The 70,047-nt window shown below is 44.7% G+C and overlaps 3 protein-coding genes and 1 long non-coding RNA gene across 7 annotated transcripts in view; 2 read left to right on the top strand and 2 right to left on the bottom strand.

Annotated features, from left to right (window-relative positions):
• LOC112942973 overlaps positions 1 to 7,408 on the bottom strand; it is a 14,152-nt gene extending 6,744 nt beyond the window's left edge. The window contains exons 1-3 of one of the 2 annotated variants that reach the window (XR_003248507.1): positions 7,364 to 7,408; positions 5,996 to 6,078; positions 1,556 to 1,619 (exon numbers count right to left, since the gene is read on the bottom strand). This is a non-coding gene — a long non-coding RNA (uncharacterized LOC112942973). The remainder of the gene's footprint in view (positions 1 to 1,555; positions 1,620 to 5,995; positions 6,079 to 7,363) is intronic. The other variant, XR_003248512.1, reaches the window with a different exon arrangement.
• Positions 7,409 to 13,683: 6,275 nt separating this feature from the next.
• Positions 13,684 to 26,175, bottom strand: CMPK1 (cytidine/uridine monophosphate kinase 1). 2 transcript variants are annotated; one of them, XM_026033889.1, is made up of 6 exons: positions 25,942 to 26,175; positions 19,062 to 19,208; positions 18,042 to 18,194; positions 16,778 to 16,854; positions 16,591 to 16,687; positions 13,684 to 15,683 (listed from the first exon to the last, which is right to left on the bottom strand). In XM_026033889.1, exons 1-6 carry the CDS (start codon positions 26,014 to 26,016, stop codon positions 15,642 to 15,644), a joined length of 591 nt encoding a protein of 196 aa, XP_025889674.1. In that variant the 5' UTR covers positions 26,017 to 26,175; the 3' UTR covers positions 13,684 to 15,641. The 2 variants fall into 2 exon arrangements, with proteins under 2 accessions (XP_025889674.1, XP_025889680.1); XM_026033895.1 differs by lacking the exon at positions 25,942 to 26,175 and adding an exon at positions 22,568 to 22,583.
• A 1,660-nt stretch (positions 26,176 to 27,835) lies between these two features.
• Positions 27,836 to 44,874, top strand: STIL (STIL, centriolar assembly protein). The gene is made up of 15 exons (XM_026033880.1): positions 27,836 to 27,942; positions 28,935 to 29,050; positions 29,152 to 29,339; positions 30,270 to 30,517; positions 31,298 to 31,381; positions 31,509 to 31,595; positions 33,260 to 33,407; positions 34,562 to 34,671; positions 35,505 to 35,619; positions 36,480 to 37,541; positions 38,871 to 39,039; positions 39,783 to 40,008; positions 41,589 to 41,781; positions 42,381 to 42,634; positions 43,457 to 44,874. Exons 1-15 carry the CDS (start codon positions 27,851 to 27,853, stop codon positions 44,283 to 44,285), a joined length of 3,921 nt encoding a protein of 1,306 aa, XP_025889665.1. The 5' UTR covers positions 27,836 to 27,850; the 3' UTR covers positions 44,286 to 44,874.
• On the top strand, positions 43,721 to 57,203 carry TAL1 (TAL bHLH transcription factor 1, erythroid differentiation factor). Of its 2 annotated transcripts, XM_026033866.1 has the most exons (5): positions 43,721 to 43,732; positions 49,816 to 49,965; positions 51,063 to 51,491; positions 51,890 to 51,981; positions 56,173 to 57,203. In XM_026033866.1, coding segments are annotated over exons 2-5 (942 nt in total). In that variant the 5' UTR covers positions 43,721 to 43,732; positions 49,816 to 49,963; the 3' UTR covers positions 56,592 to 57,203. The 2 variants fall into 2 exon arrangements, with proteins under 2 accessions (XP_025889651.1, XP_025889657.1); XM_026033872.1 differs by lacking the exons at positions 43,721 to 43,732; positions 49,816 to 49,965 and adding an exon at positions 48,518 to 48,531.
• The last annotated feature ends 12,844 nt before the right edge of the window (positions 57,204 to 70,047 follow it).

The raw sequence follows: 70,047 nt of genomic DNA, 5'->3' as shown, positions 1-70,047 counted from the left end.
CACATAGTAGCTTCCTTCAGTCAAAACACAGTTTTCAATCATGATATCCCTACCAGAATAATCCACTGCTGAAAAGCCATTTTGTCCAGCAGGAAGGTAACAAGGCAGGGCACCCTTCACCAGGGCACCCTTCACCTCAAGGTTGTGAGCAGGATTTTGTAGCACAGGATGAATCCTTGGTGCTATGAATGAAACAGGGCATCCTTTCCAATTCCATGAGCCCTGCATGTTGCTACCGCTACACATCAGCCAGCTGGCAGATGCAGGAAGGATTGGCAGGATTACATGGGCCAAAGGAACCAAAGCCAACATGAAAGGCTCCAAAGTCCAGCAGAACTGCACTGGAGACCCACTTTTAACAGAAGAGCCAAGAGGATAGGACAGGATGGTCCCACTCTGCTACTTAACCAGAGAAACGGTTTGCCTCTCTCCCCAAAGCAGCTCTGACAACTAGAAGCTCTAGGAAGTGGGAATGAAGCTGATGACCCAAGGGCACCCAGGCAGCCTTTGCTCTGCTCTGGCAGTACCAGTGACACATCAGATAGTACAGTGAGCAAATCTTTGGGTAGTCACTGGATGCGAGTAATACTAATTACATTCTTCTCTTTATGACATTGTTAACCACAACACTATTTAAGGCAGCAGCAGTCTCTTTGGGTTGGATAGTGCAGAAATAAATGCACAAGGAGAGAGGTGGAAATGGGACTCAGGGCAGTTCATCCTTTTCCAAAAAAAAAAAAAAAATCAGTCAAGATCCACAATTACAATTCACTTGAGTTTGTCTCCCACTAGCTCCTGTGTTAGCTGGTTCATACTTGAAGCATAAATCAGTTACTTTTTTGGGGAGGTAGGGAGTAGCAACATTGGTCTTAAATCTCTCTCCCCTTCTCTTGGTGCTCAGCCTTTCCAAGGCATTTTTGGGCAACTTGTATAAACCCTTTGATTAACAAGGCTGGGGAAGGCAAGTGCTTTAAGCATCTGCTGTACGTTCTGTCTCTTCCTCAGTCATCCTAAAAACCTGTCGCTAGGCATAAAAATTGGACCTGTGCTTCCATGTTTGCCTGGAAAGCATCTAGACTGCTTTCAGGCCTGACCTGTGGCACAAAGATCTAGGTCATTGCAGCTTCCAAAGTCTTCTCTTCCTGCAGACCACACAGAGACCATGGAGAGTTAGATTAGAAACAATTTCAGAAATAAAGTTACAAATAGATGAGCAGGAATCAGCCAGAGCAATCCATACAAGAAATGGCACAACATGTGCCAGGGAGGTTGTGCAGCTAAAAGGGAGGTTTTAAGTCTTTCTGTCGATAGAAAAGGATGGGGAACAAAAAGTCATTGCAGCCCCTCAAAAAGAAGAAAGATAAATAAGTTTCCCAGAGGAGGAATTATTAGGCTATACGCAAAAAAAAAAAGAGATAAGCCTGAAGAAACTTGTGCCAGAAATGCCTAAGGTGAAGCAGGCTGATGACAGATGGCTGCAACCTTCCACTGCAGCAAGGCTGTAGCAAAGAGCTCAAGGGCTGTTCTCACCCAAACATCCAGAGTTCTCACTCACCAGGGAGACATTGGGGGTTGTCACAGTCCTCTACCCTGTGTCATCCTTGCCTTGCTCCCATCACCTACGGAGAATATCAAAGCAGGTGAGCTTGGTGCACAAGTGCAGAGATCTCTGCCAACCTCCTGCCCTGCCAGAAGGACATGGCATGAAGCAGCCTTGCTGGTACCATGAATCCCACACTGCTCCCTAGCCAAGGTGTCCAAAGAAAAGGCAACCACCTTCTCTCCAGGGCACACAGCTTTGTTATGGAAGGCTGCCAGAAGAGCCTCTTCACACACAAGGCATCTCAGACTTTGTTAGAAAGTGGCCATTTCAGATGCAATGACCACACAACTAAGAGCCTGGGTCATTGGATTCATTTACGGAAAGAGATCATCCAAAAGCAGGGGAATATTCACATGCTCATTCTCATTTAAAGAGAGAAACTTCATTTCAGGTCTCATTCCAAGACCTGCCTTACAAGGTAAGTTGCCACTCCAGCTGCCCACAGCTCCATGCTAGAGTTCACTGCTGCCCCCCACCAAGGGAGTTTTGTTCCTATCTGCTTTAACTTGCACTATTTTGGTTATCCAGCTAAACGTGCAGCCTTACAAAAGGATTACAGCTGCGCAGTATAGATGGTCAATTGTGGCACAGCTGGAAGAGTAATGAGGCTGGGAATACTTTTGTTTTGGTCCAAGGCAAGAAATCATCTATATACCTAAGTCAAGATGACACCACCTGCAGTCCAGTCAGGAGCAAACTTTCCATGTGATATCTCATGATAAAAAAAAAGAATGAAATAAATAGGAAAAAAAGCTACAGAATGCCAAGTGCAACAACTCGTTGCATGCAGAGCTCCATCTTTTCCCTAGAAAACTTTCTCCTCCATCCTGTCCCTCACAGGAACATCCCACAGCCAGTTAAAAACATCCCAAACTGTTTTTCTTGCTGTTGAGTTCTCAAGTTGGTCACCTCAAGAAAAAAAGATTGTACTTGATCCTTGACTTTTTTTTTTCAAATTTTACTTTGTTTCAGTATCTCTAACATTGTGTATTTCAAAAGATGAATCATTCTCTAAAACTCTGCTTTTCAATAGCTGAATCATTCATCTTTTTCCTATCTGTCCAGGACTTCATCTGGACACAACATTTATCTTCCTGGTCTCAAAGCCAAGGAGCAATCAGACATTTCTTTTGCTCCCACAAGACTTTCACAGCATTTTCTGGCACTTCCCTAATGAGGCTGTGAATGTGTTCAGGCACTGAGCTTTTCTCACTTTGCAGCTCTGCATGAAACACCTGATACTCAATTTCTTCCCAAAATAAATGCTTCAAAAAGAAAAAAAAGGGGAAAAATAAAACAAGCTGAATTGGTTACATGCTTGCCTCCACGTCCATGGATTTGGCAGCAGTAAGCTGTCACATGCTCTTTGTCCCTGGACATCCTCACTCATTCCTCCAGCAACTTAGAGGTAGACAGAGTTTCATCATCACCTGCGCATTTCAGCTGGAACAAAACTCACACTCTGGCAAAGGCAACAGAGCTGGTCCTCATCTACTAATATCAGAGAAGTTTGGACAAAGCTTGGCTCCTTCTACACACTCCCAGCCTTCAGGAGATGTCTCCATCCCAGAGTGCAGCACGATAGATGTGTTTGCCACCAGCAGCAAACACAGCACATGGCGCAACACAAACACGCTCACAGTTTAGAGAGGACGTCCCCCACCTCTCCTCCTGCCTCCGCCTGCTTAAGTTCAGAGATGGACAACAACTATTAAACACAGACGTAAATGTTAGTAGATTGATTCTAATAGGAAACAAAAATGTTTTGAGCAAAGCTAATTGCCGGGAAATAAGGTCGTTCCAAGATTTCAGTGGGGGCTTATAAATCTCTTGGTTCCTGCCTTCTTCCAGCATTGAAGTTTTACAGATGCGGATTGCAGATGCTTGTTTCCACTTTTCATTTAAAAGGGCATAAATACTTGCAGTAAGTTGAAGGGTGAATTTTCTTAAATTTTAATTTTCTTAAACACTTAAATCTTGTTTTATAACAAGAAAATCTGTATGGTGACTCCTAGAAATCCCACAACTGTACAAAAATCCAATCTGCTAGCAAGTGATAAACACACTTTCAGTTGGTTGCACTGACCACCAAAATGCTTCTTTGAGCCCTTCTTTCTCTCATCCTTTTCTCCCACTAGATCTTCACAGCACATGAAGGCTCCTGGCAAAATCCAGAACCAGCCTCATCATCCCTGCATTAGGCAGGCAGGGAGAAACCACAAAGCGAGCATCTCTCTGCAAGATCTATACAGAAACCCAGATTCAGCCTCTGGAGAGGGCAGGAAGACGACAAGGCAAGACTATTTAGTACAAGGGGAAGGCCAGGGTCTATGATATCCAGCTATCCAAACCCAAGCCAGGCACCAGGGAAACAAGAACCTGGACTAGAGTAGACCTCAGTTGTCCATGTCCACTACTACCACCCCAAAAGCAAGGCTGACTTAAATCCCAGGGAGGACATGTACACAGAAGCACACCGATTTACTTGGCTTTAACTTAACAAGCTAGTTTGTCATTCATGGCAGCCACTGTCACACTCCGTTGTATGGTAATGACCTTTTTCCCAACTTTCTTCTAACTTTCTTACTTTTAGCTGCTTAACATTGCCCAAAGGTGGTCTACAACCACCACGTAACTCATCAGTACCTCACCCAAGGTGCCACGGTGACTCCAAACACACCATAACACACAAACGATCCAGGACTTCTCACAAGGGAAGTCTGGACTGCCTTATTTTGCAGATCTGCAGTAGCTCTTTTCCTGCTGAGATGCCTGGAGCCAGCTCTGTCTGAAGACCATAGGTCTGTTCCAGATTTGTCCTCATTTCCTCAAGGGTCACTGCTGAGCTGTCTCTCATCCTCCTCTTGGCACCCTCTTATACTTTGAACAGCAATAAAACTCCTCAAACAAGGACAGCACCCCCTGTACCTCCTTCACAGGTGCAGAGGAGCTGTACCACTCCTCCAACCACAGCGTGGTTTTGCCGGGGACTTTAATTTCCACCAGATCTACATAGCATCCCCTCAAAAATATATATAAAAGCATTTACGTGTGTATATATAAATATTTATGTATAAACAAAGCAGGAATAATGAGATGGAACCAGACAGCTGATAGCCAATAACTCCATCTTTTATTTGGGCAGAGACATGCATCCCTCAGAAATCTGGTGGCCACTGCATATGAAGATGCACAGCTGGGTTAGATCTCCTAATCTGCATACATTGGGGACTACTTTGCAGGACTCACAGGTGGAGACAATTTCAGGCAGTTGGGCCCAAGACCAACACCACACATTTGGAGAAGACCACAGGGAGCCAAGTTCCACTTCTGGCATCCCCAAGCAGCACTGCAAGCAATCCTCAGGAAACACAAGAGCTGAGCAGGCCTCTCAGCCACATGCCACCACCTTTGGCTGGTGGCCCTTGGCCACAGGAGCCTCACAGCTGCCAGGTGCACACACCAAGATGCCCATTTCAGTAAAACTCATCAGACCAGCTATAAATACGAGCCCTGACTTCGCATTCCCCAGCAGCTCACCGCCTTCTTCCACCAGATGTGCCAAGACAAGCTGATGTGAAGCTCCCTAATCTGCACTTTGTTGCTCTCCTGGGGCCATTGAAAGCCCAGATTAGATTTTACAACTGCCTCAAATGCACACACAACCAAGATAAACTAGGACCACAAGCAACTGCAGAATGATTTAGGAGGCTGGGCCCTTGAAGTTGCCAGTTATTTGTCTAGCAAATTTATCAGTTATCATCTGGCTGATGATTCAGACAAACAGCTTTACTGGCCAAGCATTAGGAGAAACATGTGGAACTAATCAGGCTGCATTAAAAAAAGATCAAATTAACATAAAATAAATTAAACTACACACACAAAACCAAACCTGATTTTTCTTTCCAAATGGACACCATATTTAAGATGCTTGATTTGTTTATATATTAATTTTTGCCTTTAAAGCATCTTGCAGAAATTACTTTCTGTATTAACAACAATCAATCTGTTTGCAATGAAAGGTGATAAGTGTTTACTCAGGCTCACTATTTATGATATTGCAATTTAAAAACAAGAATGTCATAGAAATACTAATAAACCAACTCCTTTTTTTTTGCTATTACCCTAAAATACAGCAATTAGTGTACAAATACATATTGATGAACACATTTTCCTTTAGCAGGTGTTGCAAGTTTGGGGCCCATTAAAGAGGAAAGGCAAGATGGTTTATTAAAGGAACATGTTTGTTACCTAGCAGATCTGGAATCCCTCTTATGCCACAGAACACCTTGATATGCTCCAAAAAAGTCACTTCAACTTATCAGATCCACACTTCCCACCATACTGAAGTTTCATGCTTAACCTTGTGATATTTGGGACATGTTTACCTACTTCAGTCCAAGCAGTTCCACGGTTATGTCTTCCATCAGAGAGCAACAAGGGACCAATTGCCACCGGTGGCACCATCATCCAACCTGCAGCAATATGATACAGAGGGGTGACCTCGGCCAACAGCTCCTCACACCCATGGGACAAGGGGGACCCACGGACATCCCAGGTGCCCATCACTCCTGTTGAGAGAAACAACAGGCAAAAACAACAGCCCCCATTTCAGTGCAGCCTTTCCTCCCACAGCCCCAAAGGGCACTGGCAACCTGTCCTTCCCCCTTGCTTCAGCTGCCAGTCACAGTTAGGCGGACACCTTATTTTAAGCATATATCCCATTTGCCTCCATGCACATGCTGCACACAATCCCATCCTCAAATACACAGGTACCTACAGCCAGGATCACAAATTTCCCAGGGAATGGAGGCATCTTTTCCCATGCAGGAGCAGCACGGACAGCAGGGCAGGCAGCCACCAGGTCCCCACACACAGAGAGCTTGCCACCGGATTGCTAAACAGCACCACATCCCTCAGCACAGGAGATTTAAACCGGTCTGCAGCAGGTGTTTGCATTTAACTTGCCATTTCTTTTTTGCCTCTGTCCTTTTTTTCCTCCTAATTTTAAACAGCTGCAATACGGGGGCCACAAGTGAAGCTCTCCCAAATATCATACAGCACTTAGGACTAGAAATTAATCCTGAAAACACTTGCAAAACTGGATGCAGAAAGAGCTGTGGGATTTTTTTCTTTAAATTAAGCTCTTAAAAAAAAAAGAAATAGAAAGAGATGACACAGAAAATTTAGCCTAATAAAAATGAAAATTAAAACAAAAAAATCCCTTCCTACTTCTCCTTGCTATTGGAGAAGCAAACAAGCTACAAAAAAAGAAAAAAGCTCCAAAAGCTTTTTTTAACCCAATTTCATGCTCTCTTAGTGCCTGGCAGAAGGCTTTCCAGTCAGACAGGCTTCGTGGCACCCAAGTCCCCTTGGGTTACACTGAGCTCTTGAGTGACTTTGCAGAGTTTAGGCAGTTATGCCAGAGCAAATGGACCAAGAGGCAGCACAATGAGGCCCTGCAGCCCAGCAAGACCTCTGTGCTGGGGAGACCCAGAGTTTGGAGCCTAGGATTCTGCTCTGCCTCCAGCAATACTAGAAAAAAAAGCCTTGCAAAACATAAGGAAGTAACTCAGCTATGTATACTTGTCATAGATTAATTTAAAAATCACTTGCAACAAGTTTCATTCACATGAAGTTGTAATAGTCACACTCTAAGTGTGACTTATTACTGAGTTCAGAAGCAGTAGTAGTAGCTTTGCCCCAGGATTTCCCCAAGCAAACGAACAGTAACAACTAAAACAAGAGACAAGTCCTCACCTCTAGTCCTTAGATACCAAAGATTCAGAACAGCATCTCCCTCTTCCAGAGGAACATCCTGGCCTCCCATTGCATTTTATGACCTGAGGAGCCAATACGAGGCCAGTGGGGAAACACAGAAACACCTGGGAGGTGCTCTCTACCTGCTGGAACCAATTACGCCAATTAGTAGCTCATTAGTGTGACCTTGCTTTTGGCCATGCATGGGGCCACCTGCAAGTTTTCATCATACCCCTTTTCTCTTCTCTGCCCTTCAGCACCTCCCATGTAACACCCTCATGTAACCTGTATGGCAATCTCCACTTGCAGCAGCACTGACCTCTCTGCTCTCCTGCGAGCCCTTTTGGCCCCATGGACTGTCAAAGTTTCATCAACACCTTAGGAGATAGAGTGGGCAGATGGAGAGACAGCCCGGGGGACCCACCAACAAAAGGGGCTTCCACACTGGCCCTCTTGCTTCTCTACCTTCATCCTTTTCTTCTCCCCAGATCTAGTTTTGTAATGGGACTATGCAGCATGATATTAAGGCAGTGATTAATTAATTGCTCATGATGGAGGAAGGACAACCAAGCTAATTAAGCATCTTAATACTCCTTGCATTTTCTCTGTCAGCTCCGGTGATGACGCTGCATACTCAGAGAGCAGCAATTTACTGTTTTCCCCATCAATGGATGTGCCATTTTTAACCAATTTTCAAAATGAGGTTTATCACCTTTTTTATACATATATTATCACCTTTTTAAATATATATTAAGGTCATTTGTACATTATCATTTTAATTAACTTCTGTTCCTATTAACTTTTAAAATGCATGCCATCTGAGACATAATTTTCTAGTTTTTTATTCTGCAGCGGCAACAGACACTAGGAGGTTGGAGGGAACTACTGAGACATGTCATTTCTCCTGGGAGTGGGTCTGGACTCTCGAACTATTTTTGCTCCTCAGACTCTGCCTGTAATTGGAATTTGATCTTGAGGCACTTTGCTTCCAATATCAACAGTTTCCCCAGAAATATGACATTTATGAGTTTCCTAGGAAAAAAAAAAAACTTAAATTTTGGGCAGTTTATTCTGCGTCCTGCCTAATCACCAAAAATAAGTTTTGTGGTAAATCACCCTCCAATCACTGAGCTGAGGCAACAGAGTCTCCCAGTGCCCTGTAAGCCTCCTTTTATAAGGGACCTTGCCCTGGTACCTGCATTGAGTGAGAAGCTAATTTGATTAGATCTGAGCCCTTGGAAGCCCTTTGGAAGCAAGGGACACTTCTCCCTTTGCCATTTGGTTGGCCTGTATTTGTGACAAGTTTCCCAGTCCCTTTTTACATTAATTTCTGTACTATTACTATTTCTGTACTATTTCTATTACTATCTGTAACAGAGGATGCAATAGGTTGCTTAAAGATGGATGGGAATGACAAACCTATTGCAATGGAATATTACATTGTAACTTACTGCATTGGAAGTGGCACAAAACATTCCTAATAATTAGGTTGACTCTGACTAGTTGCTTTCATTAGATGCAATTAAATAAACTGACAAAAAAGCATGGTATGTTCATTCTTGCCAAGATACTAATATAGCAAATCTCTCTGAACTGAAAAACAGTCCAAAAATGTTTCTTTATTGGGCTTTTTTTTTTTTTTTTAAATAGCTAACCAAACCTAAAACAACAAGGCCAGACTTTCAGATCATGTCTTTCAATACATGAGAAGTGCTCCACAGGCTACGAAGGCCACTTTTAACCTGCCTCCTGTTCTCTACGAGCCTAGCACCCCTCCTCGTGGTCGATTTAAGCAATTGCGATATGAGCAAAACCACACCGCGAGAAACTGCGGGTCTGTTTCCAAAAACAGTGAGGCTGAAAGACTGAGCCAGGCTTCCAGGTTTGGCAGGGAGCACCGTCTTTTCCAGGCTGTGAACGGCTACAAGCTACAGACATAAACAACTTTCCATCTCACTAAAAGTCAAATATAAGTATGTGTTTTAAACATAATTAAACTGGAGGGCATAGATACGTGTGACACGTTGGAACAGTTCAACTACCCAATCTCAGTGTTTGTTTAAAGGTTACTTTTGGATAAAAGCTGGTTACAGAATAAATAACAGATGCTGAAGGCAGACATTATGTATTTTTGCAATTAGCAGAAAATCTCGGTACTTTTCCTAAAGAACATACATAATTTTGTGGGATGTTTGTTGCTGGAAGCCATCTCTTCTCGCTGGCAAGAGCAGCATCCAAAAGCCCAGGGAAGTTTTACAAGAAGTCACACACAGTAAGCCAAAGGCAAGGCTTGCTTCAGGAATGGGGGTTAAAGTCATGAGCTCTGTGTCACAAATAAGCAGCTGAACAAATGCATTTCTGCAGAAAATTTCAAAAGGCCAAAAATACAATAAAATCAACCCTGTTTCTATTTTCCTGCCACATTTCTAATTTAACCATTGAAAATGTGACTGCTGAATATATCTTTATATTCAAAGGGTTGTACATTGCTGTTGTCTTCTCTGCCCAGGGGCTCCTCCTGTGGTCCGGCTCTTGTCTCCCCTCCTGGGGGAGGGAAATGCTCTTCCTTGGGAAACTTGGTCCATCCAGAAGCTGTGACCTGGAAAGAAGAATCCAAGTATGGAAATAGCTACAGTTCCCAGTGCAATTGCATTGCAGCAACTGTTCCTTATGGAATATTCAGCTTTGCTACTTAAAAGACAACGACTGCCATCACCAAAAAAGACAGGCTCTTGGGTTAAACTGAACAGTTTCCATCAACATAAGTTTTGGGTGGCAGTATTTGAAGGAAAAGAAGCAACAGTAACTATAAACACCTGTGGCAATTCTCTGATATCAGGTCACTTGGGATCCACTGGATTTCATGGCTTGGGAGCACAGAGAACTTCACTCTCTGTGTCGAGTGCAAGGTGGCAGCTTAAATTTGTAGCATGTCAGTCTTCCTTGTGGAAGAAAAGGGACTGAGAATTCCCATCCCATCCAAATGGGACCTCAGGAGGTATTCAAGCAAGGACAGAGGTAATGGGGTTAAAGCATAACACAGACCTCAGGGTATTTGGTAACCACTGCAGGGGACTTCAATGGGATGCTGTTTAGAAGACAAAAGGGGTAACACTCCAAATACCATCCTGAAGAGATGTAAAGAATAGTAAGTAAATAATAAAAATAGTCATGAGTAGTATGCAAAGAGAAACATCACATATTACACCCTGCAAAAGATGACTTGTTAGATCCTGGTAGTTTCTGAAGGCCTCCAAGAAAGATAAAGCTTTACAGCTGAGATTTGACACAAATGAGACTCCTCCCAAAATCTCTTCTCACAACTCACGGTGTTAAATGGAAGTGTATGTTGAACACAAGCAGTTTCACTTTGCGTACACGGAGCAAGCAAATCTGCTCTCTGAAAAAACGTTATACACATAGTCCACATCCTACATTTACTCTGGCAGCTGCACAGCAACCCAGCAGCAGGCCATTTCCCAGCATAAAGACAACGCTTGCATTGTGCTAAGAAGCCCTCAAGAATACAGTAGATGGTATCTTCTGGGATGGCGCCCTGTGTTTTCCAAGAGTTGTCTCAAGGCAGTAGCTATTACAAGACACTAAATAAAACCCTTCTATTTGTAAATTAGAAAGAAAAAGCACAACTCGCTGGTATTTGGTTTAGGACTGAGTGGTTCGCACAGTGCTTAAAGAGCATTTTAGACAAAAGCAAGTTTTCTGCCAAGCATTTGAGGGGAAAGAGAAAATTTCTGCTTTGGTGTTTGAAAGCAGTTAAAAACCAGGATGACAGGGCAGCCTGGCACTGCTGCCCACAGCGAATGAGCTGTGCATCCAGCTCTTCACAAGCAGGACTCAATTTGTCTTCATTCTACCCAGTTCAGTTTCTACAGCTTTACCCTGGAGTCAAATTCCTGCTCCCACAGCTCCCTGCAATTGAAGGTGACAGAGACGAGGAGGGAATACAGCCAACTTGTAGGCAGCGAGTGCTTTCTACGCAGCGTAACCATGAAAGAATGAGCTAGACTAAATACAAGTATCATAGCTGTGCAGAAGAGCCTTGTAGCTGAAGGCTGATTTACAAGGCAGAGTTGACTGGGCTTTAAGCATCTTCTCCCCACTCCTCAATCATCTCCCTTGCACTCACCAAAGCCTAACAGGTCATCGCTGTTGTCCAGCAATCGAGGATTTTTCATGCAACTGCTGCTAAGCATGTGCTGACACAAGACATGCACTGCTCATCTCACTCCTACAGAGAGAGGACAACAGGTACTACTGTCATACAGATACACAGAGATTTTCTATAGCTAAAATAGCAGCCAAGAACTAGCACAATGTGCTTTAAGCCTCTTTTTTTTTTTTTTTTTTTTTTTAACAAATAGGGTATCAAACTCACTGGCAGAAACAGCAGAAGGTTCTAATTGCTCCAGCTGATGCTTTTCAGAATTTGTTTCTTTTGCAAGGCACATACTACCTGGTAATAGCACCCCTTCCCTCTTCTGAAGGGCTTCTGTAGATATAGATATATAGATATAGATAGATTATATCTATATATCTATAGATTATATAGATATAGATAGATATATTCTGTAGATAGAAAAGGTGAGGAAGACATTAAACGCAAAATTCGAAGAGGGCAGAGAAAATAGTTCAGCTGTGCAGATTAGAGAACTCAGTGGGTATATCTGTTGTTACCAACAGAAATACTCTATAGACCACAGGTGGAAAAATACCATCGTAAACTAAATGATCCGTGAAAAATAGACGAGAGCAGCAAGATTAAATTCACCTATGACCCTACATCTCCACTGGAAAATTAAGTGGTGTGCAGATGAAAGGAGCCCAAGAACTACTAATCTACAAAATCAAAAGTTATACTATTTTTATTACACTCATTACCTGCTTAGATGAATCATCTTCACATCATCTTGCAGTTTTCATTACGAGTTGTTAACTCCCAGGACCTTTGGATTATGTTCTCAGGTGACCACTGTCCAGGTGCTGCTGGGCTGCATCCGGAAGGAATAGCTGCTATTCCCTATTCCCACCTCTGCCAAGCCAACTGAGTAATCACTGATTCAAACGGCTCTGCATCGCAAGAGGGACAGAAGTGGTACTGAACTTCAAACCAAGCTTGAAGTTGCACTAAGCTGAAACTTTCCTAACCACAACAAGAGAACAGTTGGCACCATCAGAACTGAGCTTTTTCCACTTAACTCTCCTCATTCTCCTCAGTGTTGGAAAACACAGCATTTTGTACAGGATCTTGGAATTCCTGCATGAACCATCTTTTCTTATTAAGGACAGATGTTTCTAGTAGGGGGCATCTTGCACCGAGGCAAAGCTCTACTCCAGGCTTATGGTCACAGTAAAGTCTCCCAACTCCTCTTCCCGTTCCCCTCCAAACCGGCACCTTTTAGACAGGGACTCAATACTCCCTCACTTGTGGCAATGGGAAAGCTGGTCTGGGAGCAGACTAAACTCGTTCCTACCAGTGTTTTACCCTCAAAACTCAGCTCCCCAGGAGACTCCAAGTCCTCAGGGTAAGGTTTCAGCACTAGTGTTTAAAAAGACAGCTTTTGAATATGCACTTTTTCCAGCAAAAAGTTACCTTTACTACTGGAAAATTCCCTGCTTCTCCCATCACCACAATTCTTTCCAGAATAAATTTTCAAGTACAACATTTTGTTTATTGGAAATTTATACATCAGCGAACAGCCAATTTTGTGACAATTCTTTAGAGCCAAATGTGAAGGCTTTAAAAATAAGCTTGGCAATTTCTCAGTTTCTTTTTTTAAAAAGCCTGTTCCACGGGGCCAACGCTGCTTCCACCAACATCCACGAGACTTTCGTCCCTTGAGGCAGAACCCTGACCTAAGTCCAAAAGTAAGTTTGTAGCTGATGCACATGAAAAGCACACATTTTAAAATCCTCTCATCATCTCTCTCTCTCTATAAAAATCACATCATCTCTCTATATATAAAAATACGCCTGGGACAGATGATTGCAGATCAAGCACTCGCATTAAGCCACAAAACAATTTATTGGATATTCTCAAATTCTTCGTACAATTTTGTCGTGAAATGAGCACAACACATTTGTGTATTACCTTTAATCTTCATTTCAATCATCAAGTTAAATTTGAAAAAAATTGGCATTACATTTAATGGCATCTTCAATAAATAAAATGACAAAAAAAATCTAATCTTTGCACAGACACAGTACAATCCACTCCAAATTCGATATTGTCAAAAACCTTTCCCAAAAGCTTGCTCTATTTTTTTTTTTTTTTTTTTTTTGGTTTCTGCACTTAAATACACAGGAAAGAATATGTCGAGAAAAGAAATCATCTATTCTGAGCAGAACTTGTAAAAAATACAGTATTTTAGAAATAAAAGAAATTATCTCTCTAAGAGCAGAGAATCCTGTTTGAAGTTTTTCTGGAAAAATCCCGATTTTAACCTTTCTATCAAAAATGTAGTTTCACTGGATCCTATCCTACGTCAGTATATTTATACAGCAGGAATTAAATTCCATGATCCTTAAGGGAAAATTCATAAAGGGAAAGCAGTAGCCTCCTAAACTCACAGAAGTAGCCATGGTCTGTATTTTCTGTAGTAGTAAAGGTGGTATTTGTGCTCAGTACCTTGTTTGTACCAATGCTGGACTGGAAAAAAACAGGGTCATTTTCTCTTTGCTTCTGCATCCATCTTTCCTCCCTAGTCCAACAATCCTAAGACCCTCAGTGAAATAAGACCATGCAAACACAGACCTGCCTACACGGATGGGCTCGCAGGATGAGGACCAACAGGCCTGAGGGCAACCAGAAGCTAGACTTAATTCAAGCTGCTTTGCTCTACATAGGATTTTGAAGAAAAACTGAAGATTTTTCTTCAAGAAAGATTTCCAAATTGCATTTCCCTGTATTTTACTGCATCTAATAGCATATTGCAAACCAATTACAGTGTCAGTTAATGTAGCAAAGAACACCCTATCGCTATGACTAGTTGAAATGCTCATATTCAAACCTTGCAGGGTTTGCTTCAATGAAAAATTAACTTAGGGTGTGTAAGGAATGCATGATTTGCCCCCCACAGACCTATGTGGATTAAAGCCATATGGGGAAAACCAGTTACTTTAAACAGAAGGCAGAACTATTCCACAAGTGTGCAAACATTTAAAAAACTGTTTCAACTACTGATGCTGACTGTACCTTCCTGCTCAAGAAAATGCAGGAAAGAAGGACCCGATCTGTTTACAGAACTTTTTAATGCAGATTTTTTCCCCCAGCTGACCACATCTTAACAAAGTGCAATAATTTACAATACCCTTTCAAACAAACAGCTATTAAAATTACACAATTTTAGGGAAACAAACTCACATGTTTAACCATAAAAATGTTTCTCCAGGTAATAAACTTTAAAGTATTCAGTAACACAGTATTTCGATAATAATACAGAAAATGCTTTCCACTGGTTACAAAAGACACAATCAGAAGATTATTTATTACATACTATTTAACAGTTGTTCCACCTCGTAAAGACCATGCTATAATTAAGAACGTAATTATCATCCTAAATAAATGAGTACAGAGACACTGACCTGACTTTCAAACAACATTCTTTTGCAAAGACAAGTAAGAAGCCAGGGCCATGTTATCCAGGTACTCAAGGCCTTATGACAGTTTAAACCCAGAATTTTAAGAAAGCACCACTTTCTATTAAGTACTTTGTATGCCTACTGCTAAACAGCACATAAATACGTTTGTGATAACTGCTAAAGCAGATTCTCATACTACATGTAGTTTGATTCTCAGAATTCAGGTTTGGAGGTAACTGGGAAATGAGTGGCAAAATTATACTTGGAAAAAGAGCATCTCCTAAATTTGGTCCAAACATCCAAAAAAGCAAGGACACACAGGTCCCTCATTGCTGTTTACCCAATCCTAAAAAAATAAAATGTGTATGGCAATAGGGTTGCCCATGAAAAGCACGGAACTGTGACAGGATAAGCAGTCTCTTCAGAGAGATGTTTTAACCACGTATATTTCTGCTGTGCGAATAACTGAACTAAAATTAATGAGGAACCCTTAAATTTGTCTATTATAGCCATGAGAAATGATTTCCTATTTAGATAAACAAATTGATTTCTACCTACTTTTCCAATCATCACTGACTGTGTGAAATAAACTCTTAAAATAATTACAGAGAGTGGACTGCAGTAGCAGCTATCAAGCAAAATTCAAGCACAAGTTTAAGGCGAACCTTCAAGCTGGGAACTAGCCTTCTTTTTCAAAAATTTGTACAACTTTTTCAAACACCTAAAAGGAGAAAAACAATGGTTAATTTTATGAAGTGTTAAGTAATCGCTTAAGTCAAGTTAAACCAACAGAAAAAGTAACTGATGCTATTTTTGAAATGCATAACATGTAGCATTAATGTATATATGAACATAATGTATATGTATACAAATATTGCTCCATAACGTGTATGTAACATGTAATATGTATGATACTTACAACATGTAACATGTAAACTGTCACACATGTGTAAGATGTACATTGTATGCTTTTAGCACGTAACACGTAACATGTTTTAAGCATGTAACACAAAACATGTTAGTAACATGTATGTTCCTAAAATGTTTTTGCATGTTCTCTGTTTTAAGCATGTAACATCTATGTTGAGAGTTTTACTATGTAAAATGCATGTTTTAGCACGTAACATGCTCTTAGCATGTTTTGGCATGTTGTATGTCCTTAGCATGTTTTTGTGTGTAACACGTTCTTAGCATGTTTTGGCATGTTGTATGTTCTTAGCATGTTGCATGATTTGGCATGTAACATGATCTTCGCATGTTTGGCATGTTGAATGTTCTTAGCATGTTTTGGCATGTAACCTATATCTTATGTTTCACATGTAACTTGTATGTTGTATGTTTTAAGCATGTAAAGTGTATTTTGCATGTTTTAGCATATAGCATGTAACGTGTTTTTAGCATTTAACATTTATGTAACATGTATGCTTTATGGTTTTAGCATGTAACTGTATGTAACATGTTTACGCATGTAACATGAACGTTGTGTATTTTAAATATGTAACATTTACGTAACATGTAACATATATGTAACATGTATGTTGCATGTTGCATTTGTGTCAGTGTCTCTCTACCTCCAACAGTCGAGGTATATGAGGACTCTACATGATGAATGTGGATTATATACTTACCTCATCAACAGATTTAGAGGCATCCACTTTTCTGACTTTCCCCATTCTCTCATACAAGTCTATTATAGGCTTTGTAGACTGCAGGTATGTATGAATTCTAGAGAAAGCAAAGGGGAGTTAGAAATTATTACATAATAAAAAAAAAAAAGAAAAAATAGAAAAAGGAAAAGAGAAGTGGGTATGTTACCTCTTTTCCAGACTCTCGCGATTATCATCACTCCTACCACTGCTCTTTCCCCTTTCAAGACAGCGACCAACACATATCTACAAATAAGAAATCCAAAGGATCATCGCAAGAAATAACAATGTGCACTCTAAAAATACAAAGAAAACAACCCCCCCTGAATTTAATACAGATCTTCAAAAAATATTATATAAGCAGGATATAAAATACTGGATAGATCTGACTTGCATAACTTTGAATTCATGACAGCCTTACAGTTCACCAGTTACAGTAACTGGTGCTCAAAAACATGACTGAGGCCAGGAAAAATAAAAGCTAAATCTCCAGCTTTGTAGGGTAACCTGGTGACATTTAAAAAAGAGAAACATTTGACTTCCATGGTGCGTTTAAGCTTTCTAAAAAGCATTAGTATATGCCTGAGGGGAGGAAAAACCAAAACATCTAAAACTACCACTACCAGATGCTCTCCCAAGAATTCATGTAAGGTTATATATTAAATTTTTAGGAGTTAAGCTGTTATTACTTGATGCTGCTCTAATTAATTTTTTTTTATCTAAATAAAAAATTAATTGTAACTATATTTAAACTACCAAATGAACTCAGGGAAGTGGGACAAAGGATAAGAGGAAGAAAGTCAGTTTAAGGCTTTGCGATTCTTGCATCTGTTTCTGTCCCTCACGGGCAAAGACATCTTAAAGAGAAAGCATAGGATGGCACTTGTTAAATGTATATAATGTATGCCTGTCAAAATGCCCTTGTAATCTTGTAATGACTTGCTGAGTAAAATGTTGATTATTATGTGTTCTAGCAGAGCTTACTGCTGTGAAAATTAAGACTTAGGCTGCCGGCACTTCAGAACTGAACAGTGATAATGAACAGTGAACAGTGGTAATGAACTGACTTCACATTAAAAAACAGAGTAGATAGAATAATGTTTTCTGAAAATTAACCAAATAATTGTTTAAATGTATATACAAGTATTTATTTTAATACAGTTTTATAAGAATACAACTGTTTGAAGTACTTGTTCAATAGAATTTATTTGTACAAAATTTTATCAGGGATAATTAATAACTTGCTATTTCAAAATCATGCAGTTTTCCATCCCCTAAAACACAGTTACAGATTCCTGAAACTCAGACCTGAGTCTTCCTCCTACACTTACACCAGTCCATTAACACTAACAAAACCACTGTTTTATTGTTCTCCTTGAATGATTCTCATAATAAAGCAAGTAAGGAAGTTACAGAACAGCACAATTCATTACCTCATTGTCACAGTCAAAAAAGAGAACAAAAGAAACATCTGCCTTTCCATCCATGGTCCTATTCCAGCCTTGAAGATTATCCTCATTTCTGGGAAATCCATCAATCAAGAACTTGTTCTTTTGGGAATTGGCAGCCATTGTTTGATCCATAGCCTGATGAAGATAATTCAATTCAAGGTCTCTTGCACGTAAAACTATTCTTCTGCTTATTAAGTTCCCCCCAAAATGTTCAAACGGAAAGCTAGGAAACTTATCAGGAAATCATTGCAAATGTTATAAAAAAAAAAAAAAAAAAAAAAAAAACCAACTGTTATCTTCGAGGCATTTTACTTATTTTACTGATGCACTAACATAGACTTCTTTCATACTGAATTCATTACTTTATATGGCTCAAATTTGATGACACACACAATCATAGCCTTAAAAATTTATGTTCCCCGAGATCCTGGAATGTGTTCTTACAGAACAGAATGTGCCAGTGTGCTCCGGGTCTAGAGTTAAGTCTAAAGCGGAAAAAAAAAAACCACTTCAGCAAAACAGAGTTCCATGAGCAAGAGAAGTTCCTCCAGCCTCCTGGTAGATATTCCGGTGGGGATTTGGATATCTAATAAGGATAAAAGCCAAGCTATTCCTTTGGAGGGAACATTAGCTGATGCTGTTCCCTTTACTTGGCTGTCCAGTTTGAGTAAACTTACAGAAACCTAATACCTTTAAGGCCTCTAGTCTTTAATCACAACACAGTTGAGTTGACCAACAGGTTCAAAAGCTAGTTGAGAAATACAGAGCTACACAAGAATACGTGCATTGGCTCATTTCTTTAAAAGTCCTGTTCTCATTAGGTATCATACGTCATCACCTACCCGTTGCTTTCCAGTGAGTGACAAGCACGGGACAAGCACCTACGTGTCTGTCATTTTCTCCTACTCGCACGGCTGGGCGGGCAGCCCTTTGGGAACGTGCCCACTCCTTTGCTGCTTAGTCCACAGCAGTAAATCAGCAAGGAAATTGCCCTGTCCTTACCCTCTTCAACAAGCTGATTGTTATTTCCACCGGTACGATTTCACCCTCCTTAATGTAGTTCTCAATGAGCTCTCCATACTGTGAGCCTGGCCTTTTTCGTTCGTCTCGAAGGAGGTCCCCAGCAGAAAGGTGTGTGTAGCCATATTTCTGAAACACAAAAAAAATGAACAGACATAAACACTCTCGAATACACACACACACAAAGTTCTCCCAGTCGGTAGTATCAGCCCCATGATCTCCCTAACACAAGAGAAGCGGACTTGGAAGATCAACTTGCTAGCAACAGATCTGTTTCATCTCCATAAAGGCTGAACAGGATACAAATTCCTGGAAAAAGAGTCAAGGTTAATTTGCCCACAGACACAGCCCATTTTCAAAAGTAATGCTGACATCTTCAATAGGGAGACAGTCTCAAAGTCACCAAAGTGCTTCTTGGAATGCTGTGCTGTGTTATTGGACATTTAGGGATCACCAGACTTGACAAAACCTACATTGCATCCTAGCAGTTCGACCACTTAAAGTGTTTAAGTGGTTATAAGTTACCGGATAAAGATAGAGTCTGCAAACAAGTAATAAAGACATTTCATTGGTGATTACCTATATGCTAGTTATACAACTAAGAACACAAGACAAATTAAACATACAGATAACTGGGCTCAAATTCTAAAACGGCAGGATCAAAAAAAAAAAAAAGCCTTGATGGGTATCAGCCTGGCTACAGCGATAATGCCCCCAAAAAATAAAAAAGAGAAGGAGCCTGAGCACCATAATAATGGGATTAAACACCTTCTGTGGCTGTGAACTTGGGATTTAGAAACCTGGCTACTGGAGTAAGTACAACGGAATTACTGCACAAGCCACTAAGTAAGTTTAAAAGCATTTCAGTTACTTTCCAGTTCCACTCACAGAAGCCTAAAAGTTAGTTCTGCTACAGTTCTAATTTAAGAGAGGATATAATTACCTAAATCTCCAAAACTGTATGTAGCTGTAGAAAAGAAAAGAAAAAAAAAAAAAAAAAAAANAAAAAAAAAAAAAAAAAAAAAGCAAACAAGATTTTGCTCTAAATAACTTAAGAAAAAGCTCTACACACATCTCTTACAGCTCATCATGCTTCTGCTTACATGTGCATTGCTTTTCAATACACCTAATTTAATTGCAAATCCAAATATTTAGATACAAACTAACCAGAGTAAATCTTTTCTATAAGTATGAAACTTCATTCTGTTGAACGCTACATTAATATGTGGCTCCTCTTGCTACAATTAAAAAAAATATATTTTTAACATTATATTTCTACAAAAGAGAAAACAGGAGACAAAAATAATCCCGTAAGTTTTAGAGGATTACAAAACCATTTAATTTTCCTCAGCATTTTCCTTTTCATGCATGAAAAGGAAATTGAGTCAGACAATCTTTGGAATTCTGTCCCTTAGCAAACTAAAGCAGTTTTGAATGGCTGAACAGGAAAGCAATAGTTAGAAGCATTTTAAAGTGCTGCTGTATAAATAGATTTGTTTTAAATAACCATAAATTGTATTCAAGAGTAACTTTCAGAACGGATTAATCAGGCTATAAGAAAAGACAAACTGCTCCTTGAGAGCTGAATGGCAAAATATCTATTTAATGAGTACAAGAGGCAACGACAACATGTCAGTTTAAATAACACAAATAAGCAAAGGAGAGATGCTTAACTCATCTGCAGTACTCATCTTATTCTTGCCAGTTTTAATCAAGCCATGTGTAGAGGGCCCTTATAGTTTTCTTTCATCTTAGGCAAGATAAGCCCTCAGCAAGTGCCCTGGAGAGGGCTAAATCTTAACATCCTCAAGAGCTGGTAAAAGAGACTGTGATGTTATTGAGCAACAACCTCAAAATACTCTCTCATCTTGCTGAATTTTGCACTGTGACAACATGACTTTCCTTACAAGCCAAGCACATCTTGATGCAACCCCCAGATCAGGACCTATTGCAACCCCTGTCCAATTTTGCTTCTTTGAAAGCAGAAAAGGGCTCACTTCCACATGTAAAAACAAACAAACTAAAAACATTTTCTCCAATTCTTTTAGTATACATATAAATGATAGATTCATAATGCCTGCTGATAACTAAAAGGAAGACTCAAAATATTTTTCTCTTTAATTCAAGATATTTGGATGCCAAGTTGCCTAAAATCTGGAAAGATTTTTAGATATTGAGAGGAAAAAAAATCTATTCTAAATGTATCTCAGAGAGTGGTTTCCACTATGCTAGTTGACTAGAATGTTCTTTTATAAAACAAAAAGATTACACTGACAAGTTGCTACTATACAGGTTGATCTTGTTATTTCCAAAACTGTTTCTGTTTGCAGAATCATTATCCCAGTCCATTGCAAAGATTAATAATGCATGAAAGACAAATCAACTGTTTTCAGCACCCTTGTAAACATCTTTTGTTTTGAAAGCCACAAGGGAGTGGAAAGGCAAGCTTAAGTTTTTTACAATCCCGTGACAGACAGGAACAGCACTTAGCAGTACTGCACGAAGCAGAGCAGACCATGGTTTGCTTATTCTTCCTGTTAAACCAGTCCCCACCCAAAAGAGCAAACAGGGATATGTAGGTGGTAACTCCACGTCTCCAAACTCAAAACCTGCAGTATCCTGGAATAATGTCATCTCTCCGTGTGCTGCAGCCACTTCTATCTGCCTTCTGTGAGCCAGGACTTGCAACTTCCACACCTCGGACAAAAATGCTTTGCTTCCAGTAAATACGATAAATAAAGAATATAAATGAAAATATGAGTCACAGTTGTGCAACGCCTGAATAAAGCAAAGTCTGCTCTATCAAATTTCTCAACGCACTGAGAAAGGATCACGGAGTGACGCAGCTGCTGCTGAGGCTCCTCGCAAAGCAAGGTTTGTTTGGTGAGAGGTTTATTTCTGATTCAATCCCCTGTGGTCCAGCAACACATCAATGCAGCCGGCATGCAGTTCAGAACTTATTTATTTAGGTGAGCAGAAGTCAAGGAAAAGCAAGAGAAACAAGTTATTACTTTGACCTCGACTCCTATCTTGACTTATCATAGTTAATCAGAAAATGAAAGTCAAAGGGCTTAAGATTTAAACAAACAAAACAGGCTTTTATTGCCTCAGTTCTGGTTTGCCATATGTCAGGCAACCTTAATAAACAACTGAAATTTGCCACAAGTTCCAAGATACACCAATCAAGAACAAGTTTAAATGCTGCACAGTCTATAGCATGAATATTCTAAAAATAAAACAAAAGACCTTTGTCTGTCTTGCTAGCAGTTACCATGTGGAATAACCTTAGGCTGCAATGTAGTAACAGAGGTGCTTTCTGCTTAGTCAAACAAACAAACAAAAAAGAAATAAAAAATGAAAAAACAAACACAGTTAATGTAGTCACACAAATAATTTTGGACTCTCCCTAATCTATGTACAGTAAGGAAGCCTGCATGGTATAAAAGAGAAGCACATAGGATAAATCTTGAACACCTACAAACACTTACCATGTTTCAAAACAGCCCTAAAGCTCAATTTACGAAACAATAATGAGAACCTAAGGGAAAACACACTGATAAGACTTGATATTCTTGGAAGAGAGTTCAAAAGTTTTTTTTTTCTTCCAAAAGAAGTTAACTCTTTCCCTGCAGACGATAAGCAAGGGCAGCCAAACCTAAGTCAACTGCCACTTTCAAAGTACAAGTGTTCTCCTTTGCTTAGTTTTCTTTACTCTAGGAAAGCTCCTTATCATATATCCCATTGTAACTTAACACCTTGCATTGTGATAGTGATGTATATCCTCGCAAAAGGAGAAGATTAAGCATCTTACCTTGTGGGATTACTTTAAATTTCAAGACAAATACACAGCATAGTGTTGTGGTGGAAATTAATTATATTTTGGCTACACAGAGACAGGGACGTCTTGCATGGCTAACATTCTTACAAAACAGCCTTGTTTGGGGAAAAAAATACACAGCTGAAATGTTGTTTGGGATAAACGCAAATAGCTGTTATTCTTTTTTCTCTGAAGAGCTTTGTGTTACATGCAAAACTTCTTAACATTTATAACTTAACAACTGCATACTTTGTACAGATTTGAGGCAGAATAGAGTTTACTTGCAGGATAATTATGGCAAACTCAAGAAAACAAGTAAGTTCACAAAAGAGCAGCAGAAATATTCAATGTCCTATACACATGCATAGGACTATCAAAAGCAGTAAGGTTATTGCGAGAGCCTGCGTTCAGGTGACAAGATCCAACAACCTGCTCGATTACTTTGGCGCATGCAACAAGCTGTGCAACAGTTTCACATGATGTTAAACTCCACACAAGCCTGTGGCAGAAGGTTCAATTTGACGATTTGGAGAATTTAAATGGAAGGAATGAGACATAAGGAGGGAATTCTACTTTCATCTCTTTCTACACAGGGTAAATTGGCACAGAGAAGCAATTATGCCAAATCCGGATTCAGTGAGAAATCTGTGAATTCTCAGAACAGACACAGAAATCTGCGTATCAGAGGAAACTCTGCTGGTTCAAGTGTCTCTTCGACCCTTACCCATGGCAATAGAGAATGCTCATCACTTACCTGTTGTTCTCTTTCGTACACTATGTCAATATCCATTTCTGCTCCTTACTGCATCTTGCTCCCTCAAATCAGCCCTTCATTTTAGTCCAAGCCTGGCAGGAACACCTGCCTTCTGCAGAACTAAGAACCCCAGCTCACACATACTACGTTCTTATGATTTAGGCTAATATTAGCAAACACACTATTTTGCCTAGTCAACTTCTTTTTCTCAATATTACAACATAATCAGCAAAACAATAATATTACTTCTTTGCAAGACTGTTGTGAGGTAACTTATAATGCCCCTTATTCCACAAACCACTTACAGTTACCCTTGTTTTTAAGCAAAATCAGTTTAAGCTAAAATCATACAAGATCTCATCTGATTAGAGGTGATGGGATGTATTCTCCTGTACGTAGAGCAATCCAGAAATATTTATAGCTCATACTGACTTATTTTGTTGAGCACAAACTTAATATTTACAGCAAGGTACCAGGTCAGATTCACTCCAAGCATAAACTGATACAAAATGGTCCATTTACAACAAGTATGAATGGGGTTTATTATTACTCAACTACAGCCTCTTTTCTTCACCCTTCTCTGTGGCAAGCTGCCAGCAGGGGTTAAAATCCAAACAAAAATACACTTCCCACCCAAAGGCAGCACTGAGTACATAAAGACTATTCAATTGCCTGCATTAGGCTCTTTAGGGGGTGGTTTAAGAGACTAAGTAGGATGTGAGCTTGAAATAAAAACAAATAGGTGTTGGTCTCCCCAGCTACACTGCATCCACATTTCCTTGTTCATGCTCTTGCAGGAAACGTTTTCCACCAGGCTGCAACCAGACCAACGTTCACTTCAGCTACCTGAGCCCTTCTCCCTCCAGGCTTAGGCAGCTTCTGCAAAGCTGGGCCCAGGCGAGCAGAAAAGCCGTCACCTCTGCCCACGCAGGGTCTGCAGGCCTAAAACTGCCCGCCCAGAACACGGGACATCAGGAACTCCTTCGTGAGTAGGGAACAGGAAGAGCAAAATTAAAGCAAACCTACTTCTTACCATCTGGATTTCCCCTTCCAGGCTTACAAATCAAATGTAAAGCAGTACGTGCAAGCTAACCCTTCCCCTCCAAACTTCATTTTTAGATGAAAATTTAAGTAGCAATGACTCACTTGAATACCTCCTACAAAAGCGATCTTTACCCAATTACATTAGCCTATCAAGTTCAATGTATTTATATTTCTAAACCCAGGGCAGTAACCACACAAGATACCTCAGCCCTGAGGCTTCATTACAGGCTCAGGGAAAGCCTTTAATGAAAGCCTACAAAATTTCCCTGCAGCTTAAGCGCATTTGTTTGCTATGTTCCAGACACCATTTGACCTTAACAAAATAGGTTCATAGCTGTCATGAAGCTTTCATCCCACAATTCAATTTGGAGAATAAGGTGGTTTGAATGACAGCATATAATTTGAGGTTAAAAGCCTTCAGAGCTTGAGCTATAAAGGCATTTTTTCAGTCTGGCCTAAACGCACAGGGCCAAGTTGTGCAGCGGTGAGGGCTGGGATGTAACGGCAGCGGCACCACCAGACCCGGACACACAGAACGTGCCTGTGCTGGGACCTGTGGCTTTCTCCAACGGGAGTCCCAGGAACGTGGGCGTTGCTGCAGCTCTTAGGCATTTCTCTAAGTGGAGGTAGGGCTAAGCCTCAAATCCGCAAAGCTTTCAATTAAAAAAAAAAAAATTGTTCCGGAAAAAAAAAGTCTAAATCCAACATATATGTGCTGCAAAGCGTTAAGCCTTAATCATTTTTGCGACCATCCAACAAAATACAAGGCAATTACGACTTTTCCACACCACCTACGTATCTGACCTTTTTTCAGGCAGTTGCTCTGAAGCAAAATACCACCAAGATCTTCAGATGCAAAACAAAATCCAGCACAAGGTGTTCTCACCCTGACTTTCGAAACGCCTATTTTAGATGCTTTGACAAGAATTAGACAATTTCCTATAGGTTGACGGTATGTTTTAGCTTCCAGTATATTATTTTACAGAAGCAGATTTCGGGTTTGAAGATTTAAATAGCGCTGCTTACGTGGTGCTACCGGCTCAGAAGGGCCACCCGTGGCCGCGTGCCCTGTGTCGGTCCTCACGGTTAGCAGACGCACCCCACACCACACGGACCTTGACCCTGCAAGTCACGCAGGCGCGGGGAGCCCCCGGGATCCCGCACCCCGCTTCCCGGCGGGATCCCCCCCCGCCGCCTCCATCCGCGGGGCCTGCGGGAGGGCGGCGAGGGGCCCGGGCCGCGCTCACCTCCACGATGCGGGCGCACTGCGTCCCCTTGCCCGCGCCGGGCCCGCCGAGCACGAACACGACCACGGGCTTCATGAGGAGGCGCAGGCGGCGGCGCAGCAGCAGCAGGACCGCGGCGGGGCCGGGGCACGGAGCGAGGCCGGGGCCGGGGCCGAGGCGGAGCCGCCGCCGCCACCACCGCGCACCGGCGCCCGCGCACGGAAACTGCTTCCGGTGGCGGCGGCGCGCGCGCTCCCGCCCCGCCGGCGCTTCCGGGGGGAAACGGGGGGTTCCGGGCACGGGAAGAGCCCGCCCCGGGCCGGGCTCGTGCGGCTGGGCCGCGCCTCGCGCACACCGGCGCCCTGCCGCGTGGCCGCGCCGGGTGCGCGCTGCCCACGGCGGGCTGCGGGACCCGCTCTGGGCTCCGCTTCAGCGGTCACGGGCCCGTGTGAAAGGCAGGGCGCGGAGGACACGTTTATGTCTAATTAGCGGCTCCATCGCCGCGGCCGAGCTGCATCCAGCTGCGGATCCAGCCCGCACCGCTTCACGGCCTTTCCCCCCAGGAGCGAGGAGCGGCTCGCCTCTCTCCGGGCCCTGGGCAACGTGGCCGCCACGCAAGCGGCCCCCGCGCGGGAGCAGCCGCCACCGGAACCCGCGTGGGCGGCGCCGCCACCAGCCGGGCCGCGGACCGAAGTCTTGGCGGGGCGGCCCGGCCAAGACCGCGGCCCGGCCCGAGCTGGCGGCGGGCCCGGACAAGCGCCTTCCCTTCCGGCCTCCCCTGCCGCCATCGCGGCTCCCTGCCGCCATCGCGGCTCCCGCCGCGCTGCCATGGCAACCGCGCCGCGGCCTCTGCGCCTGCGCGCCCGCAGCCCCGCCCCCTTGACCGTTTATGAGAACGCTGCGTTTTTAAATCCCCAGCGCGCGCGCGCTGACGGTTGGACCGCGAGGGGCGCGGTGTGATTGGTGGAGCGCGCGGCTTCCCCCGCTCCCATTGGGCGCCAGTGGGCGGAGGAGGCGGGAGCGCGCTTAGTTGCGCTTCCCCATTGGTCGCAAGGGCCTGGCGGCGCGCGGGGGCGGGCTGGGAGAGGCGCCGGAGCGCGGCGGGCTGAGGCGCGCGGGGCCGCTGCGGGAGCGGCAGCAGGTGAGACGGTGCCCGGGGCCTCCCGCCCGCAACGCGGCCCTCGGGAGAAGGGGCCGCCCCGCAGGGCCCCGCCGTGGCGCTCGGGTCGCGCTGCGGGCACCTGGCGGGTCGTTGCGCTGGTGCGCGGTGGCGAAACCCTCCTGGCGCCGCTGGAGCCCGCTTAGGCGGCGAAACGTCCCCGGGCGCTCCTGCTGCTCGCAGAGGAAGCTCTGTGCGGGGAAACGGTCGTGAGATGTCGGCCAAATGTTCAGCATTTGACCTAAAGTTAACGAGGGCTTTAGAATCCTGTTTGTGTAGGTCAGTTTGGGACTGTAGCCTTAATTTCTTGAGGTCAGGCTGGGGTGTGATCACAGCCTGTGAATTACCTTGTTTGACTCGGTATTTTAAATGTCTTTGCAACTTAAGGAACGACTGCTGGCTGTAAATATGAGTTGAGGCTGCAGGGGGTTGGCTAGCTGACCTAATATCACCTAATTTCATGAGTTTCTGTGTCTTGCAAGCTTGTTTTTTGGCCTATATGCTTTTAGGATCATGTGAAGGAACTGTCCAGGGGAATGGCTGTGCCCCGCTCTCTTTGTGTTTCATATCCTTGACAACTTTGTAGAGCAAAGTTTCGGCTTCGGTGATTGGGTCTTGGAACAGAACAAACAAAAAACCCTTAGGTCGCCTCTTTGTTTTTACTGTTAGTTTACTTGGTGCATTTTGATAAATGGTACAGGAAAATACTAAGTTAAATCTGCTTTCCTTTCTTTTCTTCACTCTCTTCTCCCCAGATTTGTCCCGGAAAGGATGGTCCCATTCAGTTTTCCGTTGTCTAAATGTGCCCTCTGGGATCCTGTCCCTATGGGAGATGTCATTGGTTCACATATCAGCTATTACAGGTATAAATAACTTCTTAAGGCGAATAATGTATAGATCATGAGTTTTGAGTCATGGTTTATTTTCCTCATTTGAGCCCGTGGTAAGGGATATAAAACAACAACAGTCAATATCTCTATGAAAAACACAAGCGTGTTCATAAGTACATAGGGCTTTTCCTTGGAATTACTTGAGGATTTCACTCTGGGAATGTGTCACACTCATTTGAGTTTGAGGTGCCCCATGCTTTCCTTGTCTGTGCCTGCTTTTCCTTGTCTGCGAGCAAGAATGTTTATAACAGTTGAATACAAATAGCATGTTTCCAATATGAGTCCGTTAGTCCTAGATTTAGTTAAAATTAGCTACTAGATTTCCACTAACTTAAAAATGTTGTTAATGACTTATTTTTCTGCAGGTGCATGTTCTTGTGTTATTGAGACCGCCTAAAAAGAGTCTTTGCATTGTTAAGCATCTATACTAAATACTCTGCTAAAATGAAAGAACTCTGTGTTAAAATTAGTTAGGCTTTTTTTGACCATTGTGTTATTTTAATAGACTTCTTAAAGGTTTTGTGTTAGTTTCCAGCTTCCTCCTCCTATTAAGATAAGTCATAGTTGATAAATCTCTATTTGTTCTTGTAACCATGATGCCCTTTAGCTGAAAAAGCTCTTCTCTTATCTCGTTATCTCTTGTACATAAAGAATTGTTCTCCCCTTTTTTATTCAGCTAAATTTTTTTGTTGGAATGATCTTGCAGTGTGTTCTGTTCTAGTTACTTTTTTTTCTCAACATTAATGATTCAGGACATACACAGAATATGAGATAAAATTCCAGTGAAATTTTATAAATATTGCTAACTTATCCCTTTCTGCTGTTAAGTACGTTAGGCTTTTCTGTGTACTTTCTTTTTATAAGACAAAAATCCTGGTAGTTCTTGCAATTTATAAAATCTTCCTGTATGATTTAAAAAAAGAAATGAAAGATTAGTGTTAAACTTGCTCATTGTCTTTCCTTAGAAACCCAAAGTTATCCGTAATGGAGAAGACACTGCGTCTTGCCTATCGTCATGCTAAGCAGAATGAAAAGCAATTGTTTTCCTGTTTTTTACTTGGAACTCTTTTAGTGGATGAAGGTAACTTAAAAAATCGGAGAGGCAATAATGGGTGGCTAGCAAGCAGTTATTTGACACTCAGGAATTTTGGTATGATTTTTTTATATTTATTTTCTTTGTAGATGGGGAAGGCGTAACAGTAACAATCGACCGTTTTGATCCCGGTCGAGAAATTGCCAGTGGATCAGGCAAAGTTCCAACTGCTGCTCTTCCTGGAGACTTTTTGATCCCATGTACAATTAATTCATGGGGACCTTCTTCAGATGACACCATAGTGCACAGTGCTGAAGATATCAGTTTGGCTTTTGAGGTAAACCTGGCAATTTCTGGTTTGTTTATTACATGCCTCAGTTTAAAACTAATCCAGGTAGCGGATTTGAGGTGGTGATGCCTGCTTGAGGTACCTACTCAATTGTGTGAAATGAACTACTTGGTGATCATTGAATATCTTCTTAGAAACTATTAAAATCTGTAATCTTCACTTATTTAAGGACCACACTTCTGGATATCAGACTAAGATCTTGCTCTCTGACCATAATTTTCTGGCTAGCTGGACCACCAAAACTAGCAAGACAAAATTAGCAACACAAAGAAGAAAAAGCTTTTTTTTTTTTTTAATGCATTACGAAGGAGGCGGAGTGGGTAAAAAGTACTGCTAGGCAAGCAACTTGCATGGAAATCTTTATCTGTGTAGGCTAAGTTGCTATATTTGAAGTGTATCTCTGTCTCCTATATTCTGTGGTAGGTGTACAGCCTTGTGAATACTCCTTCCATTCCTGTAAACATTTTCTTATGTGTACGTTTATAGTAAAAAAGGATTTTTGTTTTCCATCTAAACTTTTTTCATGGTACACATTTAAGATACAGATTTATTGAGTGCAAGTAAGTTTTACCACATCACCTTTAACTTTCTAGTTGTGTTTTGTTCTATTGGCTTCTTAGCAAGTAATTAGCTATTAGCTACTTAGCAAGTAATTTCACATTTTCAGAAGTATTATAAGTAGTATTGATATGCAAAATTTAATAAATTTTGGATGTATTTTGTACTATTACTTATGATATTCAGCAAAGCTAACAACTCTTTAGACCTGTTTTTTTTTTAAAAAAAAAAAAAAAAAACAGTACCAGCTTATTGCAGTACCAGCTATGACAGATTATTTTAAGTTTCATCTGTAATAAAAATAGTGTTGAGCTAATGAAAAGTCTCTAACTTTTTTCTCTCCTTTCCCCCAACTTCTAGGAACTGCAGCACAGTCTATGCAGTAAAGACTCCCTGGATCTTTCCAAGCTGCTCACTGTTAGAGCTCACATTGTTTTCACAGAAAACCTAGATAATCTAAATTTTAATTTTCATTGGGCTTCTATAACTGCAGCAAATATCTTGGAATACACCCCTCTGAAGTCTGTCCCAATTATTCCTACAGCCCTAGCAAGAAACTTGAGCAGTCCTATGAATATTGCACAAGTTCAAGGGACTCTTAAATGTGGGTAAGTAAAGGTTATTGCTAAAACTACCAAAGTTGTATGCCAGTTGGTTGCATTTCTTAAAACCAGAGAGATGGGTACCTTAACTAGCGCTTTGCATGTTAATAAACTAACTGGAATTAAAAGAGTATAATTTCTAATACCTAGAAAAATTTAATACAGAAACAGGGTAGAGGAAATATTCAAACTGTTCAGCAGGAGCTCCTGCTTTTGACATCAGGTGGAACAGGTGAGAGGAATAAGACATTTCTAGATAACAAAATAAGTAGTAAAAGCATCCAGCTTTTTGATCATCAGTGCTGTCCCTAAAATGAATCAGGTGAATGTTAATAAAAACTTACTGTGTTAATTAGGCTTATAAGATCATATTGGGGGAATTCTCATCATGACTCATTACCAATAGGATTACCTGAAATTATTTTACTGATCTACTCTTTAAGCGTTTACCTAGCACTCTGTTTGGAGAGGCACTTTGTAAAGTCCTCTGAAAGTTGCTCTGCATGTTTAATACGACTTAATTTCTGGATTTATTGGGGCTACCAGAATATTATGTAAATGTACATAGTAATGCTTGGATATGTAGGGAATGAAACACTGAAGAGTTCTTGTGTGGAGGAATGGTCTAACAGTTATTTTTTGCAAGCTTGCAGTATTTTCTAAAAATGCATTCATCCTGCATTTTTTTCTTTTTAAACAAAAAAAAAAAAAAAAAAAAAAAAAAAAATTGATTTCCAAAACACTATGCACACACAGGCAGAAATTGAGGGGTTTTGTTTGTTTCAGCTACCTTACCATGGACCAGACACGAAAGCTTCTTTTGCTGCTTGAGTCGGATCCCAAGGCCTATGCTCTGCCGTTAGTTGGAGTGTAAGTGGCTGCATCTGTGCAATTTTACCTTAATCCACCTGTGGATTTTGAGATGTACTTGAAAGAGTATATCGTAGAAGCTTGGTAGTGTAACTCTCTTTAATTGGATGTTTCTTTTTACTTTTAGTTGGCTGAGTGGAGTTACCCATATCTGTAGCCCTCAAATCTGGGCCTGTTGCTTGCGGTATTTATTCAGCTCTTCAATCCAGGAAAGGCAAGTGACTTTGATCTACAAAACAAACTACTGACTGCATAAATGTATCCTCCTATATTCATGCCAGTGTCTAATGCAACACTGTCTCTGTTCAAGGATATTTAGGGGAATTCTGTGAGTCCTATGCTGATATATAAGAAATAGGATTATCTGATTTAATTTTCATTCCGTCTTCATTTCCTCCTCACTAACTTTCTGAAAACTAAATCAGTACTGTGTTAGAAAGTTGTGATAATGTTCCAAAGAATTAAGAGAGTAAATATTAGTATTTAAACTAAAATGCTGTGACTTTAATGATGATAAGAATCAGCAAGCAGGAAACCTCAGTTTGTATGGGAGGAGGGTGGGTCAGGGGGCTTTGGTTTGGGGTTTGAACTTTTCTCATGAGTGTTTTCTTTGGCAGAAGTTTTCTCCTGGGTTGGTATCTAACCAATGAAGCATATTGATTTGCTGTTAATATTGTCTTTTTAGTACTTGCTAAGTACTTTATTTATACAGTTTGTGATTTTTGCCTTTTTTTTAAAGTAAATCTTCGTTTTCTACACTTTTTTTTCACTTGTAACATTAGTAAGGTTCTGTTTCTAAGGAAACTGTAGAGGAGTTGGTGCTTTCCTGTGGTTTAAAACTGTTCTTCAAGTAACTAAAATTTTTATATAGGCTGATATATTAAAATTTCTTCTGGTCAACCATGCTTGCTTTTAAATTATGAAATAAAAATCTTAGCTATATTTGAATGTATGTTTATAACTAATGATTAAGCTTTTTTTTTTTTTTTCCTGAAGAATTTAACTGCCCTAAAATGCAGATAAGGGTCCAATTAGATTATATGATTGAGATAGGCAAGTTAGATGCTTGACTCTCATTAACTTTCACTGATGCCATCTTGGAAGTGGATTAGGCTGATTCGGTGAACCATGCAAACAGAATTAACCTCTGTGCAGCCTCCTTAATCTCTGTCATAAATTCTTAATTCTTAAGATGTAAGAGTAATTTAGATTGTGAATGTTTCTCAAGAATCTTGTCCTTACTGCTTTCTCTATTGTAGATATTACTTCTGACAAACATAAGTGTTACAAAAAGAAAAAATATTCTGAAATCAGTAGTATCTTTTTTCTGAAAACCCGTATTACTGTTTTCATTGTTCTTGATTCTTTTCTATTCTGAATGTGGATTGCATTTACTCACTATTATGTATCTACAGGAAACATTTCAGTATGATCGTCCTATTTCTTTTTGTTTTCATTTAAAATCCAAGAACACTGACTATTTAAGGATAGCTGAAACATAAGGTATCTTTACTTGACAATTCAATAGAAGTCACATCTTAATGGCAATGTTAGAAAAAATGTGATTTTTATCTACACTGTGATTGAAGTTTTCCAGGAATTCATTTGAAGTACTGAGTGATCCTAAAGAATCTAGAAAAATCATTCCTCTTGTTCCTTTAATTTGTATTGATTTTTACACTTGGCAGCAGTCATAGTCAAATACTCTTTCTGTAGCTCAGTACAACTCAAAATGTGAATGGTGACGCACTCACAAACTATGGCGGTTGTGCCCGATATACTGAGAAGCTAAGGACTATCCTTTTTTTTTTAAGACTGTTTTTTAAAATACATGTCATAAAGTATTTTTTTAAACATATATCTTTTCTATAATTTTAGGGTTTTTTCAGAATCTGGGCGTTTTCTTGTTGTGCTTTATTCACTGACACACAAAGAACCAGAGTTTTATGAGTGTGTTCCGTGCAGCGGACAGACTGAGCTTGGGTTTCAGCTCTTAACTTGCAATGAAACAATCCACCTCTTCAAAGTAAGTGGCTTGGTTTCCTACTACACTGTGGTAGTTTACATTAAAATTCAATATTTTAGTACTTCACGAGGAAGTCACGTTAGTGTAAGCCATAGAAAACTGCAGTGTTTGAAAATGATGTTGCTCTACTAAGCTAAAGGTTTTGCAACAATTACAGCAAACTCTGGATTTGCCTTTATCTGAGGGCTGACATTCAAAGTCCAGACTGTTTATTTTTCTAATAGCATTATGAATTTGTCTTTTAAAATGCAGCGTGCTATTTTCAACTCTGATAGCATATTAGTGACCTTTTGGTTTTCTTGGCAGAAATTCTGACTTTCTACGGTATTTCTAGGTCTGCTGTACTGTGTGCTTACTGGCTATTTATTTCAGGAGAGCAATACCAGATAGTAGTGCTTTCCTTGAAATTGAATGCAAAAGGAGGATAGGTGGTTACTAATCTGCCTGCTTCTTGCTGTGCTACTGTAACAAAGCACGAGCAATTTTGTCTTTGCACAAAGTAACCACAGAAAGCTTTTCATTGATACTGAGCCTGAGAAGTACGTGTAGCATTTGAGTAATTGTAGGGAATCTGCTGCTTAGATGTTTCCCTAACTTGGGCAGAACCTGATTTTGAATTGTTAAGGCTATTCAATATATGCTCCTATGACAGAGAGGCATAGGAGCCTCCTGTCCTGTGCTATTCTGCTTTCACATTCCCTTCCCAAGCATTTTATTCAGGACTGCCTTTTCTAGGTAAACTGAGTACAGCTTAGCTTCCTGAGCATCAGGAGGGTCTTAATAACAGATGCGAGCTTCTACAGTCTCCAAATCTTTCCCAGCTGTGATGTCTGTAGCAATAATGTAAAACAGTTGTGCTTTCCTATATTGGTGAAGGTTTGTGGAAGTGTTAACTAAGCAGTTACAGCAAGGAAGCATCTGCTCATGGTTATAATTAGGCCAACAGCTTTACAGGATAGCAGGGGGAGCAGTGTGAAAAGGGAAAGGAAGTTGCCTGCCTCCCTGTAGCGGTGAAAGAACTGAGAACTGAAAGCAGAAGACAGGCAAGAAAAAAAAATCAAATATGAGCTTTTTAAAAACTATTCCTTTAAGTAACACTTGAGTGGTCAAGAACTGCATATTTTGTGCTTAATAAATATAGAATTTCATTTCAGAATGTTGAACCTTCGGACAAGAGTCCAATCCAGTTTGAGTTGAATGCAGAGAAACAAAATGCAGAGACTGAGTTCTTCAGTAGGATCTGCAAGAAACTTCCCGTTAGAAGGTAAAACTTTCTGATATTATTTATACACCAAAAACTTAACATTTGGCCTCTACTGTGCACTGTTGCAGGTTAGCTGTGATTACAGCAATCTTCTGACACCCAAATTGGTGAACAGGCTTTTGCTTATTGCTAGAGTTAGTAGTCTTTAAGATTATCAACTTCATCACATTTCTAGGAAAACTCCTAGTTGTACTCTTTATTAATGGTTGCAGTTCTTGTGGTGATGTTTCTAAAAAGACTTTACTGATGGGGCTTAAGTTTATTCCATAAAGCTTTCTGTGAGAGGCTTCCTTTTAATCTCTAACTGCAGTCTGTTGAAGTTGACTAAAAATAATTTTTCCTTTTGCTCTTTTTTTCAGAGCAAAAACCTGTCTAGGCTAAAACTTAAGGCTTGTTTTGGAAGCTACCTTATCCACCTAGTTTGCACATTCTGGCTTTAGGATGGCCTTTATTCTCCTTTAAGCAATGTCACAATCTCTTACCTTACACCTTCAATCTTTGTAACGTAAATCAGTGTTTCAATGTTAGACTGGCTTTTGAAGTGTGTATGTGTTTGGAGGCTGTCAGATAAAGTTAGTAACTTTTTGCCTAAAAAGAGCATTTCAACTTTCATTATTTGACTTGAGAGCTGTTTGCCAGGTGATACTCTGGCTAACTATGAAAGAGATGTATAAAAACCAATTCTTCAAAAAAATAGTTCTGCTACAGTGTATATCTTTGTTAAATGTGTATCTTCACATTAAAGAATTTGAAATTTCTTATTGCAGCAGTTTAAATCTAACTTGCAAACATGTTAGATTTACAACATGCGTAGTTTGATTTATATTTTTCAGTCCTCCTCAAGGCTCTTCACCCAGTAAGTTGTCAGCAAGTGATCATGACTCTGGTGTAGAAGATGAGGATTTATCCCCTAGACCAATTCCAAGTCCTCACCCAGTGAGTCAGCAGGTAACTTAAATAATTCCTCTTGTCTTATCAGATCCTAAAATGTGATGGAAAAAAAAAAATGCTGGCTAGGTTTAAAGAGGTAGGAGGATGTGAAGTTTAAGAATTAAGTATTAGCAGGTAAAAAAAACAAACTGAGGAAACCGAGCTGAAATCCCTACTTGTGCTTAGTCATCCTGTCTTTAAGCCAGCAACATAGCTTGGCTCATCTTAGTCCTTACATGTGCAAGTGTTTGAGAACAGAGATAATAGGTTCTATTGTGGGACTCCTGCTATCAGTTACAAAGAAAAGCTGCAATGTCTTTGGCAAAGAGAGAGGCAGTGAGCACCACTGCATGTTTCTGGGAAGGAAACAAAAAACATCCTCCAGCTGATCCTTTATTTTGCCGTAGTGTATCTAAACATTAAAAAAAAAAAAATTATCTGCAGCAAAGCGTATTTGATAATCCACAACAGTCATGTCCTCCTAGATCTGCATATACTGGAGACTTAGAGGGTGTTGTTCTTTTTATGGATAAACAACAGTAACAAGTTTCCTTTCTGAAGGGGAAGAAATCCGTATCCTGAAATTTCTTCTCTGCCAATGGAGGGAAGAGCATTAACTGAGTAGGCAGGACTCTTATTCCATATGAAAGGTGTTTTGCATTTTAAGGATATTAAGAGTCTTACTGCTATCTTTTTATGGTTCTCTTTAATTTTTAGAGAATTATTCTGTGTATTATGAGTTTGGAGCTGGCATTGGGTAATTGGTTGATTTTAAATTAAAATGCTTTATTTGACAGATACTAGGAAATACAGCATACGAAGAGCAGAAAGGCGTAATTCAAATGGTATAAAATTTGTTTCTGTCGTCATCCCTCTAGGTTACTAGGATCTTTCCTTCAGTTCCTGAACTCTCCCTTGTTTTGGATGGAAGCTTCACAGAATCAGGACAGGTGCCTAAAACTGTGGGCACTTCAAATGCCAAAAGTCTACCCTCAGTGCTACAGCAGCCTGGAAAAAAGAAATGGCCTTTGGGATCTACACATCTCCCTGCTCAATGCTCTCTTGGCAAACCAAATTTTGATAATATAGGAGACTCCTCTCCGAGGCAACTACCAAGCCATTTAAACCAGAAAATTCCAACATCAAAGGCTCCGAGAGGAAAGCAAGCTCAACTACAGCAACAGTCTCACTGTAGGAAAGTTGCTCTTCAAACAAGGAAAAGTTCTGGATCTTCTTCCTCTTCTCCTTCAACCCCCTGCAGTGGGCCTTCCCCAGATGCATCTGTGCATCATCCCAAGAGGCTATCAGAAAGACTCGCGTTAAATCCTGACGGAGCCACGCAGCAGGAAGAGCCTGCTGTCAGAAGAACCTCTGCACCCAGTTCCAAGCAGCTTTCTTCTGTTCCCCAGCTGTTCTTGCACAGCTCTACTTTCACACCCCAGCCCTGTAGAAGGCCACCAGAACTGCAGGTGCCCGTTCAGGTGCCATCCTGCTGTCCAGCCAGCACGTGCAACTGTCAATTCCTTGCTCCTGCCCAATATAATCCAACAAACTCATGGCAACGAATGGGGAAAATGAGCCCCAATCAAGGAGCAGAAATCCAACCGGAGATGGCTCAAGAGATTCCATGTGCAGCATTCCATCAAAATATCATTTGTCCAAATACTTGCTGCAATGCAGGATATGCTACAAGTAGCCCAATAAACTTGGGATATCATGGGAAAATGGGGAACTGTGCTCTTGATAATAGCTTATCTCCTGGCGTAAGGCTGCCTTCAAGTGCGAGCCCCTGTAGCGTGCAGTGCTGCGTGGCACATTCACCGTGCACACACATGCCTGCTTCCAGAGCAGGATCAGATAACGGGATGATGGGATTATCTCCAGATGCTTACCGGGTTCTTACAGAACAAGATAGACAACTAAAATTGCTTCAAGCTCAGGTTTGTTGAAATGGCTGCTTTCTCCTCTGCCCTCCTAGTGATTAAATACACTTTGAAATCCTTTCCCTCTCTCTGCTCTTAGAGGAAATAAGAAAATCGACTGTTAGTTCTTCTCCTAGGGACAAGAGAACATGTGAGACCAGGACCAGTTTGGGGGTCCTAGTTAACTCTGCTAATTGTCCCTTACAAAAAATGAAAATGACACTCTTATAACTAGATTTTTTTTCATTTTATGCTATACTACTGTAACATGAGAAACTATAACATGTTTATTTCCATTTTAGAAGACTACTCTGTAATCTAAATTGATTATATTTCTGTCTAAAGTTAACTTTACAGCTTGGGCCATATACTTTGGAATTATTGCAAGTATCTGGTAGAGCAGAGTGTGGACTAGCATGCTGCTTTGCGCATGTTGAAGCCTGCAGCTTCCCAGGCTTTTAAGGCCATTTCTTAGCAAACTTTAATAGCCTGTCTGCAGCAGACTGGCAATGTTTGTCAACTGTTTATTGCTGTGTGCAAGATGCTTTTTGGTTGTCTCGTGTTTGAAACAACCTGGTGTGTGGAATTCTGGTATTTGAATGCCAGATTGTTTACTCGAAATAACAACCTTTGGCGCTACTGGTTCTATTTCTCGGTGTGAATTTAAGCTTTGTTGCTGGGATGGATGGGAATAGGAAAGCTGATGCAGTTGCATACTGCACATGGCTTTTCATTCTTTAAACTAGAACATTGCAACTGAAATATGCTTTAAATAGATTTCCTGTATGTAAAATCAAGCTTTCAAAACATGGATTGTGAGTGAGGGGGGAGCCTCCCCTTTTATTGTGTAAGTGCATTAAGAGACTTTGCTCTTATAGTGCCATGCAGAAGGGGTGTGAATTAATTGGTGAGTGAGGGAGGTGCAGACAGAGTTAAGATTGCCTGAGTGACTATAATTCTATTGTTTTTAAGTGTCTAATTCTGTAATTAAAGCCAAGTTGATCTAGTATGGAGTAACAACAGTAAGCATAAAAAACGTTGGGCTCTTAAGTGAATAATAGGCATTGTGAATGAGAAGGACCTAAAAAAAAGTGTAATAGTCTTTGAGCTTTCTTTGCGTCGCTCAGCTACTATGCCTAAAACCTTCTATTTGCTAGCTTTGCCAGCATAAAAAATAATGTTTTGATTCATGCTGCACGCGCTGCTGAACTGAAATGCTCTCAGGCTTCTGTGGCAATGCAGTCTGGATTTGAATCCACATCCTAGAGGAGGCAGATTTACTAAATCAGTGTTGCCTGTTCTACTTTATATTTTCCTGTACAAATTAACCCGTTCTGCCTGTTACAGATCCAACGCTTACTGGAAGCTCAGGCTCATCAGGCTGGTCCCTCTGCAGCAGCTCCAGCCGGCAGCGCTCCCCAGCCGGAGGAGAAGCGAGTGGAATTGGTTGCTATGGAAACTCAGTGCTCCCCGGGGCTGCACATGAGAAAAAGTGTGAGCATTGCTGTGAGCACAGGTAATGCTGCTCCCGAGGAGCAGCCTCGCCTCGCTTCCCGCGCGTCGCTCTGCGTGGCTGTTTCTCTTAATGCGTGGAAGAAACATTTTGCAGAAACTCTTAAAGCACAAACATGCCTCTAGAGGCCTGAAAGAACCGAAATGTCTGAATGTCTCCCATTTTTTTAGCTAATATTTGCAAGTTGAGGCTGGAGCTGCTTTTGGGCTGCAGTAGCAGTGACTTGTTGGAAGACTATGTTTTTTCCTAAGATTCAGCAAGGTTTGATATTTTAAATTGTGACTTACTTGAAGGAGAAAAGCCTTTTTTTCCAAAGTTTCCACCCTGTCTGATATTCTATTAGATGTGCTATTAATTATGTGTTTTCTATAAACTGATGTGTTTGTTTTGGAGGGAAGCCTTCTGAAATCTCCTCAATTTTAGAGTTATGCAGCTGTGACTGGCTGCCTATTAATATAGGGGTTAGCCCTTTGGAAAATATAGTTTTTCTGGAAGAAATCTGCACTTGAAACTAAATCAATCTTGAATACCAGTATGGAATACTTTAGTTATTTTCTAAGAGCATGTTTTTGAAGAAACTATCATTCATTTAAATATTATCTTGGCTGTTTAAAACCTTAAATCACTTTTATAATGGTGAAAAATAGACTAGCCGTGAGGAAATGATTGCTCAGGTTTGTAGAAGCCAAAATATCTCAAAAGTCATGATTTTCCTACATGGTAAATCACTAATTACTCTCTTCTAGGTGCTAGCTTATTTTGGAATACACCCTCCAAAAAACAAGAGGAGTCTGTCCCACAAGGGAAGAAAGAAGATGAAGAAATTTCTAAGGAAGATATAAATCTTTCAATTAATGCTGAACAAGATGCAAGTAATACAAGCATTGCTTCTTCTTTAAAGGCTGTAGACATACCTAGTTTTGTAGATAGCATTCATCTTATTGAAGAAGGAGCTCATCAGAATATGTTCCAGTAAGTAACCAGAAATAGCTTATACTCATTATAAGCTAAATTGCTTTTATTTAGTGATTACTTTTCAATGAATTATGAATGGTCACCTGATTTCAGTTACTGTGTTCTTTTCCTTAATTTTTTTCAGTCATGCCTTCAGTTATACAGTTCACCAGCACGTAGCTGCCTTCAGAGTTTGCCTCAGTCATGCACATTTGGCTGGCCCACTGATGAGCAGCAGTTCCAAGTTAAAGGCTTTTACCATGCTGACAGTGTTTCTTTTCTTCACTTAAATCCTGAGGAGAGAGGAGATGTTACTTTAGTCATTTGTTTTCCTACAGTGACTTCTTGTTGTCAGTATTCAGAACCCTTTTAATTAGGATGATTTTAGATGAGGACTGAGGATTATATATCTATCCCTGGAGCTTCAGCACATTTCTTACTTAGTCCCTTTGAATTTCTGTATTGAATACAGGTGCCAACATCCTCTTGCTTATTTGGAAACACAGATTCTTCAGCACTGTTGCAGCAGCTGCTCTGAATCAAACTATTTTTTTAAAATATTTTCATTTCTGCGTATGGATGTTGCTTCTACATAAGGGAACACCTCAACAATTTGGAGCTTAATGATCTAATGTTCTCTGTGAATATAAAAGGCAAAGCAGGGAGAATACCCTTCCAGTTAAATAAAGTTCTAAAATAATCATCTTGGGAAAGATGTTAATGATTAAACTCTCACTTAAATATTCATAGTCCTTGATTACCGTATTATCTACAAACGTATATTGCTACCATAAGTGTTACTGATTCAAATCTGTCTTTTGAACATCTCATTTTAAAGAGATGGCATCCTAAGAGTCTTTTTCAGCTTGGATTTATGCATGTGTAAAATGGCTTTGAGTATCTTGCAGTAAGAATGTAGAGTACCACTCAGACTTCTTTAAGGGATGGCATTTTAGGGAATGATGCGTAATTCCTAGGGCAGCAGTAAAAGTAGGTTATCACTTGACAATCTGCTTTGACTATCTAGTATGGCACAATTTAAGTGTTATCACTTTGAACACAGTCAACTGATCAGTTAGGTTCTGAAATTCCATTATCTTACACTTGTGTTTTGAGGAGGGACTGGCAGTAGAAGGAGGGTGACCTCAGGATCTCTTTGATATATTAGTATTTTTGACATGTCTAATATCATGTCTTAATAGGATATACCCTATAATATAAATATACCGGATAGCTAAAAGGATTATAGGAGACTTTGTTAAAACTCAGGTATATTTACTATTTTTACGCTTCGGTCTGTTTTAACTAATGCCTAGCAGCCAGCTATGTTTTAAGCCATATTTTGAAAAAAAAAAAACAAATCAGATTCCTGCAGTTCCACACAGCAGTGTGGTTCCTCCAGTCCTTAAATCATTTTGGCTCCTTTTTGCAGTCATCTTCTTTCTTCAAAGTCTCAAGTAGAAAACAAACCAAGAAATCTTAGAATTTATTCATAAGACTTTTTTTTCCTCTTCTGCTCTACATAAAAAAGATACTTTACCAAGAGTGATACTTAATTCCCTTAAACAGGAAGCAATATCTTGAACATTTTCTTTCAGAAGTACAGATGTTCCCCAAGCATTTGTCCAGAATTCATCATTAGAAGAGAGCATTAATGTGCCTTTACACAAAGGGCCAACAGAGGGAGCGAGCAACCACTTGGTGGTAACAAGTGAGCAAAGCCCGGATCCCGCTGTCTCCTTGGTGCCCCAGCATCCATCAGAGGATCAGAAGCTTTACCAGGACTTACTGGTAATTCAGTTAAATGTGATATTTTGAGCTAAATGCAACAGTCACAATGACAGTACTGCAGTTGCAATGCAGAACTGGCACGACTGAAAACTGCATGTAGTTTTTCAAATGCGTAAGTTATGCTCTGCAGAAAAAAGTATTTCAAGCTACTTTTTTGGCTTTTAAGGCTTAAATGGTTAATGTGCATGTCTCCGGGCATGCCTTGCAAATAATTCTGCACTTTAGAAATAGTACTGAGCATCTGATAATTTTGCCCAACTAATAACCTTTAAATGGTAGTACCCAACATTTTACCCCAGAAGTGCTTATGTCAGATGCTTTTATTTTGTATAGCTGTTTGCCATACTTTCAAATTGAGGACATATTTTTTACAGAAAGGTTGAAATTCAAGGTATTTCAGTATTTCACTACAGTGCTTGAATTTACATAAATATATGAATAGGATCCAGATTTGACTTGACTGTCAAAGTACACTTAACCTATTTAGCTGTATTTGAGGTTGTGCAAGACTAAAACGGGATTCTGGATTAACATAATTAACTGCTGCATGTCATGATGTTTTTTCCACATGCACTTTTTTCTCGCTGCCTTTTCTCTAGGGCCAAGTAAACCACCTCCTGAAGTCCTCTGAAGAACAAGACCGTTTGCCTGTGAAAGCAGGGTTTGCTCATGATGGTGGTCCCAGGTGTCAGAATATTGGTGATACAAAAGAAAAGGACCCAAAGTCTGACACGGAGGTGGTGGATAAAGAGGATGTGATCAGCGCTACGCTCAAGCAATTGCGGAATCTTGGAGTGGCAATTGAATCGCCTGGTGACATGAGAGCAAACACACACAAAGTGGAGAGTGCCAGGTAGAATTCTGCCTTTTGAGTAGTCATTTTTAGAACCAACTAAAAATCAAGGTTTGAGTTCTGCTATCAATAGGAGAAATCTGTTGCTTTTATAAACTGAACAAACGAAATTTGTTTAAATAAACGTAAGCGCTGTAGGAGTAGCAGGAGTTGGGTTCCCTGACTGTTGTGCAGAGCATGTAACAAATGGCTGGAATATGCCAGAGCTTGTCCTTCCAGCCTTAAGCTAGGTACCTAAATATATAAAAGAAATGAATGTGACAAGTAAGTATGAATATTTATTTCAAAAACTAGAAGTTTCCAGGCTTTTGGAAGCAGTTTTTTTTTCCCCAGAGTTCTCTGTAACTAAAAAGTCTGGAGCTAGCATGCAGTGGAGAAAAAAATAAATTTCTCTTAGTTACTAGGCTTGTATCTTTTTATCTAGATATAAATGTTGATCTGGATGATATCATATCAATGAGTCAAAGGCATCTAGTGTTAACACTTGCTGAATAGAATATGCCAACAGCTTGAACTTTTAAAAAAAAAAAAAAAGCTGAAACTTGCCAGAATGTGGCGTTTGGCATTAAATGTGCCAATGTGTAATGTGTTTGGCATTAAATGAGAATTAGTTCCCTAGAATAGTGTTTGGATACTATAGGTGTGACTTGCTAGCCAAGTGTGCTTTAGTGCTCATGATCTGAGCACTGAGCAGTGTCTCCTTCCCTTGCAATGAAGGAGAAATCCCCATAGCGAACTAGGAGAAATTAATGAATTAGATTGTGAAACAGATAATCCTTTCACTATAATGCTAAACTAACTTTTTTGTTGCTTTAATTTCAGCATTTTAGCGCGCATAAATCCTGACGCGGTGGTTCCTGGACTAAACTATATGTCATTTGCCAATGTCAGCATGTGTGGCTTGGCTCCTAACGTTGCGGATCTGAGCATGGAAGCCAACGCCATAGCACTCAAGTATCTCAGTGAAAATCAACTGTCTCGACTTTCTCTCAGTCACTCAGGCCGGAATCCTCCTGCGGATTTTTCTTTCCAAGATGTCTTGCATACAAATATGGACAAAAGCATGGTGGGTCTTAGCTTAATTTCCCCCAACAATATGTCTTTTGCAACAAAGAAGTACATGAGGCGATATGGGCTGATCCAGGGCAATGACAGCAGCGAGGATGAAGAGGAACTTCAGGTTCAAGGCAGCGATACTGGTGTTGTCAGGAGTGAAACCACATTGGACAGCAACATTACCCGTGTGCTGGAAGGCTACAGCTACTGGACTGAGCTTTCCAAAAGAACTGGTGAAAAACTTCCTGTTCATCCAAAAAGTCACAGCAGAGAAGCAGCTGATGATGCGTCTCCACCAGAATTGAACGGCCCTGTGTTTAGGAATATTACAAATGAAATTTTGCCTCCCAGAGCAGAAAAATCAAATGAAAACTCAATTCAGGTTTTGAAGGACTTAAAATTGAAACGCAAATTGCTACCTGGGAAAGTCGAATTCACTGAACAACCTGGCAGGAAAGATGCAGGAGATATCCAGGTTTTCCCTGGGAAACTGCCTGCACCAGCCCTTGAAGCACTGAACCATTCAGACAGCATCAATTCTGTTGGCACCATTCTTGATGTAAAGCAGCTCAGACAATTACCAAAGTTGTTCTGACCATCCCTTAAAACTTGTAACTGTTCTTCCAAATGTAAGAGGAATTCCTACTTAAACTGCAGGAAATCGAGGATTAAGCTGTTTTTTTTTTTTTTGAGAGGTCACTGGTAATAGTAAATAAAACTTGGAAACTGAGCTTTTCTCTAGTTCTGAGACAACTACCACTAAAATGCTCTAGTTGATGCTGACCAGCATTGAAATATGTGGGCACTTTTGTTTACAATTAAACATATTTACATTTCTGAAGGTGGATCATATTGGAATAACTTGAGCATAAGATGTAGCCTAAAGTACTTTTAGCAGTGATAGTGACATGTTCTGTTGACTTTCATTGAACACTGACTTTTACTTGTCTGTGCCAGCCATAGATACCGTGTGTGGCAGAGCAGGCAGTAGCAGAGGTAAAGCACTAATTTCTAGAAGTTTGCTCAGTCTGGATTGCTGTTTGTATGGGGATTTGTGTGGAGTGGGAAGGGAATCATAACCACGGCCTTATTTTGTGTAATTTCTTTTGTTTTTAGACGAGATGTCCCAAGTAACAGATTCTGTATATATCACAAAAATCTTGTAAGGAAATTTGAAAAATTAGCACTTTTATACCTTTGCAACTTTTCTGAATGAATGTTTTCTATTTATTTTTAAAGTACATATTGATCATAAAGGGCAAAAAATCCATTAAAAATAATTTTATTTCATGTAGTCTTTTTTAAAGATACTTGCTACTTCCAAGTCTTTACAATGGTTAACTAGAAAAGTGAATATGTCACCTAGTGCTGAACTTCTCAAGAATTCTGCTGTTGGGTGGCAGGGTAAGCAAAATAATTGGTTTACCCTATTTTGCATTAACATACGAAGTAGTCTGTCAACTCTAATATGTTATTGAAATGACCTTTTTTTTCCTAATTCTATAATACTGAATTCATCCACTTGTGAAATTCTGCGTTGTTTAAATGTTCCAATTCTGTTAAAAATGAACAAAAGTCAGTCTTGATAGTGGATATTTTTGTGATTGTTTTGCAGGCTAGTTTATACCCAAATGGAAAGGGTTAAGACTTCATACCCTACTGGTAATGGAAAACTGACCTCACCTGCTGCTGGTTTCAACTATTTAGGTGCTTTTAGCAGCCCTCCCTCTGCCACTCTTGCTTAGCAAGTGGTGCTTGGGTGTAACATGTTACCAGGAGAGCAGAAATGGACACTGGAAGGTACAAATTATTCCGATTCCTACTCCTCATTACTAGGAAAGATGGAATTTAAGGACAGTAGAGCCCTGAGTTTTCTCCTGAACTACAGGGCCTCCACCAGGGCTGCTTGAGCTGGTTTGTTTGACAACAGCTTGCATTTTAGTGGTGACAATGACTCAAGGTGCCACCTCTTCCCGTTTCTGCAGGGGTGAGATTAGAGGCTAAAGCACCCCATGTTAGTCTTGGGCCTCTCCAGTGCAAATTCATGCTTTAAGTGGATCCAAGTTAATTTATTGCAACAAAGCCAGACTCTTCTTCCAGCAGGCACCAGCCAGGTAAACTTTGTGCAGTGAGAAGTGGGGTGAACTCAGCTGTTCTCTGCTCCAGCATGGGGAAGGCAGTGGCTCTATCCTGGCTCTCGGGCACCCTCCAGAACCTTTTCCTCTCACAACAGCCTGTTCCAGCACTAGGAATATTTGTTTCCCTTCAGGAAAGGTGCTACTTTTTCACGGATGGTGGAGAATGGGGAGAAAAAAACCTTTCTCTGTCCCCAAATCTAATGGTTCTGGCATGAGCTTAGTCTCTGGCAGCCTTTCTGCTGAAGTAGTCAGAAAACAGTTAATGTTTTTGGACATTCCAGGGCGATGAATGAGGCAATTCATACCTCTGTGCTATTGTTTTCGGGGTTTGTTCTTTGTTTCCTATTGTAAAACGTCTGGAAACACAGGAAGATGACAGTTGTATTGGTTCATATTTCGAAGACTTTCTTCAAATACTTGAGGGCTGTAAAAACAGTTAGGCCAAAGCCTTAAAACTTGCCCCTGGCTCAGGCTGGGGCGGGCGCTATGTTAAGTTATGCAAATTGTGTGATCCTAGAGAGCAACTTCAAGCAAGTGAAACATTAATTATGGTGGGGAGGAAACTTTGTTAAAACTGTTTTTCCTTCCATAGTGCATCTGTCAAAGACTTGAAGATAGGGCAGGAGCGGTGTTTGGGGGTTGTATGCGTTTCTTCTTCCCCCTAAAGCATTTATTCCAGCATGGACTTTAAATAGATCCACTACAACCCTATTCCTGTCCTGCACCCCAATGTGGATCTGAATATTTTTTTTTTCTTAACTCTTTTTGCTGCCTGCATTGGTAACGACTGTTTGATGCTGCCTTTTGCAGTGAAGGGGAGGATTTGAAACCAGGCTTTGAGGTTTGCTGGTTGTGGGGCGAAACTCGAGCACAGTACAGAGAAAGCAGCTCTGCTTAAGAGTTTGGGAAAGGGTGCTTTGGTTTCCGTAAAAATAAAATAATTAAACACAAAGAGAAAAGAAGAAAAGTAAGAGGAGGAAGAAAACCCTTGTCCTTCTTGCTTGGGGAGCCTTGGGCCTGCTCGGAGCTTCCTTGTCCCTTCTCTTTCCAGCCCTTCTGTTCCTGTCCCTTGGGCCGGGGTCTTTGTTGCGCCGGGGCTGGGTCCGGGGCCGCCCGCGGGCCGGGGGGCGCGGGGAGCTGCGGGGGGCGCGGGCTGCTCTGTCCTCGGCGCTTCCTGCCGCCCGGCGCGGCCGCGCCGCTCGCGGCGGCTTTCCTGGCGCGAGGCACGGAGGGCTCGAGCGCGTCGTGACCGGCGCTCACGGCCCGGCCCGCGGCGCCGCGGCCCCGCACGCCGCGCTCGGCGGCCGGGGGGAGCCGCGGGAAACCGCTCCCACGGCCGCGTCCAGAGCGGGAGGCTCGGGGGAAGGAGGGAAAGGAAGAATAACAAGAACAGCAGCTCCGGCATTTCCCGCCGCCGGGGCGCGCGCAGGTGGCGCCGGCGACAATAGCGACCCCGGCGCCCCGGGCCCGGCAGGTGCGCGCCCCGCGCTCCCGCCCGGCGGCTGCGGGGGGGGACAGCGACACGGTGCCCCCGCACCAGCCCCGGGACCCCCGCAGGCCCCCGCGAGGGGGGCTCCCCTCGACGTGCTCAGCCCCGGGCTGCCCTCCCCGCCGCCTCCGTTAGTGGCTTCGTTGGCTTTTGGCTATCCGGGTGCGGGCGGTGGACGGGGGGGCACGGGGAAAACGTGCCCCCAAGCGATCGAAAATTGTATTTGGGGCTCCACTGCCTTGCAAGAAGCGGTGCCCCCTACTTCCCTCCGGGTCCCGCCCCGTCTCGCCCCCCCGCCGCTCTCCCTGCTCCGCTGCTTGGCCTTTCCGGGGCGCCGGAGCCCCCCGGAGCCCCGAGCCCTGCGGAGCCGCCTCCTTGTCCCCTTCCCACCGCCTTGGCCGGGCCCGTGTCCTCCCGGCCCCGCGTGGGCTCTGCCCGCCCCCCGCTCGCGTCCCAAAACCGTGTCCCCCCTTCCCGCCCCCCCCCAGGGGTCGGTCGCCCCCGAGGGTCTCACGCGGACAGCAGAGCCCACCCAGCCCCTCGGTGGGAGGGGAGGGGGGGGGTCCCCTTTCCCCCAAAACATTGCCCCTCGACTGTGCTTTATTTACCTCCTCTCATCCCAAAGCCACCTACACCCCTTCCCTCTCTCTCAGCATCCCCCGCAATTTATTTTGGCTCATTAAATTTAATTAAGAACGGAGTAGGTGTTCCATATTTAATCAAAAAAAAAAAAAAAAATGCAGGGGCATAATAACCTCCAAGAGGACTAAAATAAAGAATCACTATTCCGACGCGGGCCGCCACAGTGCAATTTTTTATTACTCTTTTTTTTTTTTTTCCCCTCTCGCAGTGTCTTTTTAAGAGCATCTAAGCACACACACATAAAAAGCTAGAAGGCATGCATTCCGGAGTTATTCCTATGCATATCCCTGCAATAATTTTCCGCTTTCCTTCGATAAAATTGCCAAATAATAATGAATCATTTCATAAATAATGGGTTTAGAAGCTTATCAGGGCAGGCGGGCCATTGCTGGGGTTTTATCTCTCTCGGCCACATTGCAGTAGTGTTCCGCTCTCCATACTAAATAGGAAACTGGACGTGATGTGGAATTAGAGCCTACCCAGCTGAAGCCACCCAACACTTACTACAAATATAGCCGTGATGCGTAGGCCACAAAATGGCTCCACTCACTTTTCCCAATGAAAAGCAAATGGTGAGTGGAGAGGGAGCTGGTCCCGCAAGGGCTCGGGGCGGGGGTCAGGGGGGCTGGTCGTTTTGGGGGGGGCAAAAAAAGGGGTGCGCAGGGGGTCTGCTGCACCATGCAAGATAAAAAGAGGGGGGGAATCCGAATTCCGAAGCCTCCTCTGCCGTTTTTTTCTTTTTTCCCTTTTTTCCCATTTTATTTTTTTTTTCTTTTTAACGGGGAGGAAAAAAATACGCTTTTCCCATTGGGGACTTGGGGGTGGGCTCCCCTCGGGGCAGCAGCGCGGGGGTCCGGCCCGGCCGCGGGCCCGGTGGTCCCCGCGGGCCCCCTTCCCGGGGGTCCCGGCCGGACCCGTTTGCCGCTGCCAGGCGGGGTCCCCCCTTAGAGCGCTCCCCTCCAGCCCTTCGTTTTGGGGTGATTTCTCAGCCAAGGGCGCGGAGCGAGAGGCGCTTTTCTGGAATGGGAATCTCCTGTCGATCCGCGGCTGGAAAACAAAAGGAGTCTGCAGGGCAGAAAGAAGCGGGCCGGGGAGTTAATGTGCCCCCATTTTCTCCACACCGTTAACCCCCCAATGAATGCAAAACGTCCGCGGCTTTGGGTTTCATTATATTATTTTATTCGTTACGAAAAGCTACAAAACGAGAGGCAACACCGTCGGGATTATTTCGTTTCTTTTTTTTTTTTTTTTTTTTAACCAAAAGGAAAAACACCCTTTTCGTGATTTCGTTCGGCGCGGGAGGGAGGCTGTTCCCTTCCTGTTGATCCGCTAAAGAGAAAAAGGGGCCGGGGCCGCGCGGGCGGGCAGCGGGTTCCGCGCGGAGGGTGGCGGCACCGGCCCCCGCCTCCGACCTTGAACATTTAATTTTTGAGCCCAGCAAAACAGGTGTGGGAGAAACGCCGCTGCTTTTTTTTTTTTTTGAGGGGGAAAAGGCATGAAAACAACCCCATCGCCAGCCGCAGCGGCTGGGATTTCCTCCCAGTGCAACCGAGCACGGAATATGTCTAAAAATAATAATGATAATAAATCGGTGTAAAGCTCGGGGCGCTTTTTATTTTTATTTTCCCCCGATGTGGTGTTGTTTTTATTGCGCGCGAGGCGGCGCAGAGGCCTGGGGCGGCCGAGCCTCCCCCGTGGAGGCCGCGCTGCCCACGCGGGTTTCCCCGCGCGGCCGTCGGGCCGGAGCCTCCCGCCCGTCTCCCCTGCACCCCTCGCCACTGAACCCGGGCCCGGGGGATCCACCCTCTCCTCTCCTCTCTCTCCCCCCACCATCGCCCGCCTTCTCTTCCTCCCAGGATTTAGCAGTTTTATCCCGATGCGGGTGTCCTTCCTCTCTGTAAAGTCGTAAGTACCTTGAGGTGGGAGGAGTAAATTCAGCCTGACACTGAGAGCGCTTTTGTTGAAACAGGAGAGACTTGCGGTGTCCCTACTTAAATATGACACATGTGAGTAATCTCTTTCTATACAATATCGGAATAGTCAATTAGATTTTCTTTCTTGACGGCTGGAGGGAAGGGGGCTGGAGAGGAGGCAGAAAGCCCGTGCTTTGGATTATTTTTTTCCTCCCCAAGAGAGATAGAGAGATATGGGAAGGGGAAAAAAAAAGAGAGAGAGAGAAAGAAAAGAAACGTTTTTCTCTCTCAATTTCGCAATTAATGATCGGGTTCAATTAGCTCAGCAGAAATGAAAGGGGGAAATTACCCGACCCAAACCATCAGGAAGACTGGGAATAAGACCGAAAATATTCCAACTTTCTAGTCCCCGAAGTCCGTTATTTATAGAAAACAAAATGCACGGCGAGAGTGACAGGAGAAAATATGTGGAAATGGTCGCGATAGCCCTCCCGCCCCTCAGCGCTGGGTGCCTTGTCCCGATAGCAATCGTTGTAATTGCGAAGGGAGCGGGGGACGTTGCAGACAATAATCCTGCGCGGCCGCGTACGGAGGCTGCTCCGCGCGCAGCGCCTGGCCTCTTCCTTCTTCCTGCATTAGGTAATGCACGGGGGGAGATTTGCTTCGTTATATCTTATTTTAACCCTCTCTGCCTCCTTCCCCCCCCCCCCTCCTTCCCCCAAAAAAGCGGCTTGAGGTATATTTTGCTGTTAAAAAATAGGAGGAAAGAGCATAACAGTAATAAGCGCTAGGGACAGGCGGAGCGGCGGTGCCAACGGGGCTGCGGGCGGGCGCCCCGGGCCGCGGGGGCTCTGGGGGGGAGCGGCGATTCCCGGTTGGGGGGCGGACAGAGCAGGAGGCTCCAGGCGGGCAGCGCGGCCTGTCCCGGGGCGCGGAGCCCCCCGCGCAGCCCCGCGCTGGCACCAGGGCTGCGGGCGCGCCGCGACGTCACGACGCGGCGGGATCCGAGCCTGCCATGACGTCACAGCTCGGCGGGGCCCGAGCCTGCCATGACGTCACGCGCGGCTCCGCGGGGCGCGGGCGCTGCGCGGTGAGGAGGGGTTGCGGGGCTCGGCGGGCGGTTCGTGCCGCCGGGGCGCCTCGGGGGCCGCTCGTCCGGGCGCCCCTCACCGCTGCCTCTGTCTCCGCAGGACGATGGACAGGCCGCCCGCGCCGCCGCCCCCCAGTGACCCCCGCGATGCCCGCCCCCCCCGGCGGCACGAGTCGGAAGCGGAAAACACGAGCGAGCCGGAGAGCAGCCGCGGGGGGATGGAGGCGCCCGGAGACCCCCAGCTGCTGCTCAACGGGGCCGCCAAGGAGGCGGGCCGGCCCTCCCCCGGGCCCCCCGCCGCCGCCGTGCCCGTCATCGAGCTCGTGCGCCGGGGGGGCTCCCTGGACATAAAAGGGCGCGAGGCGGCGGGGGAGGCGATGCAGAGAGCGCCGGGCGCCGAGCCGTGCCGCGCCGCCGAGGCCGCGTGCGAGGCGCGCATGGTGCAGCTGAGCCCCCCCGCGCTGCCGCTGCAGCCCCCCGGCAGGGCCATGCTCTACAACCTGGGCCAGCCGCTCGCCACCATCAACAGGTCCGTGTCCCCGGGTCCGGGCCCCGCGCCCGCCGCTCCAGGGGGTGGCGGGGGGGACCCTTTCGCTGCGTGTTGCAGCTCGGGGGTGCATGCTGCTGACTTCCCAAAGAGGAAAGGGAGCAAAACCCGCTAAATCCCAACTAGAAGCAGTCCTTTCTAGCAGAAAAAAAAAATAATAATCCCCAGATATCCCGCATTTATATCCCGGTCCCTTATAGAAACGTAGCGCGGGAAGGGAAAGGGGTTGGGAGTAAAGGCGATGCTCGTCGGGATCAGCTTGATCCCGGTATAATTTTGGCACGGCCCACGCCCGCGGGGGAGCGAGGGGCCCGCGGTCCCCGCGTGCGCGGCCGCTGCCGTCGGGGCCGCGCTCACCGCCCTGCGCCTCTCGCCCGCAGCGGTTTCTTCGGGGAGCCCGACTCGTTCTCCGTGTACGGCGGCAACCGCGTCAAGAGGAGACCGTCCCCGTACGAGATGGAGATCACGGACGGTGAGAGCTCTCGGCCCGCGGCCGCTGCCTCCGGGGCGCGGGGCGGTTGTTGGTTGAAGGGGACAAATTGCTGCGCGGTGCCCCCACATCCTAACGGGAGCCGGGGGTCCCTGCGGCTCCACGGGAGCTCGCCCCGCTCCTGTTAGGGCTGCCCAGCCAAGCGGGGCAGTGTACGGGTAATTACCTCCCTGTTCTGCAAATTACTTCGTGATTACATCCAAAGGAGCCACTAAATTTAAAGCTTTGCCGGAGTGCGAAGGCTGGAGCCGGGCCATCGTGCCGCAAAGCCTCCCAGCCGAGGGATTTCCACGGCGCGGACCGCAGCCTTGTGCCGGCAGGTCCAAACTGCCTCCAAATTCCCTGGAAGCGGCAGAATAAGCCCGTGCTCAGCTCAGCGGGGCCCATCCCGGATTGTGGCCGGTTCCTTTGCTCGTGTCGGTCTAACCGGCGCTGCAGAAACCGCCTGTGCGGCGGCCGGGTTTGAGCCAGCACTCGGGGAGCAAAGGCTGGAGCCGAGCGGAGAGCCCGAGATGGGGATCCCCGGGATCCCTGTCTGCGGGCCGAGCGGGTTTTGATAGGAAGGAGGCAGTGGGAAGGCAAAATAGGATCACGCTGCCCTCATAAGCCCCCGCCTGGGTTTGCAGGCGGCTCCGGGCAGGAGGAAGCGCCGCACGTGCAACGGGCTGTTTCCAAGAGCAATTTCGCACGTGGAAGAGCGACACGTTTATGTGCAGCCTTAGCAGCCCGTACGAATTAGATAATCGAAGCATTTTCTCTTTAGCAGTTTCAAGTGATGTATTTCAAGCACTGAGAGCTTGAAATTCCTTTTTCTTTTTTTCCACTCTTTTTCCTTCTACCTAGTTAATCCAGAGTTAAATCGATTCAAAATCCATGTATTTTTGTAAATAATATAAAACGAAATTATGAGCTGGTTGCATTTTCCGCATAAACCAGTCTTTCTGCGTCCACTTTCTCCAGTCTCTCTACTCTATTTTGACCGTGGGGCAGGGGTGAAAGTGCAGCACGTAGTGCAATCAGCTCATCTTATCTTGGGCTGGATCCGCGTATTTAATGGTTACAGTTCAAGCTGTGAAACCAGAGAACAGCGGTGTCCACAAAATCACATTCGCTGAGTAAAGCTTTTGACTTACCTCCTGTTAAGTTAGGTGCTAAGGGTTATAAGGGCTTTGTAAGCAAATTGTCAGGCGGATGGCTGGAAATGTGCTGGCCAGGGAACAGATCAGGTGTGTAGAGTGGGCTTGATCCTGTAGACCCTGAATCCTAGGAGTTCCCAAGACTGAATAGAGTTTTTGGGCAGAGGATAGAGGTGATGCCACTTGAAAAACAGCAGTGGGTAGGGAAGTGCATCCCATGCTGAGGTAGCCACTCGGGTTGCTCTGACCACGAGCAGAAAGCTCATCCTCCTCCTGTGGCTCTGCTCCGTGTCTTAGGGCTCCAGAGATGCGGGAAGGCAGGAGAGCTTTGCAGGGTGGATGGTGCTGCTCACACCTTGCTGCAGGACCTTGGGGTTCCCTGGGCTTGGTGTTGTGGGGGTCATCGTGCCCCCACGGGCCACCCGCTGCCTCTGCCAGCTGGGGTAGCCTAGGAAAGGAGCAGGAGCTCAGCGGGATCTGGCAATGTCCCCGCGTGTCACCAGCATGGTCATGCCTGCCCTGTGTTGGGGACCCTGCTCACACGCGTGCTGCTTCCCCTGCCCTTCCTGCTTCACTGCGTTAGGAGAAATAGCACCGGAACGTTTGGGCAAAGGGGCTAAAGCAGGAAAAACTCTGGAACTCCTCCACAAATGAGGAAGAGCCCCCAAAACAGGCTCAAAACTGTAGGGAAAAGAGTGATGGTTTGGGCAACTGTGATTTGTTCTTTCTTTCTTTCTTTTTTTTTTTTTTGGAAAAAAAGTTTGATCCATGGCATAGGTTTACAAACTAGAAATAGTCACAACAATAAAGGAAAGGATCTGCAAAAATATTTAAGTTTGGAATCTTCCCTTTTTACCAGCTTTCCCTGGATCTTTTTTTTTTTTTTTTTTTTCACAATTTAAAAAAGCATCAATCAGCCAGAACAAAATCTGGTCTTTTTTGTTGTTGTTGTTTTGTTTTCAGCCAATTGCTTGGATTAATTATGAGCAAATTTCATTAAGAGGAAAAAAATGTCTTCTGTTATAACACCGATAAGCTATGAAACATTTTGAATTTCTCCATTGCTTGAAATATTTTGGTCAGACCCTCATCGCTGTCTAAAAGATGTATTTTAATTCAGTTACTGGCTTTGATGCAGGAATCAAAAAATTCAGTAATATTGAAGCCTATGTCTGTATTATAGGTTCCTACAGATAAAAAGAGACAGGTTGGTCTTCTGATTTCAAAATTTATGAATAAACGCATTTTACTTATTTCTGATGAACAATGTGCATAGTTTGTGCCTGGAAGACTGGCACTTCAAAAAAAAAAAAAAAAAAGTAAAAAAAAAAAATAAGAGGGGGGAAAAAAGGTAAAAGGTATTTAAACTGCTCCTTCCTTGAAATACATCTCCCTCTAGATTCAAGAGCAACTTCTATTTTAGCTGGGAGGAGGGTGGAGGTGGTGAAACCGCTGCATCCTTGCGGCAGGTGGGAGTGTTTTCCAAGGGTGCTGGGCTGCCTGCTGCAGCCCGTGCCTGTTGGTGCCCAGGGGACCCTCGTCCCAGGGCAGAGCCACTTGTACAAGTTCAGAGCGAGAAACTTGCCCTTTCCCTGAGCCCTGGCATGTTAGTTCCCTCAAAGGGCAGGATGTGCGAGGGTGTAGAGTAGGCATCAGTAGAGCACTAGATCTGGATCTGGGAATTATGAGATTAGTTGCTTTTTCTGGCGTCTCCTGACTGATCGGGACCCTTATTGACCACCTGGGGAGACCCTTGCAGAGCACTTGGGTGCCAGCTGCCCTGGAAGCCCTCAAACACCCCCTAAGAAAGCAGGGAGGGAAGAGGGAAGTTGTCAGCTTCTATTTTTCAGTCACTTTATTCTATGGCAGTACTCACTGTTACATGCAGAGTTCAACTCACCACAGCATTTGGTGGCAGGAAGGACATGTTTTCTCCTGTGCCTTGTCAGATTCCTGGGCTTCTTCCTCTCCTCTGAGTGATGAGCAGGATCCTCTGTTAGTGTCAGGTGGATGCAGCCTGTGTGCTGAGATCCCGTCCTGCAGGGCAGGGACCTGGGGAGATCTCAGGCCTCTCCATTTTACATTTCTTTGTGCTTTTATTTTTATATTTTTTCTTTTTCCTTCCCCCAGATTTTTTTTTTCACTGGGTGAGAGGACATGGAAGATTTCCAATGCAGAAAAGCATCTCCTGGAGATGCTATGGTGACATCTCTGCATATCCCCTCCTTTTGGTTGCTGGATGAGGGAATAGCTGTCAGAATAGATAACTAAGCAGAGTCAGGGTCTTACCTGCACCAGGATAGTTAATTAGACAAATATTTCAGTGGGAATATCCCAGATTATCCTTTGGTGTGTAACTCACTGTTATTCGATTGTCTTTGCTCCATACTTTTTTGTTGTATGTGATGCTTCCCATCTTAGAGGGTTTTGTCATGGTTGGTCTTAGACATTTTCATAAAATAACTGCATCCTTCCACTTTTAGAGCTTCATGGAGGCAAGGGTGGACAGGACACAGTAAAAAAGAACATATCTCATGGTAGAGTCTTCTTACACAGACTGGTTTCCATGGACCTAAGGATCTGCAGTCCTGATAGTGATTTACAGCCTTGCTGAGCCCTTAGGATAGTGCTTGTGGGTAGATGTCCCTCCTAGACATCGTCTCAGTTGTGACAACAGGAGTTACTCTGACACTCCAGAAAGAGAACAGATGCCATGGTGGTATATCTGGTTTTACCTATGGTCTAGCTCACGCATTACAGCGTGAATCTTGCTCTTTAGACAGCTAAATTTAGGCATTTCAACAGATACCTATAAAAATAGAAGAAGATTTTTCACTTGTGTTTGATTGTTCAGAAGCTATAGATATCTCACCTTTTCAGGTTAGCAACCAGTTAGCTATAAAATCCTATTTCACTGTTTGATGATAAATTATGTGACTAAAATAAATCAGTTAAACTGTGAAACTGTGACCTGTTTAGTGCAGTAGTAAATGGCCTGTAAAGGGCTGCTCCTAATTCTGCTCCGTTGCAATTACAGGTCCTCATACAAAAGTGGTTCGGCGCATTTTTACCAATAGCCGGGAGAGGTGGAGACAGCAGAACGTCAATGGAGCCTTTGCAGAGCTTCGCAAGCTCATCCCAACTCACCCACCCGACAAGAAACTGAGCAAGAATGAGATTTTACGCCTGGCTATGAAATACATCAACTTCCTGGCCAAGCTGCTCAATGACCAGGAGGAAGAAGGAAACCAAAGGGGCAAGGTGAACAAAGACTCTGGGATGGTCCAGGAAGACCTCCTGCAGGACATGTTGTCTCCTAACTCTAGCTGTGGAAGTTCTTTAGATGGAGCAGCAAGCCCAGACAGCTTCACAGAAGAACATGAAACACTAGATTCAAAGCACACACGAAGTCTGCATCACTCTATTCTTCCTGTAGAAGGCAACGCGCAGCGATGATGACCTTCCAAGCCGCTCCTGAAGCACGAGGGGAAAAGGAAGACCTAAGAATGTGGATACTGGAATTTGTACTCTTGGAATTTCTGACTCTGCATTTACGGAAGGCCTTGGGGACTTGGGCTCCAAGTTCTCACAGCCTCAGGACTGAGAGGACAGTGAGCTAGCTGAGAACAAGACCAAAACAGATTGACGTTCAACATTTAGGTACGTGATCGTACAAAGAAGAAAAGCATTGAAGTCATCTTCATTGTACATATTGCTCATAATATGACTCTGAGAAGGGGAACAAAACCTGGCTGACACCTCTCCAGCATTTAGAGAGTTTTCAGACCATTTGACAACTGTCACTTTTTAAACAGAATAGTCACCCAGCTGAGACATATAACTCATTCACTCCTCTTTCACTGCCAGCTGAGGCCACCTATGCTTTCCAATGGCACGTGGCACTGCAGACTGCTGAGATCTGACAGGACAAGAGCATTTCTCCATCCTGTGGCAAAGAAGTACATGCAACTTGACTGAGCAGAAGGTGTTCGTGTTGACTGTACCTTTCTAAAGAGGTGAAAAATGCCCTCAGCAAAAAGAATATTAAAAGGATTAAGACTTTTTTTTTTTCTTTTTCTGTGCTTGTTTTTTTTTCTTAAACCTGACTCTGGATTGTTTGGAGTGTTATATTTATGACTTGGGATTGCGTCTGTTCAATATCGTCATGCAGTATCCACTGAACGAAAAGGTACATAGGTGTTTTCTGCTGCCCGCTGCCTTCGAGTCCCGATCAGTGTGCCGATACCGCGCGGCAGGCGAGACCCAAGGCCTGCAGCCTTGAGCTTCCCTGGGGCTTCTGCAGGGTCAGAGCTTCTTTCAAGGAAGATGAATTTCAGAATTTGAAAGGAAAAAAAAAATGTTAGCGAAGCTTCCCCTTGGACCTGGGGGCTCTTTTTTTTTTTTTTTTTTTTTTTTAATTAAAGAAGTGACAAAAGACGAAATCAATGGTGTAACAATGCTCTGTGTGTGTATATAGGTTTATAAAAGGGTTTTAATGGTATGATTTTATTTTTGGTTTTGGCTTTATTGTGTGAAATGGTGATAAGTCACCTCTGCCAATTCTCACAGGCTGGATTTTGGGCCCTGGATTCAAAACAAGGCATGGGTAGGACCCTTGTCTGCCTGAGGCTGGTAGGAGGCCGCAGCCTCTTGCAATCTCGGGGTGAAAGCACCTCCATTCCCAAGAGTTTGGGTATTTCAAAATCAGTGGCCGTGATCAAGTTGATGGTGACAAAAAGGGAATAACCCTTCAACCCTATGCTCCCTTGCAGAAAAGGCATTTAAGAAACTAAACTGTTCAAAAGCAGGAGGTGGTTTCCTGACCCCTGGACTTTGGTGCTGTTCCTCTGGCTGCAAGGAGAATGCTGATCGGCATGAGCTGAGGACTTCCCCTGTGCCCATCAGAAAAAAAACAACAAAAAAACAAACAAATTAAAAAGTCCCGTTCCTTGTAAGGGAAAATACTGAGAGGATCAGAGCAAGGATGCTTCCCATCACACTACTTCCTTCTCCTGGATGCTGAGATATAAGGAAATATAGAGGATTCATGCGTGTATGCATGTGAGGATTCAGGCATTGCTATTTGCAATCTAGATCCAGGATCACTTTGAATTTTGGTCATTTCCACCCCTTGTTTTTAGCTCTTTCTCCCTCTTTGGAAATATTACGTGGGAGGCTGGTGTGTCTCGGCAGGGTGCACTGAGCAGAAGCTGTTGCCTGAGGAGCATCCTGGCATGTATCCTTGGAAACTGGAATCTAGGAAGCTTCACTGGTCCTAGGGTTGGGGAAAAAGAGGAAAAAAACCCTTGCCAGGTCAAGACTGGCTTTGCATGGAGACTTTTGATAAGAGGGGGGCGTCCTTACCTGATGGGGCTGAACAAGATGCTGAGGAAGAGGAGAGGCTGCTACTGGCACCATGTTTTGGGCCAGTCACCCGGGTCTGAGGGTCTGAGGCGCAGGAGAGGAGGACACAGGGACCTGGGGAGACAGGAGCCTGGGCAGCAGGAGAGGGTCCCCTTGCAAACACCAACCCTCCTGGTGAGGACGAGAGCCACCATCACACAAATAAAGCGACTGCTATGTGTTAAACACCATACGGGGAAACCCCTGCAGGGAAAATCACCCATGCTCAGAAATTCCTCATTTTTTCCTTTATTTTTCTTTTTCGGTAGCCGAGAAGTTAACAAAATGGTACAACCTTCCCAACACGCACACGAACACGCACACACCCCGCAGCCTCCCAGCCGAGCACACCTAGGCCTCCCCGGGGTAGGTATAGCTGTACTTTAGTTGTGATTTGAATGGTACATTCCCTCCGTCCACCTTTCCTCCTGCCTGCTGTGTTTCTCGGTGTGTGGAACATCAGCCCGGTTCCGTGCGAAACGGCACTTGCAGTCCATGTCGTACCGCGTGATTGAATTATTTTCTGACATTTTCTTTTCTCCCCTCAATTTTTCCAGCCCTGTCCTTTTCTCCCTCCATCATCCCCTCGGATTTCTGCATTTTTTCTGCAGAAAGGAAGGAACCAAAACCTGGTACCCTGATTCTTGACCCACTGTGGATGTGCTACTTAGAAAACACATTTGTTGTAATGTGTGTGTATATATAAATATATATATATATAATGATTATATCGAGGATATTTCTAAATAAAGTTTTACAAAGCAGCCTCCACTTGCTTTCTTCCACTCCCCAGTCCCACGGCTCAGCTGTTCGGTCTCTCATGTCCGTGTTCTGGAGGTAGAAGCCCTCGGATGGCCCCTATCCAGGTGTTTTGGGGGTTCATTGCGCCCAGGAGAGCAGGGGGAAGGTTGTCCCGCCCGTGCCGGTGTCCTTGGTGCGGACAGGAGACCCGCCCTCGGCGCAGGCTGAGCGCTCTCGGCGCGAGCATCCCGTTTGCGCAGGGCGCTCGGGCCTCGCGCTGGCTTTTGGAGAACGGGTGGGAGGAAGCGAGTGCGAGGGGCAGGAAGGAAGGAGAGCTGTGAAGCAATCCTGCAGCCCGGGCCGTCCGGCCGCCGCGCTTCCCGCGTGCTTCCTGCGCGCTTCAGTCTCCATAGGGGAGAGAGGGGTTCGGGCCAGCCGCCCTCAGCCCCCCTTTAGCAGGCAATGGCAGCAACGTCTTGGTGAAAAATGAAGTCTATATCACAACAAATATACTTTAAACAAGTATACTTTATATAAATATACTTTATACAAATACCCTTTAAGATTGGTGAGCTTGAAACATTAGCTAGAGAGTGTTAGAGGTTCCTTGGAAAATGTGTTGTGTGTAATCCCAGTCCTACTGGTAACAGCCCGCGTCATACACATAGAGTGGGCTAATGGCACTACAGGCTCCTTTTATTTATTATTATTTATATATTTTTAATTATTTTTAATTATATTTAATTACCTGTTTATTTATCTGTGATTACAGGTTGGATTCTAGCGCAACCCTCATTTTTCAAGCCTGAAAGCTGGTCCACCATAAAAGCAAACCCACCTCAGCACTAATCATCATCATCTAGGGTCTCAGGGCAAAATTTGTCCCCAGTACAAGGTGGGGACACTCTGAGGGAGCCCAGCTGTGCTTATCGGAGCCCCGCACTCCCGTCCCACCGCCTCCCGGGATGAGCTGATAGCAGGAGCACCGAGGTTATCTCCCCTGCCCACCTCCCTCTCCTCCACACGGGTCCTCCTTGTGCACAAACGGTCTCGAAGGGCACACTGGCTTTGCCAACAGTGTGCTGGTTGGCCCGCCAAGCAAAACTGTCAAGGTGAGGGTTTAAGAGCACTCCCCCAATGTGTATTTTTGAATAACAAGAGTCACAAGCTGCAAAACTGCCGAGCTGGAGCTACCAGCCCTGGTGACAGGAAAAGAGAGCTGGACATAGTCCAGCCTGGGCGCAGTGCTGAACAGCCCAGTCATTTTATTTTATTATTTTATTTTATTTTATTTTATTTTATTTTATTTTATTTTATTTTATTTTATTTTATTTTATTTTATTTTATTTTATTTTATTTTATTTTATTTTACAGCAGTTTGACCTTGCAAAGCACCACCTGGATTCCAAAGCCTGTTTGCTAAAATGCCTGGCGCTCCCCCAATAACTGCATGAGCCTCTTGCTTGAACTTCGCTGCTTGCAGTAGTCTCTGTATCTGAAGTCTGTGAATTCAGATATTTTGATTTTTTTTCCAGAATCTTACACAAAACATGGGGGAAAGCACCAGGACCTTAAGGTCCCAGTGTCAGGGGCACAGAAAGGACCAGTGCAAAGGGGATGGAGGTTGCTGGTGTGGGGGTTGTGCTGCTGGAAGGGACCCTGGCAGGGTTGGGGCTCATCCACTTTCCATGCTGGATGAACCCAAGCAGTTCCACATGCTGCTCTTAAAGGTGACGGAGATTTTGGCCTCTCTCACCCTGTGGGAAATTTTCTGGCAAAGCGACATTTCCTCAAAAACCTGCAGCAAGTGCAGTGAGAGGCTCTCTGTCCACTGACATTTCTGGCATTTCTAGCAGCGCAGGGGCAGAGTTTGAGCTCTGAGTTACAGAAAATCCCCCTTAGCGCTGCAGAAAGGAAAACAGTCATATCCTGCCGCAGAGCCCATCATTTTGTGAAAGTCTCCCGGAGTATCGTGTTTTCACTGGGTGGTTGCGGTATGGATGAAATGGGGCAGTGAGAGAGGAGGGGAAGTGGCCTTCAGATAAAATGAATTAAAAAAAAAAAAAAGAAAAAAAAAAAAAAGAGAAGGTGGGAGGGACAAAGCAAGAAGCACAAACAGAAAGTCACCCCAAATGGGGCCAATTTTTCATTTTCAAGCCTCATTATCCCTTTCTAATTACAGCTTTTCTGGGAAAACAGTGTTAGAGGGCAGACTGTGCTGACACTCCTTGCCTGAAAAAAAAAAAACCCCAACAAAAAAGCAAGAAAAAAAATGCAAAGAACTGCTTCTTCATGGGCATTCTCACATTATTTAATTAAAAGCTGTGCATTGAACAGCCAGGACCAAGCGTTCCCACCGTGGCCGGCGGTGAGAACACGTTGCCTCCCCATCACAGCCCCTCGGCCATGGGGGCGAGTAATTCATTGCTCACTGGAGCTGCTCAATATGTTCCCGTCCCCCGTGGCCGGGCAGCGCCGGGGCCTGCGCCGCGTTCCCACTGCCGGGATGAGGCGGCAGCCGGCGCGGGGGCCCGGGGGAGCGCGGGGACAGACGCGCTGGCAGATGAGCCCCGACCGCGGCCGTCCCCTTCGCCCCGGCTTCGCTAACAGAGTTGCCCAAAAAGGAGAAGTTGGAAGGAGAAAAAGGAGAACTTTTCTTCCTGATTCTTGCTTTTTTTTGCACCCGGGGCTGCATGGTGATGAGGATGTTTGCAAGCGTCCACAGGGCAGCGGGCTGGGAGAGCCGTGGGCATGGGGAGATGCTGGGAGAGGGGCTGCAGGGATCCTCGGGCATCGCGCCCGGGCTCTTGCTGGGGACGGGAGACCCCGCCGGGCAATTGCGGGGGGTGGGCAGGCGCTCGCCAGCCCCTCTCCCCTCGGATGTATTTATTTTTCCCGGCGCTCAGAGCTATTCTAAGACGCCCCAGTGACCTTTCCGGGGAACAATTTACTATTGTGTTTTGGTGAAGCCTGGCCTCTATTTTTACACTCTGTTTTGCTGATGCGGGGAAAGGGAGCGAGACGGGAATCCAGCAGGAAATGGGAGGGAGCGTCTGGAGCGCAGCGAGAGCCGCCCGGGCGCTTTGATCCGCGGCTCCGGGGCCGCAGCGGTGCCCGGCGCGGGTCGGTCCAGGGGCCGAGCGCTCCTCGCCAGGGGCCTCCTCTGGAACCCCTTGGAAGTGGCGCTGCTGCTGCTGGAGCCGCTCGGCTCCCGCTGCTCCGGCGGAAAGAGGCCAGAAAGCACGTGCTGGTGTGCAGGGATGCTGGTGTGCGGGGATGCCCGGGCTGGAAAAGGAAAGCTGGGTTTTTGATGGGCTGCTGGAAGCAGCGGGGGGAAACGGTCCCCTTGGAGCAGCCTGGAGAGACTCGGCACTGGCCCGAGGGTGCGGGGAAACGCTGCCTCACTCGGCGTGTCGGTCGCAGGGCTGCCCCGCTGCAGGACGGAGTCGCTCTCTCGTGACAGGCTCGTGCTCCTGCGTGTGAGCATCCATGTGCAGCTTTCTGGGGATGCTTTGCGCAACGATTGATGCTCCAGGTGAACCACCTGCACCTGCCATGTCCGTGGCCATCCCAAGTGCTACCCCGTGCCAGGCGGTTGTGCCACCCGGGCAAGTTGCATCAAGGCCGAGAGCGGCCGGTCCCAGCGGTGTGGGTGGCCCCACAGCACGTCGGGTGGGCTGAGGCATTGGGTCTGCCCACACCTCTGGGCTGTATCGCCTGCGATGAGCAGGTTGCATGTCCGAAGCAGCCTCCAGAGCTGTCACGGAGCGGAGAGCGGCTGGGAAAGCATTCGTACCTGCTCACCCCCTTAGGAGACAGGAAACCATCCGGAGGAAGCTCTGCTGGGCCGCAGGGGCTGCCCCTGTGCCCTGTGCAGGGCCAAGCACGAAGCCGCTGCAGGAGTGTGCAAGGGAGCAGTGTGCAAAGTGTGCAGTGCGTGTCCTGAGCCTCGCGGCTGCCCTGCTTTTGTGTGTCCCTCAGCACAGTCCCACAGCCGGATCACTCACAAAGGGGTTTTTGCTCCACTGGGGCTGTCCAGAGCCACCAAAATTAGTCAAGGGCCCCCTTGCAATCAGGTGCCTAAACCAGAGCATTTCACTTCTACTGCCAGAAATGCAACCCGCTGTGCACTGCAGGAGCTGAAATAAAGCATCCCAATGCCCTCCTAATCGTGCACCTTGTGAACAGCCGGCATCACTTCTCCAAGCACTGGTCCCATCTCCAGTGCTGGGTGCTGACACGGGTTAGCAGCTCGTGCTGCTCCAGCCGTGCAGAGGGGACATCCGAGCTGAGGTGGCAGCTTTGACTTCCATCTTCCACCGAGCGTGCCCTTTGAACAGGTCTCAGGGAAGCCCTGCGTGCAGATAACGCTCACATCAAAGGTAACCACAGCACAAGCGCTTCCTGCACCGCCGCGGCCGCGCTGCGCCCCACGGCACGGCCTGGTGCTCCCAGCCCGCGCTGCGGGATGCTGCCTCCATCCGCAGCGGCCCCGCTCATATCCCTGCTCATATTCCTGCCTCTTCCCAGGAGAGGGCAATGGCGTGCAGACACTGCACCGCGCATCCCGGCCTGCCCGCACCTCTCCTGTCTCCTGCACGAACCTGGGATTTGGGCAGCATTCATTGCGAGGGGATTAAATTGGCTAACACAGCCCAGGGTTTTCCTGGCATTTTTCAAACAGGCGATTCCAAGGGTTCCCCCTCTCTCTCCTCTCTGCCCAAGCTGATGCTCTTTCCAAAGCTTCGTGAGGTTGCCGTGGGCAGTGCATTGCTACACTGAAACTGGCCTATTGGGGCAGTGCGTCTATTTTCCTGCAGAATTTGGTATTTTGAGGTATTTTAGAGGCAGCAGTGATGCTCCAGGCAGCCGCTCTGGCTCAGGCAGAGTGTGTGGGATATGGGATCTCACAGGGATATTCAGCAGCTGCGACCCTGCCCCGCTGCCCATTTATTTCCTTTTTTTTTAATTAATATCTCTCTCTGCCCTGGAACCGTCCACTTCTCTTCAATCCCAGGCACAGGCATCTCTCAGGGGGTCTCTGACTTACGCACTGGAAATCCATCGAGGCGCCGGTTTCAAGGGCAGGCCGGTTCCCAGCCCGGCCGCACAAAGGCCTCGCTCCGCTTCATCCCGCCCTTTCCTCGCCATCCCTCCCGCGGGAGCCCCAGCGCTCGGCCCCCATCTCATCCCGGCCCTGGCAGCCCGGGGACCTCCCAAGGCTCCCCGTGTCCCGCTGTGAGCCGAGAAATCCCTGTGCAGGCTTCCTTGGGCTGGCATGAGATCCCCCCGGCCTCTCCGTGTCCTTCCCGCCTCCCTCCACGACAACAGCAGCCCCTGAGCAGTTGTGCACAGCCCAAGACCATGAGATGTTTTCCCATCTCCTACCTGCATCTGCTTGCTTGGGCAGCAGCCACAAAAGTGAATTTACATGTTCAAATTTTTCTTTTGCTTCATCTTTTTTTTTTTTTTTCCCCTTCCTTTTTTTCCTTGATTTTTCCAACCAGTCAAAGGCTCCCGTAGCAATAGTGACGGTGCAGCAGCCGGGCCAAATCCTGCCCCTGTGTTATGGAAATCGCATGGATGGCCCAGCAGATGCGACTGTGGGAATAATGAGGCTGTTCAGCAGACACAGAGCAGGAGAGGGGAGCTTTTGTCTGGCACTTGCTGGGGCTGGAGTGCACTTGTAAAGCAACAACTGGAGCTCGTTGAGAAGAAGTGCAGGTTATTCCACGCGTTTGCTCACTTCTGACTGTCTTGTTATTTTTTTCTCCTTCGAATGCTGGCTGAAAGTGTGGGTGCTGGAAAGGAGGAAGGGTGAGATGCCATCTAAAGACGTGTTTCTTTTGATGATTACCAGGGAAATGCACAGGGCTGGTGCCAGCTGGCGTGCTCTGGCAGCTCACACCCCACATTTTGGGGATGCTCAGGCCAATTTCCCACTTTTGGGGTGCTCCTTGGCTCCACTGAGGATCCCCTGAGAGGCTGTGGTGTCTGCAGAACAGAGTGTCACAGAGACGGGGACATCATCCTCAGAGGATGCTGAGCGCTGGCATTGAGGATAGGGAGGGCATCTTGCTGCGATTACACTGAGATCCTGCCTGGGGATCCAAGGGTGTCCTTCCCATGGGGAACCCAGCCCGGCTGCTTTCTGGGAGCATTATGGACCCATGTGGCTACATCCTGGCAGTAAAACCAGGCAGGACTCAGGTGCTCCCATTACCAGGGCTGAACTGCCAAAGCAGAGGACTGGTCACCTCAGCGCAACCTGATCCGAGGATTTGGCAGGACTTGGTGGGAATTCTGGCAGGTCCTGCCTTCTGAGTGGGATAAAGGAAATTCAAGTGACAAGTGGATGCAGGAGCAGAGTTGACAGGAGAGGGATGGACATAAAATCTCATGCTTGGGGTTTATAATCCCATTTCTATGTGCTGCAGTTTTGGATGAGAGAATCACAGAAGATGGCTCTTGGTACCACAGCGCTCCTCTATCTTCCCCCTGAGTATCTGGCGACAGAAAAATAATCAGACAGGTCATGAGTCTGTCCGTCCGTCCATCCATCCATCCATCCATCCATCCATCCATCCATCCATCCATCCACTTTCCCACCTTTCCATCCCCCCATCTCAGTGCATATCTCTCCAGCCCACTCTCCCTGCTTCGAAAAAAACAGCGAACCCGTTCAGAAGCCAGGAATGAAAGAAATATATTCTCTCTGCAATTCAGGTAGCTCCTCATAAATCTTCCAGGCTTCAGTTTGGTCTCCTAGGACTCCTGGGTCAGTTGTGAACCTATTTAATCAGCTCGGATGATCAGCCCCGTTTGTCGCTCTCCAGTTGCCGAAGGGCCCTTTGAACTCTTTGTCTTTCTATTGAATTATCCCCGCGTCCCCTGACGATTTTGCCAGACAGGCCTATTCTGCCTGGCGCTTCTCAGGTCCATCACGCAGCGCCCGGGCTGCGGAGCAACCCGCCAAAGTGCTGCTGAAAGGGCTGAGCGCGCCCAAGAACCAGAGCCAGCAGCTCCCTTCTGCCAAGCTGCTTATCGCTGCATCTTCTCACGTCACTTCACTTGGTGCTCTGTATCCCTGTGGATTTCCATAAAAACGCCAAAAAAATGCAGCCCTAGCAAGGGGGGTTCGAAACCTGACTAGGTCCAGAGCACCAAGAGCCTCCATGGGAAAGGTCCACCTGGCTATGGTGGAAAAGTCAGTTGTTTTGGGGATAGGGGCTTTCAAATGTCTTGGAGGAGAAGAGAAATCACAGCCCACTACAGGGACGAAGGCTTAGTTTTTGGCATGTTTTGGTGCATTTTAGTTTTTGTCTCTGTAAGTAGCTTGTGGCTGGTACCTACTGAAGTTCCTGGCGGAGGCTTTCCATGCCAATTTGTCCCCCAAAGCCAAGGCTCAGCAGCTCTTACATCTGGCCTCCATGAAGCAAAAAAGCAAGACCTTTTCCAGTGGTGGGACCAGTTTTCAACCAGGGAAAACCTAAAGTGTCATCCTTGGTAGAAAGTCATCTCTTTTGGTCAGTGCTGAATTTCTGCTGGAGATGGTTGCTACTTCCCACAGTGACCCAGCACAGACATCCCTAGCCCAACACCGTGAGGAAAGGCCATTTTTTCACCTTGTCTCCATCCAACTCCAGCCAAAGGGGAGGCACTTCTCTCTCCCAAGGATACTGCTCCCCATAAATCACTACTTAGTCAGTATGGACCACCATCAAGACAGGCAGAGCAACCTAATCTACGAGCGCATTAGGGTGTTGGAAAACAATAATCCAAGAAGGAAACACATTATCTGGCCTTGTTACTTTACAAAGTAATTTAAATTAATTTTTCCCTAGAGTGGTTAGGGAGCACTGCAACTTGCCCTTGTCTATTCTCTCCGGCTAATGAAGCTTTACCAGCGACTGCTCGTGAATTCCTATTAAGACCTCGTCTTAGAGGTTACAGGGCAAAGCAATTTCTGCTCCTGGGAAAGATGCCTATGAATTTGTAATTGTAAGTCCATGTTTGATAGGGATTAGCATCTGAAAGGGGTAGAGTGGTGGATAGTGGGGAAAACATTATTTCAATTAGCAGAAGAAAAGCAACTTAACATCTGATTACAGTTTACACTTCTAATTTTCTCACATTCTGGCATCTGTGAATTGTTTCCTGAAACCATTCCTCCAACAAAACCCACCAGCTCTTTCCCTCTCCTCCTCTTGGTTATACTGGTTGAGATTCAGGTGCAAATGGTTAATGAACTGTTGTTTTTTTCTTCCTTTCTATTCTTTTCCAAGATAATGTCTACACTCACAGAAGGATGTATATGAGCAACAGGGTTGTCTCTGTTCATCCATCTTCTATATCCATTGAGATCCACTTATAATCAGCCAGAACAGATAAGATGTGATGTTCTACTTCATACTAAGGAGGTGAACAGTGAGGATGGGGCTTTGCTTGATGACTGGGCTCACATTTAGGATTTTGGCCAGTAGACTGGCATGGTGATTTTGCCCCAGCTCTCTTAGATGGACATCATATCAGTTTTGGGCTCAGTGGGACACTGGAAGGGGTTTACCACGCCACCTCCTTGATCTGCAAACTTCCCTCCTGCAATCCAGGGAAAAGACAAGCATAATGCTTAGGATGAGGCAACCCAAGTCATGCACTGGGGAACAGCCACCCCACAAAGACCTGCCTTGTTGCTCCTTCATCTTTTGACTGGATATGACTGCGCTTGACCCCGTCAGACCCTCTTCCAGGTTGTTTGTCCATCTCTCCTTCCTCCCCTTGAGTGAGAGGTTTCAGATCAATTCAGATGCAATGCAGTTGCTTTACAGGGAAGTCTAAGAGCCTTGAGGTAAAACTTGGACTGAACATCCCTTGTGTGAGGCAGAAGCTCCACCTCAGCACATCCAAGCCTTGCTCCCACCTTGAATAATGGGAATTATAACTAGGAAAAAGTCTAAAGAGATTGCAAATGCTCTGGCTGTGCCTGAGAGGAGGGTGTAGGATCTTGTCCTTCCCTCCTCAGGCAGCAAAGAGCTTTCACATGGAGGATAGATTAGCCAAGTACTAGCAAGGGTTGGAGTATTGTTCATGTAGGACAGTGTCCTTGATGCTTAGAGCTTTGCTCTGTATTAAGAAAATACCTCTGATAGCTCAGTTTCCCTGCCCTAGTAATGACAGACGCTATTTGCTCTGCAGGGACTTGGCCCTTGCACTAACCTGTGGTCCAGCTCCTTTTTTTTTTTTTTTTTTTTTGCCTGATTGGCCTCCTGTTTCCTAATGATGATGAAATCAGGTTTTGGATGGGAGATTCCTCATGAGAAGGCTTGTTATTATTTAAGTAAGATCATGAAATCCATCCTTAATGAAAGGACGGGAGAAAACCCTTCCACCAAGTTACACTGAAGCCTGAGATTATCATTTTTACGGGCTTCCAATCTTTCCTGCCTCATGTCTTATCAGTGAATGCAGCTGGAGTCTTCAAAACCCTCCCAGCTTGCTCCCGATTTTACGGGACGAAGATTAGAGATGATCGGATAGTAAATTATTCATTATTGCATTTGATAGTGCTGGGCAGAAGGGAATATCCAGAGAGAATTCAGCCTTCCTCTCCCTTTCTGCTCCTCGTGCATTGGGGTCCTCCCACTCCAGCAGTGCCAAGGCATTTTCCTTGTGCTCAGGAAGCACTGGGAGCACAGCCTGACCTCTGAGCAGGCCACGAAGCCAAACGAGACTCATTAATGCTCTTCCCATGCCCATAGAGCTGAACTGGAGGCAGGGAGGGATTTGTGGTGTCAGCCACGTTTTACAAGGTCTGAGCGCTGCAATGGGCTTTCAGCCACATTTTAGAGGGTCCCAGCATCTGCAGTGGGGTGGCAGCCCCACTGATTGATTGCTGGTCTGACTGCTCCATTTAGCAAAATGCTCCTCTAATGATTTACTAAAGGAGTTAAGAAGGTTTTTGAGCAACATTTCCCATGCATTGTTCTCCATGGAAGAGTGTTGGGGTCCCCTGTCCCACTGCGTGCTGCTCCTGCACAGGGGTGGCAGCTGATCTGGGGGACCAGCTGTGGTGGGAACAGCCCCAACACGAGTCCCGGGGCACGAGATTGGGATGGGTTTGTTGGTCCAGGAACAGGAGAACACGGGCCCAGTCCTGGCACTGCCATTTTGGGAGGGGAGAGGACGTTTCCAGCAGGGAGCAGGGGATGATCCTTGCAACCCTCGCAAAACCCGAACGGTGCCTTCAGACAGCAGTGCTGGTGGGTGGATTAGTCTGTAATTAAATAACCCACCACCGAAATAGCTAACTCATTGCAGTGCCCCGGTGTCCTGCCAAGCGCCGTCCTGGCTGACCCCGCCAAGGAGTCCAGGCTGCAGAAGGACCAACCCAGCGCTCCGCAGTGAGGAGCAGGACCGCGGCCACCATGGCTGACACGCGAGGCCATCAGGGCTTGCCAAGGCTTTGATTCAGTGAGCTATTCCAGAGGAAAAAGACATTTTGTAGAGAAAAATGCCTAATTAGCATTAGAGAAAATAAACAAAACAAAACAAAAAAAATGAGCAGTCATTTAAGCATTTTTTTTAAAAGGACAAATATTCTCTTCTTTAGGAGATCTTCAGGCTTGTTTTTTCATTTTTCCTGCTTTATTTTTATGACTCTGAGGAAGAGGAAGGAGATGGACGGAAGGAAGGAAGGAAGGAAGGAAGGAAGGAAGGAAGGAAGGAAGGAAGGAAGGAAGGAAGGAAGGAAGGAAGGAAGGAAGGAAGG

This window comes from Nothoprocta perdicaria, unplaced genomic scaffold (genome assembly GCF_003342845.1).
Source record: "Nothoprocta perdicaria isolate Ctin4 unplaced genomic scaffold, notPer1 scaffold_0, whole genome shotgun sequence".
Lineage (NCBI taxonomy): Eukaryota > Metazoa > Chordata > Aves > Tinamiformes > Tinamidae > Nothoprocta > Nothoprocta perdicaria.
The sequence above is the reverse complement of the archived record's forward strand: the minus strand, read 5'-3'. Positions and strand labels throughout refer to the sequence as shown.

Coding starts and splice junctions, on each gene's coding strand:
- CMPK1 (XM_026033889.1), bottom strand. CDS start 26,016: ATGAAGCCCGTGGTCGTGTTCGTGCTCGGCGGGCCCGGCGCGGGCAAG. Junction 16,688..16,777: donor CGCGAGAGTCTGGAAAAGAG/GTAACATACCCA, acceptor TGCTTTCTCTAG/AATTCATACATACCTGCAGT. Junction 15,684..16,590: donor CCTCTAAATCTGTTGATGAG/GTAAGTATATAA, acceptor TTCTCCTTTTAG/GTGTTTGAAAAAGTTGTACA.
- STIL (XM_026033880.1), top strand. CDS start 27,851: ATGGTCCCATTCAGTTTTCCGTTGTCTAAATGTGCCCTCTGGGATCCT. Junction 27,943..28,934: donor TCACATATCAGCTATTACAG/GTATAAATAACT, acceptor GTCTTTCCTTAG/AAACCCAAAGTTATCCGTAA. Junction 37,542..38,870: donor TAAAATTGCTTCAAGCTCAG/GTTTGTTGAAAT, acceptor TGCCTGTTACAG/ATCCAACGCTTACTGGAAGC.
- TAL1 (XM_026033872.1), top strand. Junction 51,492..51,889: donor CCGCTCGCCACCATCAACAG/GTCCGTGTCCCC, acceptor TCTCGCCCGCAG/CGGTTTCTTCGGGGAGCCCG. Junction 51,982..56,172: donor CGAGATGGAGATCACGGACG/GTGAGAGCTCTC, acceptor TTGCAATTACAG/GTCCTCATACAAAAGTGGTT.